The 70,889-nt window shown below is 45.6% G+C and overlaps 2 protein-coding genes and 1 non-coding gene across 3 annotated transcripts; 2 read left to right on the plus strand and 1 right to left on the minus strand.

Annotated features, from left to right (window-relative positions):
- Nucleotides 1–18,763: 18,763 nt before the first annotated feature.
- DNMT3L (DNA methyltransferase 3 like) lies at nucleotides 18,764–25,986 on the plus strand. The gene is made up of 13 exons (XM_049785556.1): nucleotides 18,764–18,865; nucleotides 20,378–20,588; nucleotides 20,971–21,060; nucleotides 21,272–21,316; nucleotides 21,600–21,679; nucleotides 21,750–21,862; nucleotides 22,017–22,188; nucleotides 23,013–23,100; nucleotides 23,765–23,853; nucleotides 24,358–24,436; nucleotides 24,608–24,747; nucleotides 25,660–25,754; nucleotides 25,836–25,986. Exons 1-13 carry the CDS (start codon nucleotides 18,764–18,766, stop codon nucleotides 25,984–25,986), a joined length of 1,455 nt encoding a protein of 484 aa, XP_049641513.1.
- Nucleotides 25,987–29,661: 3,675 nt separating this feature from the next.
- On the minus strand, nucleotides 29,662–42,662 carry CHAF1B (chromatin assembly factor 1 subunit B). The gene is made up of 13 exons (XM_049785557.1): nucleotides 42,537–42,662; nucleotides 41,115–41,247; nucleotides 40,047–40,170; nucleotides 38,287–38,390; nucleotides 38,092–38,188; nucleotides 36,513–36,597; nucleotides 36,292–36,385; nucleotides 33,543–33,612; nucleotides 33,365–33,456; nucleotides 32,493–32,655; nucleotides 30,876–31,307; nucleotides 30,406–30,500; nucleotides 29,662–29,765 (listed from the first exon to the last, which is right to left on the minus strand). Exons 1-13 carry the CDS (start codon nucleotides 42,660–42,662, stop codon nucleotides 29,662–29,664), a joined length of 1,719 nt encoding a protein of 572 aa, XP_049641514.1.
- A 25,181-nt stretch (nucleotides 42,663–67,843) lies between these two features.
- Nucleotides 67,844–67,973, plus strand: LOC126026959 (small nucleolar RNA SNORA22). The gene has a single exon (XR_007502141.1). It is a non-coding gene; the product is annotated as a small nucleolar RNA SNORA22 (small nucleolar RNA).
- Nucleotides 67,974–70,889: the final 2,916 nt, after the last annotated feature.

Consider the following 70,889-nt stretch of genomic DNA (forward strand, 5'->3'; position numbering starts at 1 on the left):
CTGCAATGCTCATTGATTTACCATTAAATTGTGCTAATATTTCATTTCATAAAAATTCCTAAGTATATTCAAAGTGAAGATAGATAATGTTTAATACCCTTTTGCCTTCCACAGCATAGTAAAACTACCTAAGAACTTATCATGGAGATGTCAATATAGTCATTTGATAACATGTTAGATAAAATTCTGTAATAAACGATAATAAAATTTTGATTTTTTTTTGGTTTTTCGAACCACACCTGTTTGATGCTCAGGGGTTACTCCTGGCTAAGCACGCAGAAATCGCCTCTGACGGGACCGGAGAGATAGCACAGCGGCGGCGTTTGCCTTGCAAGCAGCCGATCCAGGATCTAAGGTGGTTGGTTCGAATCCCTGCGTCCTATATGGTCCCCCATGCCTGCCAGGAGCTATTTCTGAGCAGACAGCCAGGAGTAGCCCCTGAGTACGGCCGGGTGTGACCAAAAAAAAAAAAAAAAAGAAAGAAAGAAAGAAAGAAAGAAATTGCCCCTTGCTTGGGGGGACCATATGGGACGAGGGGAGATTGAACCAGATCGAACCGCCGTCCTTCCTTGGCTACCTCTAGCACCACCTCGCCGGCTCCATGATAATAAAATTTTTACTAAATTTTTTCCTTACCATTGTATAAGTATTTAACAAGGATTATTTAGATCAAGTACTAAGTATTTGGTTCAACTGGAAAAATTGGAGAATCTTAGCTTGTAAAGAAAACTATCAAGGGACCAGAGAGATAGCACAGTGGTAGGGCATTTGCCTTGCTTGCAGATGACCCGGGAGAGACCCGGTTCGATTCCTGGCATCCCTATATAGTCCCCCAACCTGCCAGGGGCTATTTCTGAGTGCAGAGCCAGGAGTAACCTCTGAGTGCTGCTGGGTGTGTCCCCAAAAACAATAAATAAAGTTAGTTTAAAAAAAAAAGAAAAAGGTCAGGAGAGATAGCATGGAGGTAGGGTATTTGCCTTGCATGCAGAAGGATGGTGGTTCGAATCCTGACATCCCATGTGGTCCCCCAAGCTTGCCAGAAGCGATTTCTGAGCGTAGAGTCAGAGTAACCCCTGAGCATTGCCAGGTGTGACCCAAAAAGCAAATTCTGTCTGACCCAGCACCAACATGCTTATGAAAGGAATAATTGACTAATTTATTATCTACACTGTTTACAGTAGTGATTTTTATCACAACATAAATATTTTTTTGTTTTGTTTTGTTTTTGGGCCACACCCAGCGGTGCTCAGGGGTTACTCCTGGCTGTCTGCTCAGAAATAGCTCCTGGCAGGCACGGGGGACCATATGGGACACCGGGATTCGAACCAACCACCTTTGGTCCTGGATCGGCTGCTTGCAAGGCAAACACCGCTGTGCTATCTCTCCGGGTCAAAATATTTTTTTATGTTACATACTTTACTTAACTATGACTTGCATTTTAATTGTAAACCTCAGTCATTATGATTATTAAACATGAAACTTTTTATTTAAAGTATGAATTGTGGTGCATTTTGCTTTGTTAGGTCTGTTCCTGATATTTTTGTCCTCTTTCTCATTGGTAACCTGAAATCTTTTTTTTTTTTTTTTTTTTTTTTTTGGATCACACACAGCAGCGCTTAGGGGTTACTCCTGGCTCTATGCTCAGAAATCACTCCTGGCACGCTTAGGGGACCATATGGGTGCTGGGATTCGAACCACCGTCCTTCTGCATGAAAGGCAAATGCCTTACCTCCATGTTATCTCTCTGGCCCCTGAAATCATTTCTTTGATTTTTTTTTAAACTCATCATAAATAAAAGTGTTTTTCAGACCCCTTTTTAATTTACTGCTTTGAATTGTCCACTATCTGTGAGGGGTAAAAAGAAATTCCTATTTCCATTTAACACTTGTTGAGAAATTAAGAAAATAGATGTATTTTGGTTAAACGTTATACTATTTATTTTACTATTGATTGTCCAAAACCTGCTTTGGACAAAGCCTTTAGTTGTAGCTTTTCTTTTCAGTGAGTAATGACATATATAAATCAAAATGAAATAAGGAAGATACTTTAAAATGTTAACACAGTCTAGAGGTCATGAACCATAAAACATAAAACAGGGGAAGGTCCATAAAAATTTTCAGTACAATCAGGAACATTTTATCTATATCATTTTACAAAACTCTAAGCAAAGAGTAATCTTCTGAAGTGATGTTTCTTCTTTACAAATATTAATGATTCAGTGGCTTGTACAAATAGTAATTATCTAGTTAACAGACTGATGAGAAAATATAGAAAATAATATTAGATTAGAGGACATTTACCAGGAAATAAACTGATTCACTTCAGTTTCAAGGGTCAAATACAAAAAAAAAAAAAAAAAAAAGCCGAACATTTCTTTATTCCTTTCTGAGTTTTCATTAAAATCATATTATCAAATAAATTATTCAATAAAAAAAATACTGATCAGGAGCCAAAGAGATAGCATGGAGGTAGGGCATTTGCCTTGCATGCATAAGGATGGTGGTTTGAATCCCAGCATCCCATATGGTTCCCCGAGACTGCCAGGAGTAACCCCTGAGCACCACTGGGTGAGACCCAAAAAAACAAAAAATAAATAAATAAATAAATAAAATAAAATACTGATCAGTGGAATAGTGACCTTCACTGGCAAGGAATTTAATTAATATTATGAGAGATATAAAATGATAGAGGAGTGACCAGTAAAGTTGCAGGATGAAAGAAGCCTCAGGCTTATGAAGATACATTAGAGGCTTCACCTTCTGAGAGAACCATCAGATAGAGCCCTACAGAACTATAAAAGATGCAGGACTCAGATAACAAAAACAAAAACAAAAACAAAAACAAAAAAAAGGAAGGTTAGGGGCTGGATCGGTGGTGCAAAGTGGTAAGACATCTGCTTTGCCTGAGCTAGCATAGAACTGACCGCGGTTGGATTCCTGGAGTCCCATATGGTCCCCCCAAAACAGGTTCGATGTCTGAGGCATAGCTAGGAGTAACCCCTGAGCGTCACTGGGTGTGGCCAAAAAGAAAAGTTAGTTAATGTATTGAACAGAAGAAACAAACAGGACACAGAGGGTTACAATAAAGACCTTTTTGTTCTGTTTGTCTCCTGAATACTAATGCATCTCCTTTACAAAGAAAACTCTCTTCACAATATATAAAAAAAGCTTTTAAAGACAATATCTCCAGTACATCTTCACCAAACTTTGAAGAAAGCCTGTAGTAAAAGTGAAAAAGATAAAATTTTGTGGAAAGTACCTAAAATTTAGGTAGCAATAGTGTATTTGTGAGGAAAGAGAGATTGAAGGCAAAAATACAGAGACTGAAGAGAATAGGAACACTTGTACGTTATCATTCTTTTGTTTGTTTGGGGTCACAACTGGGCTTACTCTTAGCTCTGAGTTTAAAAATAGCTCCAGATTAGGCTCATGGGATCATCTGGAATGCTGAAAATTAGTTCTGGATTGGTCTCATGAAAGGCAAGCACCTTACCCGCTATATGATTTCTCTGCTAGACAGTATTTGATAATGTTCTTTAATGGATTTTAGAAGATAGTTCGTTATTTGAAGCTATACTACAATGTTTTGTCTAAAATAAACTAGTTGCCTTTTCAATGTATATTTTAGAAAATATTTCTCTTTGTTTCTTTTAAAACTCTTGGATTGGGAAAATTGGACATGAGTTCTATGATCCAGAGAAAAGCCTTTCTTTATTTAGATGTATAGAATGAGTTTTTTATGTATTCTGTAATTATATATATACATACACACATATATACGTACTATATATATGTAAATATGTATTGCAGTAAAATCCCTGCTTTTCTTTAATAGAAAGATATCTTTTTTAAAAGAGATATGGGACATAATTCATAAACAAACAAGGATGTCTTCACTCTTGTTTATTTTTTGTTTGTTTGACTTGAGTTTTGGGGCAATATCTGCCAATGTTCAGGGATTACTCTTAACTCAGTGCTTGGAAATTGCTGCTGACAGTACTAGAAGGACAGTGGTTATGCTGGGATCAACTCCCATATGCAAAACTTGTGCTTAGCCTTTTGAACTAGATCTCTGGCATGGTATAGAATTCATTTAAAGAGGGCCCAGAGAGATAGCACAGTGGCAGTGTTTGCCTTGCAAGCAGCCAATCCAGGACCAAAGGTGGTTGGTTCGAATCCCGGTGTCCCATATGGTTCCTCGTGCCTGCCAGGAGCTATTTCTGAGCAGACAGCCAGGAGTAACCCCTGAGCAACGCCGGGTGTGGCCCAAAAAAACAAACAAACAAACAAAAAATTCATTTAAAGCTATATGGTGAGGATGAGAAATTATGTTCTCTTATACATCAAAAGAGCAAAAGCACAAAATAATAAACAAAATAACAATCAGTCTTGGCAAAGAAACTATAGAATTATAGTTATAAAAGAGTTAGTGGTGATGGAATAAAATTAGGAATAAGAGAACATTACAATTTTATCATGGTTTAGAGAGGTTTAAAGCAATCATCTTTAAAACATAAAGAAAATTTGAAAAATTAAATTCTTTTGTTTGGGAACTACAATCAGTGAGGCTCAGTGCTTACTCTTGACTCTGCCCTCATAAACCACTCATAAATTCCTAGGACCCGGCCCGGAGAGATGGCACAGCGGCGTTTGCCTTGCAAGCAGCCGATCCAGGATCAAAGGTGGTTGGTTCGAATCCCGGTGTCCCATATGGTCCCCCGTGCCTGCCAGGAGCTATTTCTGAGCAGACAGCCAGGAGTAACCCCTGAGCACCGCTGGGTGTGACCCAAAAAGTAAAAAAAAAAAAAAAAAAAAAAAAAAAAAAAAATTCCTAGGACCCTATGCGATGCCAGAAATCAAATCCGGCTCAGCTACATGCAAAGTAAGCTCCTTCTCCACTGTACTGTCTGGCCCCCGAAATTTGGTAAATTAACTTTTTAAAAGTTCTTCTGAGCAAATCATCAACAATTTATAGGATTAAAATAAGATAAAGAAATAAGTCAAAAGAAGTAAGTTTGACTGAAACCCAACAACAAACATATTTGTAATCATGGTGCTTAAATATGTTATTTAATTATAAAAAGGGGGCCAGAGAGATAGCACAGAGGCCCCCCCTTTTTTATAATTAAATAATATATTTAAGCACCATTTGCCTTGCAAATGCCATAAGCATACGTTTGCCTTGCATGCGGAAGGACGGTGGTTCGAATCCAGGCATACCATATGGTCCCCCGTGCTTGCCAGGGGCGATTTCTGAGCATAGAGCCAGAAGTAACCCCTGAGCGCTGCCGGGTGTGACACAAAAAAAAAAGAAAGAAAGAAAAACAAAAAGAAGAAAGAAGAAAAACAAGAAGAAGAAGAAGAAGAAGAAGAAGAAGAAGAAGAAGAAGAAGAAGAAGAAGAAGAAGAAGAAGAAGAAAGAAGAAGAAGAGGAGGAGGAGGAGGAGAAGAAGAAGAAGAAGAAGAAGAAGAAAGAAGAAGAGGAGGAGGAGGAGAAGAAGAAGAAGAAGAAGAAAGAAGAGGAGGAGGAGGATGAGAAGAAGAAGAAGAAGAAAGAAGAAGAGGAGGAGGAGAAGAAGAAGAAGAAGAAGAAGAAGAAGAAGAGGAAGAGGAGGAGGAGGAGAAGAAGAAGAAGGAGAAGAAGAAGAAGAAGAAGAAGAAGAAAGAAGAAGAGGAAGAGGAGGAGAAGAAGAAGAAGAAAGAAGAAGAGGAGGAGGAGGAGGAGGAGGAGAAGAAGAAGAAAGAAGAAGAAGAGGAGGATGAGGAGAAGAAGAAGAAGAAAGAAGAGGAGGAGAAGAAGAGGAGGAGGAGGAGAAGAAGAAGAAGAAGAAGAAGAAGAAAAGAAGAAGAAGAAGAAGAAGAAGAAGAAGAAGAAAAGAAGAAAGAAGAAGAAGAAGAAGAAGAAGAAGAAGAAGAAAAGAAGAAGAAGAAGAAGAAGAAGAAGAAGAAGAAGAAGAAGAAGAAGAAGAAGAAGAAGAAGAAGAAGAAGAAGAAGAAGAAGAAGAAGAAGAAGAAGAAGAAGAAGAAGAAGAAGAAGAAGAAGAAGAAGAAGAAGAAGAAGAAGAAGAAGAAGAAGAAGAAGAAGAAGAAGAAGAAGAAGAAGTAGTAGTAGTAGTAGTCATATGTGAGCCAGAGTGATAGCTCTGGTAAATCATTAGCCTTGCTTGCAACCAACACAGTTCTGGAAATTTGAATGTTCTAAAGAGATTATCAAAGTCTAAGAACCACCAAAAGCCAAGAACAAAGCCAAAACCAAGAACAAAGTCTAGGACCCACCTCAAAGATAAACTGCATAAACTAGATGAGTGAACAAGGTACACCTTTGAAGAATTAAGAATGAAGAAGAGCGGGGCCGGGTAGGTGGCGCTGGAGGTAAGGTGTCTGCCTTGCAAGCGCTAGCCAAGGAAGGACCGTGGTTCGATCCCCCGGTGTCCCATATGGTCCCCCCCCAAGCCAGGGGCGATTTCTGAGCACATAGCCAGGAGTAACCCCTGAGCGTCAACCGGGTGTGGCCAAAAAAAAACCAAAAAAAAAAAAAAAAAAAAAAAGAATGAAGAAGAGGGGCAAGAGAGATAGCACAGCGGTAGGGCATTTATGCCTTGCACACAGCAGACCCAAAATGGGCAGTGGTTCGAATCCTGGCATCCTATATGGTCCCCCGTGCCTGCCAGGAGCGATTTCTGAGCAGAGCCAGGAGTAACCTCTGAGCACCGCTGGGTGTGAACCAAACAACCAAACAAACAAACAAAAATGAATGAAGAAGAGTAGTGTGATAGTATTTACACCAAATGTAAAGACTTAATGCCTTAACTAAAGTCAAGTAGAATGATTTCCTGTAATATTTCGATTATCCTGTAGAAAAATCATGCAGTGTTTAATTATGGTTTTGAAACAGAAGACAAAGTTGATAGAGATTGCAGGATGTTTTTTGTTTTGTTTTGTTTTTTTGTTTTTTTAAAGAACTGGACAGCTAAGAGACTGTGGTGTGGGAATGAAACATAAAACTGATGAAACTATGCCTTTTAATACTATAGAAACTATAAAATAAATAATTGAAGGAAAAGTTAAATATTTATAGGAGGAAAAGAGGAAAAGGTATGAATGGCTCTGTGGGAAAAACTCTTTAGAAATAAGACAAAAAAAATCAGCTAAAATATGCCAGAAGTGAAGAGTGAAACTCAGGAAGAAAGCAACTTAATAGCTTGAGTTCTCTTTAACTGTTCAGTATAGTTGCTGATTTACAATTCTCAAAAATATGTGATTAATAGTGTAATATCAGTACCAAAGTTTCTTGCCAATATTTAATTATTAATTATCTGTTCTACTTACTTGCTGGCATAACAGGCAGAAGGACATCATTTTTAACTGGCAAAAGGACATCCTTTTTTTCTTTCCTTAGAGGATGATCCATTTGTACAACCAACTTTTGGATATTGAGTACCTTCAACGACTCCCAGGAGATGTTAAATATTTTAGTGATAGTTACTGTGCCATTTAGGTTCTGAGCAAGGAATTCCTCTGGTGGACTAGTCAGTACTTCTGAGGGGAAAACAGTTATTTGAGGAGCAGGTTTCCCAACAGCCGAGTAAATAAATCTAACAATGTCTTCATGGCTGGTCTCTAGTTCCATTCTTAATACAGATATAGCTGCAGGAAAAAAGAAACAAGACAGAACATACAGAAAGGTCATTCCATATTCCACTATATTTGCTAAAACTTCACCAATAATTTCTAGTAATTTAAGAGATGGATTATTAAACTGTTTTTATTATACTTGATAGCGACACTAATTTTTTGTTTGCATTGTTTTGTTTTCTTTCTTAGCAAATTCTGTGAGCTGATCATTGTTCTTCCTTACCTCCTACCATGATACAGTCAATAATCTTAGTTAATTTTCTTGATAAGTAGAATATGATATGTCTGCTTAGAAAATAATGCTTGTGGGGCCGGAGAGATAGCATGGAGGTAAGGCATTTGCCTTTTATGCAGGAGGTCATAGGTTCAAATCCTGGTGTCCCATATATGTCCCCTGTGCCTGCCAGGAGCAATTTCTGAGCCTGGAGCCAGGAATAACCCTGAGCACTGCTGGGTGTGACCCAAAAACCACACAACCACACAGAAAGAAAGAAAGAAAGAAAGAAAGAAAGAAAGAAAGAAAGAAAGAAAGAAAGAAAGAAAGAAAGAAAGAAAGAAAGAAAGAAAGAAAGAAAGAAAGAAAGAAAGAAAGAAAGAAAGAAAGAAAGAAAGAAAGAAAGAAAGAAAGAAAGAAAGAAAGAAAGAAAGAAAGAAAGAAAGAAAGAAAGAAAGAAAGAAAGAAAGAAAGAAAGAAAGAAAGAAAGAAAGAAAGAAAAGAACGCTTGTAATTAAAAATTAGCAGGAAATACCCTTTAGTGACACTATATTTTCAGTTATATTGAACTGAAATTATTAAAATTTTACTTGAATAAAAAAATTAACAATTGGCTAACCAACATTTCTATCTGAACCTAAATTTGAAAAAAATGTACCTCCTAGAATTCTTTGCTCACCTTTTACAAATAATTTCATTTCCTGAAGCTACAATTCTTTAATTTGAGAGTTAATAATACCTTCATATTTTTCAACCTAATCTTATTACATAAACCCTTAATATTTGATTTATAACAACATATTTAAAAACATTTTGGTGCCATATGTATGCATCATTTTATTGGCTTGAATATTAAGAAAATTTTATTGTTATTGTCTTATTTTTTCCTTTTATTAATCCTTTTTCATTTCTTTTTTTTAACCAGTAAAATTTCTGGTACCATTCCTAAATTTTACTAAATAAAAGTCTGTGAAGTGTATAGAAAATGTTATGTGAAAAAACATAAAATATATACCTATTGCCTGGCTACCTGATATTGCATTGTGTAAATGGTTAATTGACACAACCATTAGTGACTTAATATTTCTATCTTCTGACATAATTGAATTTTATTATAGTCTTTTCTCTAAGAGTTTTTTTCTCTTAAACTATCTGAAAATAACACATCCTTATATTTCTTTTTGTGTGTGTGTGTGTGTGTGTGTGTGGTTTTTGGGTCACACCCGGCAGTACTCAGCGGTTACTCCTGGCTCCAGGCTCAGATATTGCTCCTGGCAGGCACGGGGGACCATGTGGGACGCCAGGATTCGAACTGATGACCTCCTGCATGAAAGGCAAACGCCTTACCTCCATGCTATCTCTCCGGCCCCACATCCTTATATTTCAACTCTATATTAAACATTACTGTACTTATAATGTTTAGGCAGATTTGTCCTCCATGACTGCCCCATGGGAACACATTAAATAGACATTTGTAGCAGGCTTCATCTTCAAATGTAACATCATGAATGGTTATAAATGAGCAATTAGGCTCTATGGTCTTGCATTGCAGTCTATCTTCATATGGTGGAAGGATCTTCTCTCCATATTTTCTACTATATGTGCCAATATTTTGTGGCAAAGAGCCTTGGATCTTCTGCCAGGTAACTTGGACAACATCTGCTGGAGTTGTCAAATTACAAAACATGGTCACGTTTCCTCCCAATATAGCTGTCTCATTATTTTTGTGCTTTATCTTCTCTGAAGGATCTGAAAATTAAAAGGAAGATAGAGAAGAAAGACAATCTAATACAACTCTATCAAATTGCTTACTCCCTAGGCCTAGGCAATAATTTGATCACTTTTAGCTATTAAAAAAGAAACATTCTAATTTCTTCCTCATTGTTTTCTTATTTCTTAATGTGTTTATTTCATGTATAACATAATTAATAACTACTTTTTTATTTTATTTTTATTTATTTTAAATTTTATTTTAGGCACCATGATTTACAAACTATTAATAGTAGGGTTCATGCATAAAACAATTCAGCATCACACCCTCCACCATTGTGTCTGCTTCCACCTCCAGCAAACTGATGGATTCCCTTTCCCTCCACTGTTGTATCAGTGTGCCCTTAATAACTGTTTATTATGTAAAAAAATTGAAAATGTGATTTCAAAAAAAATGTGATTTCAATCTAAGCTTTGAAATTATAATTATTTAAATTAACATTAACTTATTTCTCATTTGCTCTTTAAATGTTAAAAATGCAAACATACAAAGGAAAGAATAAGCACATTTGAAAGCATAACATTTAAAAAAATTTGGGGGAGGGGTTGGGTCACATCCAGAAGCACTTAGGAGTTACTTCTGGCTCTATGCTCAGAAATCGCCCCCGGCAGGCTAGGGGGACCATATGGGTTGCCAGGATTTGAACCACCGCCCTTCTGCCTCTAAGGCAAACGCCTTACCACTGTGCTATCTCTCCAGCCCCACATTTTAATTTTTTCTAATGAAAAAAGAATTCAAATCAAACTCAAACTTAAAAGACAATAACTATAAGAAATATTGCAAAAATTTACTAACTAAGCAATATGTAAATAAAAATTTCTTTGTTTCCAATTTGTAGACACACTACTAAAGCTATTGAATGAATTTAATATCTTCCTTTCATTCACTGTTTCAAAAATACTCAAATGCTTTATTTATCTGCCTTTATAAATGTAAATAAATTGCACCCAGGTGTTTACTTGCATGATTTTCATATATAAACATTTGAGAGAAAAGAGGCTGGTTCAATGGCAGAGGTTTATCAGAACTTATTAACTTTAGTATCACAAAAGTTGGTATATAACCCCCCACACACACTGATCAATTTAACTGGCTTTAAAAAAAAAAAGAAAAGAAAAGGTAAGAGTTACCTGATCCTTGTAACCAAACAGGAAGTATGAGGAACAGAAAAATGGGATGGAAAGGCAAATCCATGAAATTTAATGGCAAAATCTTTCAAACACATGGGGCATTTCATTTTCTCACTGAACTCCTGTTGGAATGGATCATTTATAAAATTTTAAGTTTTTTAAATCATTAACTAATCTGTTAATAATTACCTACAATATTTTGGGCTTCCTTATTTGCTTAAAAACTAGTTCTCAAAGTTATTGCAGTCATTTGCCCAACTGCCAACTGCCAAACTGCCATGCTTTAGTTTAGTTTTATACCTTTTAAAATGTATGGTGGTATACCACATCTACTATCAAATTACCAAACACCCTTCACCACAGTGCATTGAACCCCCTTCGAACTTTTACATACTCCCCCCTTCTTCTCTCCTATAAAATCAAATCTGTGGCCAGAAACAAATTTTTTTAAGTTTTATTTGATGCTTCTTTCTTTGCTGCTACTTTTCATCTCAGGAGAAAATCATTCAATATTTATCTTCTCCTTAAAATGTATTTTGCATACATAACTCCACCATTTATTTTTATTTTTTTTGCCAAATATAAAACTTTTATCTTTCCTCTATGTAATAGTTCATCGTGAATATTTACTACATATTTTTTATTCATTCCTTGACATGTAGGTTTCATTCATCTTTCACATGTAGGTTTTTTCTATATGTTGCTTACTGTATATAGTCCTATAATGACAAATAGGGGTAAGCATTATTTATTTTGAAATTCGTGTTTTTTGTGTATTGAAACTAGGAATAGATCTTGGGAAAATGCTCTTCTAAAGAATACTTAATCTTGACTTCTCTTAAATAAAATCTTAAATAAGACTTCATTTCATATGCAAAAAGACATAATGCTCTCTCTCCTCAATCCTTCAGGTACAATAGTATGTGTACATGATGCATATATACTAGGAAATATGAGCTTTTTATTTTCATAAAATTCCTATACAATTTTTATCTTTTTTTTTTTTTTTTTTTTTTTGGTTTTTTTGGGCCACACCCGGCGGTGCTCAGTGGTTACTCCTGGCTGTCTGCTCAGAAATAGCTCCTGGCAGGCACGGGGGACCATATGGGACACCGGGATTCGAACCAACCATCTTTGGTCCTGGATCGGCTGCTTGCAAGGCAAACGCTACTGTGCTATCTCTCCGGGCCCTACAATTTTTATCTTAAAAACATCTTTCAAAGATCTTGACTTAGATTCCATTTGCATGAATTCTTATATACATGCCCCTTTGTATATAGCATAAACGAAGAGTCTCATTACTATGCTTCTGGTTTTGAGTGTCTTTATTTCCTACACAACTGAAACAAATTCTCTCTCCCATTCCCTCCAATTCTATGCTCAAAGTCCACTAATCACTTAAAGAGATACTGTTTTTCTATTACCTTTAGTAACAGGAAGTCATTCCTAAGTAAGATGATGGGTTTAATTTGAATGGGTCAAATGGTATTAAAATAAACGGGCTCTATTGACATGCCAATAAAAAACTGTCTATGAACTGTCTTTGAATAGTCTCACCCTGAAGACTAATCAGAGAGATAAGTGAACAGCTATAGAGATCTCTCTGCCAGAGATAGAAGTAGAACTGGAAACATCATTGAAGCTCTTCACCTCACCACTGACAGAATGGAGCAGCCACTAAGAAAGGAAATAAAGGAGAGAGAGATTGAAAGAGACACAGAGAAAGATCATGAGATTTAGACAGATGTACACAGAATTGAGATCGGAGCACTTTATAGGTACAGGCTACAGGAGGCACTACTAGAGCTGTAGCATTGAGTCTGAGGACTTCATTATACAAGAGTGGAGGTGGGTTGGGAAATCAGAGACCAAGGGCAAAATGTACACTGCTAAGCCCATTATGTGAAGTTGTGGCATAGAAAGAATCTGAAGGCCCATCCGCTTCTGCTTCTTAGGATGGGACTGGACAGCACAATTGAAGCAAATGATTCATTAGGACTTGACCTAATAATCAAACAGAGAACCATAGAATATAGATTTTCTATGAAGAAAACATTACAGTATGCACCCACACTACTCTGAACTGAAAACAGTGGGCATATTCACCTCTTGCTACCATGTGGTGAACAGAAGACTCAGGCCACCAGAACTGAGATTAAATCAGACGCTTGCTAAAGGCAGTCTGTCTTGCATGGTGCAACAAAGTAAATAGACAGGTTAAAAATATGGATAGTTGGGGAGTCTCTACCAGCATGGGGTTTGGCAGGCCTCCGCCATGCCAGAGGCCTTCTTAACCAGGCCTGGGGGGGGGGGTGCGGGACTTAGGTGACCCCAGCACCCATCTACCACCTTGCTCCAGATCTCCAGGGCTTCCCCAGGCCACATGCCTGGGCAAGCCAGCGAGAAGGGTCCCTTGGCGGAGCTTGAAGGTTACCCTAGGGCCTAGGCTTTACTTGTGGGTTGCACTAAAGCAGTCACTGGTAATCTTTTACTGGTCTATATTTTCAAAACCACACGGGTGCTAGTGCCCCGGCGTGCACAAGATACATTAGTAGTTCTCACTATTCATTGAATTATGTTCTTGTGTATGCAGAATATCCATTTTGTACTCTGCCCTTTCGCACACCCCTGCAAAAGATCATTTTTCTCTTAACTCTCTCACCCCCTATCATCATTACTCCACATTTACCTTTTTTAACTTAAGTACTATAGAATCCTAAGTCACAGACCATAGTGGTGCCCTGGAATTAACACCCCCCCAACTATTCCAAAAGGCATAGAATGTACATGTAAGTGTTTTCAACATTTTATATGTGTTTTCTTTGACGGCTATAACTCTTGCTGAATATTTTCTTATACACTGACGATTTCCCTTTTTTTTTTTTTTTATCTTTTCTTCTCGTTGTGAACTGTCCAATAGGGAATTTGGTGAAAGAGTCCCTCAGTTTAATGCTTATGTTTGAACCAAGTCATGGGTATTGTTGGACATGTTCTTACGCCCCCATATACTCCACGTGGCTTTATTTCTTGTTTGCTTAGGCACATTAAACGGGAAAATACTATACATACAAATAAGTTCTTATCTAATAGAGATGGGAACACACAAATCTTGTAGTGCAATGGGACCTTTCACCCTGAACATTGACATAATGACCTGGCACAGGCTTCAGAAGAATGGGCATTCTTCATTCACCCCTGATCTAGGGAAGACATCTACGAAGCATCCAAGGTTGTCTATAACATCACCTGGAGGCAGGGAAGACCCTACCACTCCCTACTCAAAAGAGACTTCCCTTAACTCTGAGAAGACTTAACAACAACAATGACCTGCTTACTGGACTGGGCTTTCTGTATTGCCCCTTAATTGTGAGGTGAAACTAGAAGATACTCCACACCAGCCTGACTTCAATGTAGGATGTACAGATTCCAGGATCTTTAATACAGAAACCTGATGCCAACAATAGAGACTGTGTGAAAAATAAAACTGTATTGGCACTACAGACAATGACTTGGATTGAACAAACTAGTTTGCCTGGAGCCTACAGTTGGTCTTATGCCAGGAAATTTCAGGGGTAGGATCTCCTTGTATTTAGACCAAGGCTTTTCCTTTCCATGTCCCCCATATTTTGGTGGGCCTATGCAAACAATATTTGCCACTCTAACACCATTTTTACTGTACTCCTATGACTTTAACCCTTAAAAAAATCCTCTTAAACTTTTGATAACTTAAACCAATATGCATGTGCATGAAAATATAAAAAAATAATAGTATGCCTTCAACGTTTAAGGAGCACATAAACTTCATGACTTTAGATTGCTTTGTGTACTGCTAAGAAATGTTATAATGTACTACAATCTGGGGACTTGTGGACAAAGTAATTGTACATGGGTTCTGCCTTATTTTTCTTAATGTTCTTTGACTGTAAGTTCAATATTTAGGCGTCATCAAGGGGATTTCCTCTGAGAACTCTGTTTATGGGCAATTGTCCTTCCACTGTAACTTTACCTTGTCCTCTTTGCATCATTGTTCTAATAATTAAAAATTAAAAATTAAAAAAAATCTAAATAGTTCTTAGGGTATATTCCTAGGAGTGGTATAGCTGGATCATATGGGAGCTCGATTTCCAGTTTTTGGAGGAATCTCCATATTGCTTTCCATAAAGGTTGAACTAGACAGTGTTGAGTTAAATAAATAACGATGGGGCTGGATTGCGATGGATGGAGGCCTTTGTGCTTAGGCCCCAGCCACGTGGCTTCATCCCCCATCCAGCCGCCGAGTTCCAGGCCCAGGTGAAACGCGAAATCACTCACTCACAGGCAGGCTTCAGGAAGAATCATCTTTATTCAGGCTCTAACCACTACGTGTGTGTGGCCTATCTCATAACCTTTTAAGCATTCAGCCATTCCAGGCTACCCTGCATCTAAACTCTTTCAGCCATCTTCCTCAGAGCGCCCAGCAGGGCTAAAAGGCAAAGACCCCTAATCCCCTGGCTTCCGGGTTTATCTACCTATTCCAAGACCCCTCCCAGGAATGGGCCGGGTTTTGCAGGTAAGGTCACACCTATTATCCGGTTCCCAAGACCCCTCCCAGAAATGGGTGGGTCTCAGATAGGTACCCTACAGACAGCATTCCCACCAGCAGTGGATAAGAGTTCCTTTCTCGGGGGCCGGGCGGTGGCGCTAAAGGTAAGGTGCCTGACTTGCCTGCGCTAGCCTTGGACGGACCGCGGTTCGATCCCCCGGTGTCTTATATGGTCCCCCAAGCCAGGAGCAACTTCTGAGCGCATAGCCAGAAGTAACCCCTGAGCGTTACTGGGTGTGGCCCAAAAACCAAAAAAAAAAAGAAAAAAAAAAAAAAAGAGTTCCTTTCTCTCCACATCCCCGCCAACACTGCTTGCTCTCATTCTTTGTGATGTGTGCCAATCTCTGGGGTGTGAGGTGATACCTCATAGTTGTTTTGATTTGCATCTCAGCCAAGATACCCTTCAACAGATGAATGGCTAAAGAAACTGTGGTACATATACACAATGGAATATTATGCAGCTGTCAGGAGAGATGAAGTCATGAAATTTTCCTATACATGGATGTACATGGAATCTATTATGCTGAGTGAAATAAGTCAGAGAGAGGGGAAAAAAAAGCAGAATGGTCTCACTCATCTATGGGTTTTAAGAAAAATGAAAGACATTCTTGCAATAATAATTTTCAGACACAAAAGAGAGAAGGGCTGGAAGTTAAAGCTCACCTCATGAAGCTCACCACAAACAGGAATGAGTTTTGTTAAAGAAATAACTACATTTTAAACTATCCTAATAATGAGAATGTATGAAGGAAATAGAAAGCCTGACTAGAGTACATGCAGGGGTTGGGTGGGGAGCAGGGAGACTTGGGACATTGGTGATGGGAATGTTGCACTGGTGATGGGTGGTGTTCTTTACATGACTGAAACCCAAACAACACAATCATATATGTAATCAAGGTGTTTAAATAAAAAAATATATTTAAAAAAAAAGAACATCAATCCTTCACCAGTGTGCTCGTTTCTGGGATTTCTCCTCCTCCTCCTCCTTCTCCTCTTCTCCTTTTTCTCTTCTCCTTCCTTCCTCTCTCCTGTTCTTTTTCTTCTTTCTTTCTTCTTCTTCCCCTCCTCTTTGCACCCTCCTCCCTCCTACTTCCCTCCCTCCTCTCTCTTATTTTCTCCTCCTCCTCCTCTTCCTCCTCTTCTCATCTCCTTCTTCCTCTCTCCTCCCTCCCTTCTCCCCCTCTCCTCTCTTCTTTTTCTTTTCTTCTTCCCCTCCCCTTCCTTCCTCTCTCCCTTCTTTTCTTTTTCTTTTCTTTTCTTTTTTTTTGGTTTTTGGGTTACACCCGGCAGTGCTCAGGAGCTACTCCTGGCTCTACGCTCAGAAATTGCCCCCTGCAGGCTCGGGGGACCATATGTGATGCCAGAATTCAAACCACTGTCCTTCTGCATGCAAGGCAAATGCCTTGCCGCTGTGCTATCTCTCCAGCCCTTTTTCTTTTTCTTCTTTTTCCTCTTCCTCCTCCTTCTTTCAGAGCTCAGGAATTACTCCTGGCTCTGTGCTCAAGAATTACTTCTGGCCATTGGCGAGAGAACATATGGGATACTAGGATCAAGCCTAGGTCAGCTGTATATAAGGCAAATGTCCTCCCCACCATCCTCCCACTCCAGCCCTGTGTCTGTCAGGGCTCACAACTGGTGCTCAGGATGCAGACCCTGGTAGCTCCTGGCTGGGAGCTTGAGATCTAGATGGAAGGTCCTGAATCCTCCACTGAATCACAAGCCGAATCCATGCCGGCCACATTTGGGATAAGAGGTGGAGTAAAGTTAGGTGAGAGGTCCCAAAAAAACATCAGCCTTGGATGCTGGGAGAGCTTGCCAGGGGCACGCTGCCCGGGCGAATAAACCCTGCAAAGCTTATGCGTTAATCAGTGCTGAAATCAGTGTTTCTCAATCTGATTTTAGAACTCCTGGGACCCTCAGAACCTCAGGACCCCCCTGAGTGGTGCTGGAATAGAGGGGTCACAGGAAAAAAGTTTGGCCAGAAGGGCCACAGACTAGGAAAGGGTGTGTAAAAACATCTCCAATTCAATGTTCATAGGTGGCAAGTCCACCTGACATCCTGCAGACAGTGTTGAAGTTATTTCTTGTTTGTCTGTCTGTCTGTCTGTCTGTCTGTTTTGTGCACTCAAGAGTCACTCCTGGCAGGCTCTGCGGGGGACCATATGCAGTGCCAGCAATCTGTGGAACCTGAGTCGACTTCTGGAAAGACAAGCGCCCTCCCTGCTGTGATGTAACTTGAGATGTAATTCCTTTGATTAAATTTCCAGATTAAATGGCAATGATTACATTTTTTGCCTGGTTTGTTGTGAGATTACTGACTTCTAGACAGAATCTAGGTCTTTTTCCTCCTCTTGTTTTCTGAGTTCAAGTGGAATCGCCACTTGATTGATTTCTTTATTAAGTGTTCATTAGATCGCAGTGACTTAGAGAGACAGAGTTTACTCATGACTGATTTTCAGGTGTGAGATGCTGCATCAGTGTCCACTCCCCTCTTTCAACTTTTGGGTCTAAAGTGACTAATTCATCTTTTTTCGTTCATATCCTACAGGACTGCCAGGAAATCGGTTTTCTCTTGGGTAAGTCTCCTCAGTTGGCAGAGTTCACAAGATTTGCATGTCAACGCAGCTGGGAATTCTTGTGGTTTTCAGTGTCCAACCAACCTGCACAACCCAGTAACTATTCCATCAAGTGATCCAATTTTTGTTGTTTTCCCAGCACATTGAAGAGTGAGTTGCTGTGGGCTGCCTGTGGCTGTTGGGGGGCATGTTTCTGAGCCCCACATGCAGCTTGTCTAGGATTCCAGAGTAGAAGGACGAGATCACACAACTGGAATAGTGTTTAATACTTTAATCCATCTGCCAACAAGACCCCCCCCATAGCCTGGCCAGCCAGGGCCATCACCCCCCCCCCAAGGAGATGAGCCCCACCCAAGGTCATGAGGAAGATTATATAGGGAAGGGATATAGGGAGGTTCCAGCTTTCTGATGATCCTTAAAATGATCAGCTCTTGGGCCCGGAGAGATAGCACAGTGGCGTTTGCCTTGCAAGCAGCCGATCCAGGACCAAAGGTGGTTGGTTTGAATCCTGGCGTCCCATATGGTCCCCCGTGCCTGCCAGGAGCTATTTCTGAGCAGACAGCCAGGAGTGACCCCTGAGCACTGCCGAGTGTGGCCCAAAAACAAACAAACAAAAAAAATGATCAGCTCTTGTCTAGGGGTACCTTCCTACTGCTCCCTTGTCCTTCCCTGATAGGCTACCTGGTCTGGCCAGGTAGCTTGGAGCAGGGCCTATGGAAATAGGGCTTGTGAAGCCCTAGCATGTGGCTTACAACATGTGGTCCTTACAAAATGATCTCTCCCTGCTCAGAACCTGAGCATGTGGCCTTTACAAAATGACATCCCTCCTTGTTCAGAATTCAGGTTCCAACACTCGATGTCGGGTCCTGTCAATGGCAGTGCTCAGGCTGCCAGTGGAGCCGCAGTTCCTGATCTCCCGAGACTGACTAGCCCCTCTGTGGAGCTCAGGGACAAGGAAGTAAAGGAGCTTGCCTTGTGCAAGGCAAGTGGCACGTCCTAGCCCTGTGCTGTCCCTCTGGCCTCTGACACAGCTCTTTAGGGCAGTTCTGTCTTTCCAGAATTTTAGGGGAGCGCAGTCCACTTTCCCTTGTTTCCTCTTGGACACGTGATTAATTGTCATGTGTGGAGCAGACACTTTACCAACATTGTTCCCTTGACCAATCTTGGGACAGTGTGTATCAATACAGCAGCATGAGCAGAATGAGTGGGTACGTTTGGGTTTTGGGGTTTTTTTTTTTTTGGGGGGGTACACTCAGTGACGCTCAGGGGTTACTCCTGGTTATGCGCTCAGAAATAGTTCCTGGCTTGGGGAACCATATGGGACTCCAGGGGATCGAACAGGGGTCTGTCCTAGGCTAGCGCTTGCAAGGCAGACGCCTTATCCACGAGTGGATATGTTTTATCAGGAGCCTGAGGTCTTATCATCATTGTGGATATACTCTATCATCATTGCAGCTGCACCCATAACCAGGTGGATCCATTAAATCGGCTGTAGATTTCCCACGGTCATGCAGATACATCGTATCAATACCTTAGATATCCCCATACACACTGCCAAGTGGACACTATACGTGCTTATTGTATCAACACTATCTAGAGACCCACTGCCAAGTGGACACATGTATCTACACGTAGATCTACGTATAGCAATGACCAAGCGGATACATTGTCTTGACCCATTCACACCGAGAGATCCCACCAACAAGTGAATGCATTAGAGCCATATGTAGAGCTTGCTGACATTTTTCTTTTCTTTTCTTTTTTGATTTTGTTTCTGCTTGTTTTGTTTTGGTTTTTGTTTGTTTGTTTGTTTCTGGGCCACATTCGGTGGCGCTCAGAGGTTACTACTGGTTCTGCGCTCAGAGGTCGCTCCTGGCAGGCTCTTTGGACTATATGGGAAGCCATGAATTGAACCGAGGTCCTTCCAAGGTTGACCACGTGCAAGGCAAACGCCCTATTGCTGTGCTACTGCTCCGGCCCTCGCAAACATTTTTCTTTTTTTTTTTTTTTTTTTTTTCCCCGCCGACATTTTTCTTTTGGTTTGTCAATGGTGTGCAGGTCTTATTCCTGTTCTGCCCTCAGAAATCACTCTTGGAGGACTTGGGCATGCTCTGTGGTGTCAGAGACTGACCCAGGTGGAACCCGTGCAAGGCGAGTGCCTCCTGCTGGTCCGTTTTGGCCTAAGATCCTATATGGTATGGTCCCCAAAAGCCAGGAGTGAGTTCTGAGCGCATAGCCAGAGCGTCAAAAGGGTGTGGTCAAAAAACAAAAACAAGGGAACTGAGCTGCCCTCCAACGCCCATCCTCCTCCCTCTTCAACCCTACCTCCATCCCCAACCCAATGGGTGGGACCTGAGTGGCACCCAGACCTCTGCCCTGCACCCAATCCGACAGAGAGCTTGGGCCCTCCTCCCCCACATGCCGCCCCCGCAACCATCCCCATCCCCGCTGGGTGTTTCACCCCTACCAGGACCAGTCCGCCCACACACAGCTCGTGGAGCCGCCCCCGCTCCAAGTGGCCTCTGTAGCTCTTACGCAGAGCCCACCACCTCTGCTGTTTGTGGGACATCCCCTCCTGCCTGCCTCCATGGCTGTCGCCTCCCTGAGGATCCCCAGTCCCCACTCGTCCCCCAGCTGGGATGGGGAGTCGGAGCCCGAGGAGCTGCAATCCTATGAGATCCGTGAGTGTCACCGCCCTCCCCTGCCTTTGGGGGAACACTTGGGCCCGGGCAAGGCTGCTCTGTTCCCCATGGTGGTTTGGGGGTCTCCTGTGGGGAAGCTGACGTGTCACCTCTGTCCCTGCATGTGTGAGTGTGTCCTGTGTTGCCCATGACCTCGTGCATATGTGTTTGGTCAGTCCACGTGTTCTGTGTCTGTGTCCGTGTGAGCTGCGGTACATGGCATGTGGGTGCTATGACAGAACACATCCATGCCTGTTGCATACACATATCTCTGTGTGCCGTGGCATGTGCGTGGAGTACAGACACGGTGGTTCATGCGTACATGTGTGTACACATGCGTGCTGTCCAGTTCTGTGTTGCATGTCCGTCCCCTGTGTCCCAGTCCTAAACCAGGAGGCCAGCAAGGATGAGGATGTCATCGTGCTGGATTCCAGTGATCCACCCCTCCCTGCCCTGCCAGAGCCCAGCAGAGGTGAGGTTCCCGGGGAAGGGTCTGCGGGGAGGGTGTCCCAGGAGTCTCTGGGGACCTGCAAGAGGGTTGTCTCTGACTCAGCCTAAAAATGCTCTCTCTAGGGATGAGCCCCCCCACCCCAGGGTCCCCTAAGGCCTCTGAGGGCCCGAGAACTCCAGTCTCAGCCCCCAGAATGAGAGGGGCCGGGTACCAGGCAGTTTTTCTCCCGCAGATCTCATCGCCTACGAGGTCCAGGTGAACCGAAGAGACATTGAAGGTGAGGGCCTGCCGGTGGCCTCATTGGCCGCCCCCCCCCCAAGACTTGCACCTTCCTCGGGGTCTCACCTTCCTCACCCAAGTCTCAGCTTCTGCCCAAACAGAAAAACCACAAACGGCCCCTCAGGGATGTTCAGGGGGGAGCCTGCAGGGGTGCAGGGTGCCGGGTGTCTGGACTCGGTATCCTGGGGTTGGTCCCTGCATGTGGGGAACCTGTTCTGGGTTACCCCAAGCGAGGGCTCCAGCACCCCCAAGGTCCTGACATCACCGTGCCGTGCCCACAGACTTGTGCATTTGCTGTGGGAGCACCCAGGTGTATACGCAGCACCCGCTGTTCGAGGGGGGCATGTGCACCCTCTGCAAGGTAGGTAGGCAGGGATCAGGGTGCTCAGCGGAGCTCAGCAGGGGCAAGGGGCTCAGTCTGGCTCCCCTAGGACAGGTACTTAAACGGCCTGTTCCTGTATGATGACGACGGCCACCAGTCCCTCTGCTCTATCTGCGGCTTGGGGGATGTCCTGCTGATGTGTGAGAGCCCCGACTGCACCCGGTGAGCTGGGGTCCCCATGTCCCAGCCACCCCCACCCCAGGGCCTCACCCCAACCCCATCCAAGGAGCCTCCTGCTATCTGCCCTATGGGGGCAGGAAACACTCTGCGTTCCCTGTTGTGGGGGGCCCCTTGTTCACAGGCCCCCCTGGACCAGGTGCTACTGCTTCGAGTGCGTGGACGCCCTGTTGGGCCCCGGGAAGGCCGTGCAGGCCCAGGCACAGAGCAAGTGGGCCTGCTTCCTCTGCCTGCCCCTCCCTGGTAGCGGGCTGCTGCGCAGGCGAACCCAGTGGAGAGCCCGCCTCAAGGCCTTCCAGGACCGCGAGTCGGTGAGCTTAGTTTACACAACGCTCCCCCAAGGGATCAGGGAGAAGTTCCAGGGTTATGTTAGTGCTCCCCAGGGTCGCCAAGGTGCTTCCCGGGGTCATGGCAGCAATGCCACGGCCGTGTTTTTCAGGGTTATGGGGGCACTCTAGGGATTCAGGCATTGATCTCAGGTGTTTGGTATTTGGTACTGGCCCGTGGGACAGCAGAGCCACCTCTCAGTGAGGCCCTGGACATGTGGTGGCATCAGGCCTTGAACCTGCAGCCACCCCTGCAAGCAGGTCTCCCGTCTCCCAGACCCCAAAATGTGTGTGTGTTTGTGTGTGTGTGTGTGTGTGTGTGTGTACATGTGTGCGAGAGTTTGCAGAGTGTTTGTGCATGTGAGGCTGTGTAAGTTTCTTGTTTCTTTGTTACTTTATTTTCACTCTGATGGTTTTGGGGCCACAACTGGCAGTTCTCAGGGGTTGCTCCAGGCTCTGTGTTGGGGGATTCTGTGGGGTCCACGCCAGATTAGCCCCTGGCTCTGGTGTCTTGTAGGCATCCGACCCTGACCCGTTGCTCCTGTGTGGCTTGGGCCAGGGTTTAGCCTGAAAGGGCTGATTGTCACCCAGGAAGGGCTCCCAGAGCCTGTGAGGTGCTCCCAGTCCGGATGCCCGCTTAGTGCTCTCAGGAGGGATGGGGCGGGTTCAGAAGCCCAGATGCGATTGTTTCCAGGAAACACTGTCCATCTTGTCTAGGACAGTCAAGTCAGGCCTGGGGAGAACTGTCTTGGGGTCTCGTGGGGGTGGAGGGACAGCACATGTCAGGATTTGCCCTCCATGTCCTGCAGGCGTGGCCCCAGGAGATATTTGAAACAGTGCCCGTGGAGGAACGGAGGCCAATGCGGGTGCTGTGCCTCTTTGCCGACATCGGCCCTGGTAAGTGTATGTGTGGGGGTGGGGGAGACAGAGACAGACAGAGACAGAGAGATGAAAGACAGAGACAAAGAGAGAGTGTCAGTGAGTGGGATTGTGTCAGTGTCAGAGCGATTGTGAGTGTGGTGGGACCGGAGAGAGGCTGAGACCTCCAAAACTGAGCCCGGCTGCGAGGCCCCAGTGAGGGAACAAGTGGATCCTTCCGGAATCACCTCGGGAGGGGGCAAGGATTGGGCTAGGAGGAGCCTGAGGGTGACCCCCACCCCACTTGGCCACATCCTAGGGGCACTTCTCTGCCCCCGGCCCCACGCCCCATCCCAGCTCCACATGTCAGGGTGCACATCTGGCCTGGACCGGAACGTTCAGCCCCCTGCCAGGGTCTGGACACCTGGTGCATTCCACCAGCACCCACGGAACCCAGGAGGTGTGCACAGGCCCCTTGGGGTGCTTCCTGCTCTTCTCGTGTATGGGTCTGTCTGTTGAGGTCAGGGACAGGCTTAGAGGGTCATGGGGTCACCTCCTGCCATGGCCCCTTCGGTCCAGCCCCTTCCCCCAAGCTCCGAAGTCAGTGTCCGTGGCCCCCTCAGCCACATGAGTTCAGACTCGCCCCTTGGCCAATCTGGGGAATCTGGGGACAAAGACCTCGAAGTCCCCATATCGCCCCCAGAGCTAGCCAGCCTGGGTTTTCTGTGGAGCGACGCTGGACCAGAACAGCTGAAAATCGTGCATGATGTGACGAACATCGTGAGGCGGGACGTGAGTGTCCCCAAGAGCACCGTGCCCAGCCCAAGGAAGCAGCCCGGCACTGCCCAGCACGGCTCACCCAGGCACTGACCTGATGCCCTGAGCCCACCCGGGGAAGGGGGCCAGAGGAGCTTCCGGCTATCATGGCTAGGGGTGGGAGGGTACGGCCCCCAGGACCCAGCTCCCAGTGTCTCACAGAGGGGCACAGGGCAAGCTGGGGCAGAGGCCATGCATGTGGGGGAGCCCGGCTCCAAGGTGCCCGAAGCTGCTGCCTATCCTTCCCTTGCCTGCCCACTATGTCCCTCGGGGCTGCCCAGGGCTTGGCTGAGAGTCTGAAGTCCAGGGGTGGCTTAGCTCCGAGTCTCAAAGTGGCCCGTCTGCCAGCCTGTCTATCTGTCTGTCTGTCTGCTTACCTGTCTGTCTGCCCAGCTGTTTGTGTGCTTACCTGTCTGTCTGCCTGTCTGTCCATCTGTGTGTCTGTCCACCAGTCTGCCTGCTGTATTTGTGCTTCTGCAGGTGAAAGCCTGGGGCGCCTTTGACCTCGTTTTTGGATCCACACCCCCCATTGGCCAATACTGCAACTACCCTTGTGAGAGTCCTCCCCTCTCCCACCCTGTCTCATTGCCTCAGGGCGAGCCTGCACCACTGCATGTCCTTCACCGGTGACCCCCACCCCCGAGCATTCCCACCCTTAGTTCCGCACTGCAATCCTGCATGCTCCAGCCAGCACTCCTGCACCCCCAACACTCACGTTCCCCCCACCCAGGCTGGTACCTGTTCCAGTTCCACCGGATCCTGCAGTACACGCGCCCCCCTCCTGGCAGCAGCCCCCTCTTCTTCTGGGCCTTCGTGGATGCCCTGCATCTGAAACCAGAAAATCAGGCCATTGCCTCCCGCTTCCTGGAGGTGCAGCTGGGTGGGATGGGGGGTGGGGACAGAGAGATGGAGGATGGGGGTTTGGGAAATGGGCTCAATATCCCACAAATGCTCACCTCCAGATGGGCACAGGGGCAGGGGACCTCAGCACATCAGTTCCCATCCCTGCCCACCATGCCAGCTGGGCACAGCACAGTCATACCCCACAATCACACAAAGATATCCCACAGTCTCACAGCACAATCAGCCTCCACAGTCACATCTCCACAGTCTTACATACAATAATCACAGATACCACAGTCACACACTCCCCACAATCACAAACAATCACATACCATAAACTAAAGACTCTACAAGCACAACCACACAATCACAACCCACCCCCTACAGTAACACCCTAGAATCACACCCACCACAATCTCACCCCCTCAGTCACACACACAGCACAATTACACACACCCCACAATCCCACAGCCTCACAGCACAGTCTCACATATCACAATCACACACAGATGCCCCACAACGACACACACCCACAGTCAAACACACACACAGAGCAAGAGTTCAGACTCCCAAATTCTCTCCCATCAGTTAGTCTTTCCCAGCTCCTCACGAGCTGTGCCCCATCACAGCAATTCTTAGGGCTCAGTGTGGACCGGGAGCCCAGACCATGTCCGATGCATCCCCTGCCTCTTGGGGGCCTAGGGATTCTGGATATGATGTGGTGTGCCTTCAGACACTAGATGGGGCCTGGGTCCCATGTTTTCTGTCACCCCTGAGTGGTAGAGTCCCCAGGCTGTAATGAGACTGGCGTGAGGGGAGGTACATTCCCACAATCATGGATACACCCCAGGCTCCAGGACGCCAAAAAACACAGGGAGCAGAATGTGTGGATTTGGAGGGGGGAGCCGGGGTTCATGGTGGTGTCACCTGTCTCCCCAGACTGACCCGGTGACCATCCAGGACAGCCAAGACAAGGACGGCAGAACCATCCAGAATGCTGTTCGTATGTGGAGCAACATCCCGGCAGTGAAGAGGTAGCAGAGCTGCACACCCCAGCCCCAACCCACACACCCCAGCTCCACTGCCCACCTGAGCCCTGCCTGCCATCCCAGCAGGCACACGGAGCTGGCGCCTGAGCAAGAGGCAGCGTTGCTGGCCAAGGGCAGGCAGTGGTCATGGGATCCCAGAGCCCTGCAGCTGGTGAAGAGCTGTTTCCTGCCCCTGAAGGAGTATTTTGAGTTCTCCTGCCCCTCAGAGAATATCTAGACTCCTTCCTCCTGCCCTGAGCTGATACTTTGAGAACTTTGCCAGTCCTGGAGGGAGCATTTCTTCCCTGCTCCCAAGCGGTCCAAGCATCTGCCCCTGCTCCTGAGTGTTTCAAGAATTTATCCTCCTGCCTCTGAGACTATACTCGGATCACAGACCCTGGCCCCTGGCTTTTCCGAGCCTCTTCCCTCCTTATCCCGATACTCCAAGCATTGTCCCTCCTGCCCCGAGTCCTCCGAACATCTCTCCCTTGCCCAAGTACTGTTTTCCTGCCACAATACCAAGTGCCTGGAACCAGAATCCTCACCTTTCTTGTCTTCCTTTCTTTCTGCTTCGATTCACTGTCCTGGGGGACTCTCCGTGCTCCAGAAGTTTCCCTGGAGGAGGGCAGGAGCACTGCATGTTCTGTGGGGATGGGGTGTGGGTAGTGTAGGGGATGCCTTGGTATGAACACAGCCCTAGAAAGCCCAGGAGCTTTGCTAAGCAGAAACACCCACCGTGGGAGTAATCCCAGCCCCACCAATGGTCAAAGACCCCTCCAGATTCCTGGGAACAGGACCTCCTGCCCTGTCCCCCCCCCCAGCACCCAGGACTACCACCATGCACAGGCAGCCCAAGGGACATTCCCATAGTGGCTGCAACCGGGCAGGGCCCCCACTCAGTGGGTCCCTGGGGACTCATGGGGGCTGGGGCTCTGCTCTGAGCCACTGAGGAGAGCTCAGTGGCCCCCAAACATTGAGACACACACCCCTATGGCAGTGGAAAAAGATGGGACCCCTGGGAGAGGGCTCCAAACTAGCATACTCAAGAAGGGGACCCCCAGAACAGGGAAAAGGGAAATGTTTCTGATGTTCCTGGGGGCAGTGGATTCAGGGTGAGGGGAGTGTGCCAGGACTGGGAACCCCAGAGGCCCTTTCCCTCTCTCACTCTCTGAAGGGTTCTAGCCCCCCTGGGGAGACCCTGGGGCCCACAGAACCTGGATGGGGTCTTTTCTCCAAGTCCCCCATGAGAGAAGGTTCTAGTGCCTACTGACTCTTAGGGCCTGAGTGAGGTTGGGTTGGGCTGGGGGGACGAGGGGCTGTTGATATCTATCAGAACATTGGGAGGCCTCAGTTATGATTGGGGCCTGGCACTGGGTCCTCAAGACCTCATCCATTGTGTGTGTGTGTGTGTGTGTGTGTGTGTGTGTGTGTGTGTGTGTGTGTGTGTGTGCCACCCCCAATTAACCACCCAGGACATCCCATGCAGGGACACAGTTGACAACTGCAAAAATGGGGGAGGGAACAGAGAACAATGAGTAGGATGGGAAGGAAACAGAGGGTCACAGTAGAAATAAAGGCTAAGAAACACTTTTCTAGTTGTCTACAGGATCACTGCTTCCTCCAGAAGTGCTGGGGGCCCCATCTAGAGTCTGGAGTGAGGAAAATACTTCAGTGTCATAACACCCGATTTTCCACCAAGCAGGAGTATACTAACAAGGCTTCATTTCCAGGTCTCACATTCCGTTCAGCCAATAGGGCAGTTCTATGTAGTGTTGCTCTATTGTCCGGTCCTCTGAGCCCACTGCACAAGTAACCAATCAAAAGACAGAGGTCAGGTGCAACTAGGAAGGCAGGGAGAGGTGCTAAGCTGAGGCATCCTGGTCCTTCCCAAGTCCCACCTCTCTTGCATTTTGCACAGGCTCATGTTTCTACCACTGTCTTAGAGTCAGGAAACAGGAGCCCCACAGAGGCCAAAGCTCTGGCCTTGCAAGAAAAAATAGCCAGTGACTCAGAACCAGAGCCCAGAGTAGACAGGCCTGGGTTTGTCAGTGGGACCCAGCCGAGCCAGAGAGCTGTGATACCAGGCTGGGAGATTCCTACCACCCAGGGTCAAGTGGTGTCTTGGCTGGCAGTGTGTTTTGGAGGCCGTCTTCCTGAAGCATGTTTAGCCTGGAAGAGAAAGAGTTCAACGAGGGGAAATGGGTGGTCTCCAAAATACTGGAAAGTGGTAGCCTGTTGTGCCAGTGTTCAGAGGACAAGTCAGAACTGGTTTGAATCCATCTGTGTCCTGGTAGTCTCATCGGTAGGGAACTCCCCATGGTGGGAGGAAACCAAGAAGAGGCACAGAATCCTGAAGGACCAGAAGGGGCAATTACAGGGGCAGAAAAGTAGGTGGAGCTCCAGCACCTGTCCTGCCCCTGGAAGAGCAGGGCCATGCTAGCCTGTCAATGCAAATTCTATGCCTCAGTTTCCTCACATGTCCTAGGCCTGTTGTGTGGTGGATCCAGTGAGCTAGTACGAGTCTACACCTCCCAAGGTAACGGGAAACCTCAGAGAGGCCTGAACCCCAGAATAAGGCAACCACCTCAGAGTGACTTCTTTCTCATTTGCACTTAAGTGCTGCTGTCTATTGTGAAGTTCCCATTCTCCAGCAGCCTGTCCTTCCGGCTCCATCTCCTGGAGGAAGCATGTAGTGGACTGATAGGCCTCCCAGATTAGAATGGGACCTGATTTGAAAGCTCTGTCTGCAGCTAAAATTAGTTTAGGATCTGAAGTTATCCTGGGCTAGGGAGACCCTAAGTCCAAAGATAGAAGAGCATAAAAAGTGGAAGAGGAAGAAAAGAAATTAGGCCGAGGGATTCAGAAAAAGTCTAGGAGAGATGGAAAAAAATGGCCCCCAGCCCAGCCCAGGGCTGGATAGTACAGTGTAAAAGATGCACAAAACTGACCCAACTTTGATCCCCAACATTCCATATGGGCCCTGAATACCAACAGAAATAACCTCTTGAATGCAGAGCCAAGAGTAAGCCCTGAGGGATGTGACCCCTCCAAAAAAATTCCAAGCACTTGCAAATTGCCCCCCAATGGTTTGCTCAGGTAGTCTCCCCAGGAACTAAAATGCCTCTCTTCCCCCAGTTTTGGGAGGTGGCAGTGCAGTAGCGTCCAGTCTACAGGCATGATGGCTAAATACCAGCAGGACTGCAGTGGTGGAGACCTAGCCTCCCCCACCCTGAAAAAGGAGGTGCGGAACTGGTAGACACTGCTGAGACAAGTCCATTTGTACCCTAGGTTAGACATCGGAGAACAGTGCTCCCCCAGGGGCCCGGAGGAGCAAAGGCAGAGATACCGGCTGCTTAACAGAAACTTGGTTTATTTATTTATTTAATTTTGCTTTGAAAAACTTGATCTAAAAAAAATAGAACCTGTTGAAACCATCAAGTTACATCTGATATGAAATTGCAATTCTGTCACTCAAAACAAGACCAAAAAAAAATAAAATAAAAGGAAAAGAAAGCACAGATGTTTGTGCTGCTGGGTCTGAGATGTCCTGATGAGCAGAGAGCCCCAAGACACCCAGGCTCGGGGGCCTCCCGCAGTGCTCACAGAGCAAATTCCCAAGAAGCGATGCTGAAGCCAAGTCCACTCATGGTGCATCCTGAACTCCGCAGGGGCCACCCCAAGTTCTTTCTGCACCGGCTGCTCTAGCTCCCCAGAGACTACCCACAGACTGGGCACAGAATGATGTCCACATAGGAGGAGGAAGGACTTGTTTCAAGCAGCATCGGAAAGATTCTGTCACAAGACATGATGTGACATGTCCCATGAGACCAGAATGGCAGCCACCAACGAGTCGAGAGCCCCCTTTGCAGATGCCCTGTATGTGCAGGAGCATCCCCAGGTCCCGGCAGCCTGTTCACGAGTCCAGCCTTGTGCTGTCTGTGCCACATTCCTCGAGTCGGGGTCGTTTCTGTTCCAGAGAACCATCCTGCAGCTCCGAGGGGGGATCAGGGGGCGGCTCTGTGCCAGGGACACAAACAGGTGATGAGATACCAGGGATAGGGCTGACCCTATCGAGCCACACTGGAGAAGGGAGGGAGGGGCCAGAGAACTCAGCAGGTAGGGCGTTTGCCTAGCACACAGCTGACCCGGGTTCAATCCCCAGCATACCATTGGGTCCCCCAAGCCTGCCAGAAGTGATTTCTGAGTGGAGAGCCAGGAGTAAGTGGAGAGCCACTGCGTGTGGCCCAAAAACAAAATAAAACTCTCTGGGAAAAGGGCCGGAGAAATAGCATAGCAGGTAGGGCATTTGCCTTGCATGTGACCAACCCGTGATGGACCAACCTGGGTTTGATCCCCAGCATCCCATAGGGTCCCCCGAGACAGCCAGGAATGATTTTTGAGAAGAGCCAGGAGCAAGCCTAAGCGCCATCGCCCGGTGTGGCCCATAAACGAAACAGAAGGGAGGAAGGGAGCCGCTGGCACATTCCACTGGAGCATTTTAGGAGGGGTAGGCAAGAGATGCTGCTAAAATACCCCCTATTGACATACCCCTCCTCAGGGCAAGGACCCTGATTCGCACCCTCTCCCAAGGCAGTGAGGAGCATCCCTGGGCCCCCCGAGTCAGCCTCACCAACCCACAATAGCCCCAGGAAGCTACCTGGGTCCGCTGCCTCTGTGGAAGGAGGAGCCGGAGTGCTGGCTGGTGCGGGGCTCAGTGGTGCCTCCATCTTCAAAGGCATTAAGTTGATTCTCCTTGATGAGAAAGAGAAAGAAGTTTAAGGGGTGATGTGGGAGGGCCAAGCTTGCTCATGTCTCAGGATCAGTTCATATGTGATGTGAAGCCATGCTTCAAAAGTGTCCGGAGGAACAGAGGCAGTTTCAACTGTCGGGGGGCGCAGGTGGGGTGAGGAGGTCCCAAAGTGTCCCCTCGCTTACATGCAGGAATAGGACAGAGGGAAGCTCAAGTCTCCCCAGGAGGCCTCAGAAGTAAATTCCTAGAGTCGCAGTCTTGGGGCCAAGAGCAGGTACAGTGGGGGGAAGGCAATATGTCTGGCTTGTTTGGGGCCCCAGTGGAAACCCCCCAGGCGCCAAGGTGCAGTCTGGTATAGAGCTACCCGCTGAGCTCACCGGGGCGTAGGCTTGCTCCAGGCCTGCAGCGTGTTTAGAGTGACCCTCCGCAGCGGCTGGCCTTTCACCTGCTGACCACTGGGCCGCAGGGCCTTTTCCTCTGCGGGCATTGGCGCAGTGCTCTGGGCACCAGGGGTGGTGGCGAGAGGATCCTTGGGCACTGTAGGGGCTGGAGCCAGTTTCGCTGGAGGGGGCGTAGTGCAGGGTCCACTGGCGTCTTGGCTTCTGCCCGTGGGAGTTGCCTCTCCCAGCCTGGGTCCTGGTGAAGATCCCTGGGATGTTTGGCTCTTGGCTTTCTTGGCTGTCTCAGGTGTCCCCACACTCAGAACTGGCTTCTCCTTCAGCGGGATCCCCAGCTCGTCCTTCTCAAAGGTGATGAAGGAGCAGTAGCCATCCGTGGAGGAGATGGCCAGGAAGGCCCCGTCGCTGGACCTAGTTCCCAAATCAAGGGGTGTCAGACTTGAGCCAAATCTAGGGGAGCCAAACCCACTACTCATCAGAAAATGAGGTTTCTGGAACCAGATAGAAAAGTAGGGAAGGCATTCACCTTGTGTGTGCCAACATGGTTTAATCCCAGTATCCCATATGGCTCCCCAGGCCTCTCAAAAGTGACCCAAGCACAGAGCCAGGAATAAGCCCTGAGCACTGCCAGCTCTGACCCCAAGTAAGTAAATATGTAATGGAAGTCAGGGCTGAAGAGATAATACGGAGTGGGGAGAACTTCTCTTGCATTTAATTAACTCAGGTCCAATCCCCGGCATGCCATATGGTCTTCTCCTGGGCCCAGCCGAATTGATCCCTGAGCACAGAGACAGGAATAAGCCCTGAACACCACAAGATGTAGCACCCAAACCAAATCAATAAAATGGGGGTTCAGGGGCCAGAGTGATAGCAAAGCAGAAAGGGCATTTGCCCTGCAGCTACCAACCCGGGACAGACCCAGGTTCGATTTCCAATATCCCACAGGGTCCCTGAGCCTTCCAGGAGCACAGAGCCAGGAGTAACCCCTGAGAGTTGCCAGGTGTGACCCAAAAACCAAAATTAAAATTAAATTAAAAATAAAAAAAGGGGTTCAGGCAAAATCCCAAGATGGTTTAGATGCAAAAGTCTGGAGAAAGACGATGCAAAGGAACATGGGATGTCTCTGCCCAGCTCTGCCTGATTATACGTGGGTGTCTCTATGTTCAGCCCACCGGGGCCTCTTCCGACCCTACTTCCTTGCCGTGCCCACCTTTCCTTCCAGTTGGTCCCCTGGCCTCATGCTATGGTACCCCATTTATACGATTATCACCTGTTGTACCCACAGAATATCCTGGGGGGCTTGTCTGAGACAAAGGGAGACAAATGTTAACAGGGCCATAACAGAGAGGGCAGGCAGCCAAGTTGGTGGGAGCAAGCAAGGCAGGGGGCCAAGGGTGAAGTTTGATACCCCAAGTCCCAGGGCTCTAGGTGCTGTTCCAATCCAGGGCATCGGTGGTGGTAATGGCAGAAGACTTCTTCTGGGAGGCCTGAGAGGACCCAAATGGCCAGGGAGGCCCTGGGCTAACCCTCAGCTCATGAGAATGAGAAGTTCTGTGATGGTGAGCGACACCGCCCCTCCCACTACACACCACTTACCAGGACACGTCGCTCAGTGTGTGGTAGTGGATGTTGGACACATAGCCAAAAGGGTAGGATTGCTGGGTGTCGTAGAGTAGCACTGAGTCTTCAGAGGCCACAGCGAACACCAGGCGGTAGGGCAAGGCCGCCAGCTCGGGTGCTCGCTCTCCCACCTGCCCATCTGCACGGACAGAGGCAAGAGAGTGTGACAAGCCTAACTAAGAGAGCAAGCAAATACTTCCAGTAATCCTCTCTGTGGGGCACAGGGCCTCGGGTCCGAAAATGACCCCGCTGCTTGGTCCCACTTACTGTACTTTGGAACCACATCTGGCAATGCCTGGGGCTAATCCTGACCCTGTTCTCCAGGTGACCCCTAGCAGTGCTCAGGGACAGAATCTGGACCTCTCACACACAGAGCCTGCTCTCAGGCCTTTGGGCTCTCTCCAGTCTTCCCTGTATCATTTTACACGGATCACAGCTAGAAATGGGTCAACTGGATCACTATATCTAACCAGAGCTCTGGGGCCCAGGGCCAAAGAAGAATTCTGAGAAAGACAAACACCGACAAGCCATACTGAATTGTGAAAACAGTATCCGGTGGGTGAGAGGGATCCATACTTGTATTTAAAACATACTTGTATTTAAAACTGCTTTAAGGGGCCAGAGTAATTAATGCACAGTGGTGAGGGCACTTATCTTGTACACAGCTGATCCAGTTTCAATCCCCAACAACCATATGTTACCCCGAACACCAGTAGGAGATATTTGTGAGTATAGAGTAAAGAGTTAAGTCGTGAGCACTGCTGGTATAGCCCCAACACTCTATCTCACTCATTCTCACTCTTTCCCACCCTGTCTGTCTGTCTGGGAGTCTGGACAGTATCAGTCACCTGTTTGGAGTCCTTGTCTCAGCTCGAAGTAGACAGGACAGCAGCGAACAGCCAGTGTGGCCTTCCCAGGACATGGGAGATGTGCGATGGGCCTGAGGGATGAACCAGTTTCAGGGTAGGAAATATGCACCCCAGGGTGCAGAAAGGAGCAGGAGAGGGACCTAGTTCAAGCACTTACCTTCTGAGGTTCTTCCGGGAGAACACATAAGTAGTGTTGGTGACGTTCTCGCCAGACTCCACACAGCCAGCTATGGGCAGTCACAAGACACCGTCAGACTGAACGCTGATACCAACTGTTTCCAGATGCTTATGCAATGTCCCCATCTGCTCCTGCGACTATCACTATCCCCAAGAAATTCAGCCATACCTCCCCCTTATTACTTCGTCCTGGCCAACCCAGAAGACACCACTGCCCACCAGAGGCTTCTGCCTGAGACTCTGGCCAGTTCCTGCCAGAGAAATGCACTAACCACCCCCAGATTCTCTTGGCCCCCAGATTCATGCTTCAGTGGATGTACCCGATTACCCTAAGCCGTGCCTCCAGCCTGTAAGAGGGTGGGGCTGCCAGAGCATGAGTCCTCCCTAAGTTCCCAGCTCACTCCACAGTGTGGCACAGACAAGCCCGGCCATGCTTCAGAGGTTGCAGACAGACTTGACTATAGGCAGTCTTGGCTGCATGTTTCTTAGTTTTGTTTGGATTTTTTTTTGGGGGGGGGGTGTCACACCTGGCCATGCTCAGGGGTTACTCCTGGCTCCATGCTTAGAAATCGCTCCTGTCAGGCTCAGGGGAATATATGGGATGCGGGGATTCGAACCACCATCCTTCTGTGTCCAAGGCAAATGCCTTACTGCTGTGCTATCTCTCTGGCCCCTGGATTGTTTTTTTTTTAAACATCCAGTGGTACTTGGGGGTTACTCCTGCTCGGTGCTCCAGGATCATTCCTGATCCCTCGAGATACCATATGGGAGCCAGAGAGATAGCATGGAGGTAGGGCATTTGCCTTGCATGCAGAAGGATGGTGGTTCGAATCCCGGCATCCCATATGGTCCCCTGAGCCAGTCAGGAGCAATTTCTGAGCGTAGAGCCAGAAGTAACCCCTGAGCACTGCCAGGTGTGACCTAAAAACAAAACAAATAAAGATACCACATGGGATGCCGAGGACCAAACCTAGGTTGTCTGCATGCAAGACAAAAATATTTATTTTGGTTTTTTTGGTCCACACACGGCAGCGCTCAGGGTTTCCTCCTGCACTCAGGAATCATCCTGGTGGTGATCAGGGAATCAATTTGGATGCCAGGGATCGAAGCCGGGTCAGCCATGTGAAGACAAGTGCCAGTCCAGCTGCACTATTGCTCCAGCTCTGTAATAATATATTTCTTTTTTTGTTTGTTTGTTTTTGTTTTTGGGCCACACCCAGCGTTGCTCAGGGGTTACTCCTGGCTGTCTGCTCAGAAATAGCTCCTGGCAGGCACGGGGGACCATATGGGACACCGGGATTCGAACCAACCACCTTTGGTCCTGGATCGGCTGCTTGCAAGGCAAACGCCATTGTGCTATCTCTCCAGGCCCAATAACATATTTCTTTAACTCCTCGTTCTAGGTCGTCACACCCCAGAAGCCAGAATCTTCCCCACAGGCCCTCCAGTTTTATTTTGGCTTTGGTTTTTAAGGCCACACACAGCAACACTCAGTTGCTCCTGCTCTATGCTCAGAAATCACTCCTGGCAGGCTTAGGGGACCATATTGGGATGCTGGGAATCAAACCCGGGTCAGCCATGTGCAAGGCAAATAACCTCCCCACTGTGCTGTCACTCTGGCCCCCTTCCTGGTTATTTTAAAATGACACTGGGGCTGCAATTCATGGTAATGAAGGCACATCCTGGTGTGACCGTAGTGTGGACGGGTGGTCTCAGTCAACATGTTCATGACTGACCCATAATGCACTGCCAGCACTGCATAGACACTCAGGATGGGCCAGAGCCATGGAGCACCCACCCCCCAAGAGACACAGCAGAGCTGGCTCCCAGGGTTCTCCAAGCCCAGTACCTTTGGGGAAACATGCCATTATGGGCTGCTGCATTATAAAGAGAATAAAAGAAGATGCAGTATGAGTGGGAAAGTTTCCCATCTCCTTAGAGCCAAGTTCACCCAGGGAGAACATAGGTCCCTCTAGTCTAGTGAGTCCCAACAGTGTTCACGGAGCACAATCCTATGGACAACTTTTTTAAAGGCCAAGAAAAGGGCCAGAGAAATAGGACTGCAGGATGCAGCCAATCTGGTTTTAAACCCCAGCATAAAGACGGTTCTCCTCCAAGCACCGCCAGGAGTAATCCCTGGGTACAGAAACATGAGTAAGACTAATCACCAGTGAGTACAACCCCCAAACCCCACATTTTTAAAATTGAAAAAGAGGGTGATAATACAACAGCAAGGGTTCTTGCCTTGACACTGCTGACCTGAATTCGATTCCTGGCACTAAATATAGTTGGTTCCCCAACCCATCCAGGAGTGATCCCTGAGTGCAGAGGCAGGAGAAAGCCTGAGCACGGTTGGGTGACCCAAAATCCAAACAAATGAAAAAAAAAAATTCACATGACTGGCCCTTGCCTTGCATGTGGTTGGCCTGGGTCTGGTCCCTGGCATCCCATATGGTCTCCTAGGTTTTCCAGGAGTGAGTCCTGAGCACTGCTGTGTATGGTCCAGAAACCAAAGGGGGGATAAAAAGAGGAGAGAGAGAAAGGGAGGAAAAAAATATCCTCAAAGCCAGGACATACTTTCCAAACAAGCCAGAGGTCTCTGGGGCTGATGTCTGTAGAGCCTTCCAAAAGTGAGAATATGAAGAGGGGAGGGCATCAGAATGCATGGGAATCCTGGTGCAACCCCCTAGCCAACCATGCCCCGTAGCACCTGGAGCCTAGAGGCCTACCTGGTGCCAGCAGTAAAGAGCCATCAGGTGTGAAGCTGAGCCGGCGGAAGAAAGACTTCATGCTGTCGTCATGGAACATGCGAAACGTGCGGGCCTGCAGCAGAGGCTACCATCAGTCCCATGTGCACAAATATATGTGCGTGCAAACACACATACAGAGATTTATCTGCATGACCTGGAGGCCATGCCCCTGAATCTCCCAAATGCCCAGTCTCTGGTACCTCTCCTTCAGTCCCTATTCCAGACAGCATCTTGGAAACATTGAAAGCCACACGCTTCTTCTGAGTGCTATATATCCTCAGGATCCTGCAGAAGAGAAGAAAGGTCTGATATCTCCTCACACAGAAACCATCTAGTCCAGGGATCCCTGCAAAAGCACACCAAGGAGGACACTGCCCTTGCATGGGACCAGCCTGAGTTAGATCCCCAGCATCCCAGATGGTCCGTGAACACCACCAGGAGTGATTTCTGAGTATAGAGTCAGGAGTAACTCCTAATCTTTGTTGGGCGTGACCCCAAAATCAATAAAAAATAAGAAACCATCTATTCATTTATTCTGGGCACCAGAGAGATAGTACAGAGGGGAGAATGCTAGCCTTGCACACAGCCGACTTGGGTTAGATCCTGGCATCCCATATTGTTCCCCGAGCCATCCAGAAGTAATTCTTGAAAGCAGAGCCAGGAGAGCCCTAGTACTGCCAGGTGTGGCCCAAAAACCTAGATCTTCTGATGGACTGATGGATGAAAATTCTACCTAGCACCTCTAGCTTAAAAAAATTATCTGTTCCTGGGGCCAGAGGGATGGCATGGAGGTGGGGCATTTGCCTTGCATGCAGAGGGACGGTGGTTTGGGGCCCAGCATCCCATGTGGTCCCCCGAGCCTGCCAGGAGTGGTTTCTGAGCATGGAGTCAGGAGTGACCCAAAAACCAAAAAAAAAAAAAAAATCCATTCTTGGGGCTGGAGCCATGGCACAAGCAACAAGGTGTCTGCCTGGCACGTGCTAACCTAGGACAGACTGTGGTTTGATCCCCTGGCGTCCTGTATGGTCCCCCAAGCCAGGAGTGATTTCTGAGCACATAGCGAGGAGTAACCCCTGAGCGTCACTGGGTATGGCCAAAAAAAAACAAAAGAAAAAAAATTATCTGTTCCAACAACACAATGCAATTACACTATACACACAGTGGTTAAGTCTTCCCTAGAAAGAAGACAATCTTTTATGAGGCCAATTTAAAAGGAATCGATTAAAAAAAATCACGGAGCACTGAGCTGCCTAATAAAAAAATGAACATAATAAAATTTGGGGGAAGATACCCTGAGGTGTCTCTCTTTTTTTTTTTATTGTATTTATGATTTTTTTTCTCCAATGTCTCCCAAGATACTTTAATAGAATCCAAAGTTCTTCCTCTAACCCATCCAATTATTCAATAAATATTTACTGAACAAGGGCTGGAGCAATAGCACAGTGAGTAGGGAGTTTGCCTTCACATAGCATCCCATTGGGTCCCCTAAGCCTGCCAGGAGTGATTCCTGACCTCAGAGAGAGAAGTAACCCCCGAGCACCATCAGGTGTCACCCAAAAATATTTTTTACTGAATATTAACTGTGTGAAAGGCATTCACCCAAGTTTATAATTTTCTCACTGTGTTCAAAATTACAGGGAAACTAAATGGTTCATAGGGAAACCAGAACTGGAGACTCCAACTAAATGCGGGTCTGAGTGAGGAGGAGTCGTAGTCCAAACCTCTATGCAGAGAACTTGGGGAGAATGGAGATGAGGGAGCAGATAGAAAACGGCATACTTGTCACAGCTCAGGGTGGCAATGTACTGGCCCAGAGGATCCCAGGTCACGCCTTGCACATAACTTTTGTGTTCATTGAAGATAGAGATCTTTTGTCCTGCCAGAGAAGCACACCTCAGAGTTAGTGCTCACGCACCAACAGACCGACAGCCGAGGCTATGATCTCGGCCCATCTCCCTGGAAAATCAGCGCTACCTTTACTGATGTCCCAGACGATGGCCGTGTTGTCCACAGATGCCGAAGCCATTAAGTTGCCATCTGTAGCCCAGCAGATATCATAGACATCCTCTAAGTGGCCCCTAGAATCCAAAGAGGAAAGGGGTGTATGGGGAAAGCAATTTAAACTTGACCCAGGAGAGAAGACGCTGATGCCCACATAGAGCCTGACTGTGGAAGGGGAGAGTGGATATGTCTACTGCAACCCACTGCTCCTCAACATCGTGTTTCTGAGGGTGAACTGGTCCCATTTTAAAAGAACTATGAAGGAGCTGGAGTAAAAAGCACAGTGTGTAGAACATTTGTCTTGCATGCAACTGATCCAGGTTTGATTCCGACATCCCATATGGTCTCCTGAGCCTGCCAGGAGCAATTACTGAGTGCAGAGTCAAGAGTAACCCCTGAGTACTGCTGGGTATGGCCCCAAAACCAAATAAATTTATTTATTTATTTATTTAAATAAAAGAACCGTAAAGTGAGGCTAGAGCAATAGCACAGTAGTAGGGTATTTGCCTTGCATGCAGCTGATTCAGGATGGACCTAGATTCGATCCCCAGGATCCCATATGGTATCCCAAGCCAGGAGCGATTTCTGAGTGCATAGCCAGGAGTAACCCCTGAACATCACTGGGTGTGGCCCAAAAACCCACCCCACCCCCCAAAAAAGAACTGTAAAGAAATCCCCAATATATGGTGATATGGGAGGGGTAGATCTGAATCCAAAGCACAGTCAACAATGCTGAAAACATGAGATCTAAGCTGCAACCACCCAACATTGCAATGTGCCATCAAGGTAGACAGGCAGGGGATGGAGGAATGACGAAGTCTGGCAATACTAGTGATGGGAGTTGATAGTGGTGTTGAATATTATGTGCTTAAAGCTCAACTGTCAATAACTTTGTAAATTACAGTTCTTTAGCTACACTTTTTTAAAGGGGAAGAGAGATATAGTACATTAGATTGGGCATTTGCCTTGCATGCAGCAGACCTGGGTTTGATTCCTGGCATCTCATATGGTTCCCGGAAGGGTAATTCCTGAGTGCAGAGCCAGAAGAAACCTGAGCACTGCTGAATGTGGCTCCCCAAAAAAAGAAATAAATGAACAAATAAATGTGTTTTTGGTTTCTTTGGCTTTTATGGGGAGCTTAGGCAGGAAAGGGTTGGGGCCAGACCTTGCGGGTGGTCAAAGGTCTCTCCTGATGGTACTGGGGGGCCAATGAGGTGACAGGGGCCAAAACAGGTTCAGTCATGTAGAAGAAAAAGTGCCTTCACCCCTGTTATCTCTCTCCAGCCTCTTTTTTTTTTTTTTTTTTTTGGGTGTTTGGTTTTTGGGTCACACCCGGCAGCACTCAGGGGCCACTCCTGGCTCTACACTCAGAAATCGCCCCGGGGCAGGCTCGGGGACCATATGGGATGCCGGAATTTGAACCATTGTCCTTCTGCACCCAAGGCAAAAGCCTTACCTCCCTGCTATCTTTCCGGCCCCTCTCCAACCTCATTTTGCTTTGCTTTCCCCTTTCTTCTCTGTCAGGTTGCAGTGATAGTGTTACCACACTTTCGGAACAACACTTAGTGGCTATCACACTTCATTTCCGTGTGGGCTCCACACTTGTGCGTGGACACAGCATGACACATCCACAAGGGACCCCCAAAGAGTAGCATGTGGACAGTGGGCCTCATGTGTGCAAGCAGGGAGCCCAGCTGGATCTTCTCCCCGCAGGACCCTTTTTGCCCCTGTACCTCAGCGTTTTGACCACAGTCCAGTTCTCCTTGTTGAGCTCAGCATCATCCTCGTCCTGGAAAGCCAACTGGTCGGACTCCTTGTCCTTGCTGTCATTCACCTTCCACAGCAGGATGACGGCATCTGTAAGGGGAGATTCGAGGTACCAGTCGGAGTTCATGAGGACCCCACCACCTGCCCAAGGCCACCACCAGCTCCTGAGCATCTGGACAGGGAGTCAGGTTTGCTTCTGGATGGAGTCAGACACACACCAGTCAGAGCTTTAACCAAGTCCCTTTCTTGGGAGGGTTCAGTTCCAGGGCCAGCAAAGCAGCTCCACAAACAAATCTAGAGTTTCCTCTCATTGGCTGAGGAGGAAAATAACCATCACAATCACAATTCTGGGGTGTCCTACAACGGCTCATTTCATCTTGTTTGTTTGGTTAGTTTTGATTTTGGGGCCAAACCAGGCCATGCTCAGGAGTTACTCCTGGCTCTGTGCTCAGAAATCACTCTTGGAGCTGGAGTGATGCTCAGTGCTTGCATACAGGGAACCTGAGACCAACCCAGGTTCAATCCTTGGCATTCCATATGGTCCCCGAGCCTGGCAGGAGTAATTTCTGAGTGCAGAGCCAGGAGTAACTCCTGAGCAGCATGGGATGTGTGGGCCAAAAAAACCACACAAACAAACAAATAAATCACTCTGGGCAGGCTTGGGGGACCATAATAGGTGGTAGGGATCAAACCCAGGTTTGATTTTTTTCCTCTCCTCTCTTCCCTTTCCGTCCCCTACCCTCTCAACTCACCCTGCAGAGCTATTTTCCCCAGACCTGACACCTCATTTTTTTTGTTGTTTTTTGGGGGGGCCACACCCGAAGGTGCTCAGGGGTTACTCCTGGCTGTCTGCTCAGAAATAGCTCCTGGCAGGCATGGGGGACCATATGGGACACCAGGATTCGAACCAACCACCTTAGGTCCTGGATCGGCTGCTTGCAAGGCAAACGCCGCTGTGCTATCTCTCCAGGCCCCTGACACCTCATTTTTAGCGGAGATAAAAAATCTAAGCCTGAAAGGACACATGGACTCACCATCGCCCCCGGAGGCTAAAATGTCACCATTTGGAGAAAAGCGCACGACATTGACAGCTTTGGTGTGGCGGGCTAAATTGGACAGAAACTCCACGATGGCCTTCCCATCTGGCCCTTTTTCCACCTTCCAGATCTGTGGGTACCAAAACAGAAACACATGTGGTCTGTGAGGACTAAAATAGGATTGGGCACATTCCTCCTAGAATGCAAAACGAGGAAAATTCTCCTGCCAGAGACAAAAGGGACCTCCTTCCTCTTTTTTTTTTTTTTGGTTATTTTGGGGCCAAACCTGGTGACACTCAGGAGTTACTTTTGGCTCTGCAGTCAGAAATCACTCCTGGCAGTGCTGGTAAGACAATATGGAATGCTGGGGATTGAACCTGGGTTGGCCTCGTGCAAGGCAAACGCCCTCCCTACTGTGCTATCGCTACAGCCCTCTTTATTCCCTCATTCTGGGGCACACTGTTCCTCAACAGAAACCTCATTCAGAGCCAGAGTGAAAGTACAGGGAGGAGGGCGCTTGCCTTGCTTGTGGCCATCCTTGATTTCAATCCCCAGCATCCCATAGGGTCCTATGCCCACTCTGCCCAGAATGATTCCTAAGTGCAGGGCCAAGAGTAACTTCAAAGCATTGCTAGGTGTGGCCCAAAAATACGCCCCTCCATTAAAAATAAGGTTAAATAAAAAAGAACCTGGTTCAGTATTCTGAGCTATCACCCCAGTTTCCTGACCCCATGATGATGAGCATTCTCTTCTGCTTTCATTAAGAGACAAAGTAATTTATTTTGGTTTTGAGTTGCTGAATTCAATATACTCCCCACACACACACACCTTTCCAGGACTGAAATCTCTATTGAAATTTGCATTATTTACTTTTGGCTTGGGGGTTCAGACCAAATCAGAAATGTTCAGCAGCTACCCCCAGCAATGCTTAGGAGACCAGGTGATGCCGGGGATTGAACCTGCATGCAAAGTCTGGGCTCAGCCTATGACATTACCTCTCTCACCTAATGTTTTGTTTTGTTTTGGGGCCACGCTCAACAGTGCTCAGGGGTTAGTCCTGGCTCTGAACTCAGGAATCACTCCTGGAAGCTCTGGAAACCATATAGGATGCTGGGGATCAATCCCAGATTACCTGCTTTAGTATGGTTCCAGACTTTCTCTGGCCCAGTTTCTTTTTAATTGTTTTTGGAGCCACACCCAGCAATGCTCAGGGTTACTACTGGCTCTGTGCTCAGAATTCACTCTTTGCGGTCTCAGGGGACCATACAGGAGGCCAGAGATCGAACTTGGGTGGGCCACATGAAAGCAAAAGTCCACCCGGTTGTACCATGACTCCTGCCCCTCTGACCTAGTTTTAAACCAGAGAATGGGAAAAGCTGCTTCCATGGAGGCTTTTCTGTCCTCCAGTCATCCCTTTACCCTAACAGCGGTGTCCACGCCAGCAGATGCCAGGCGCTGGATCCTCCCGGCCGTGCCATGCTGGAAGTCCAGGCTGTACACTGGCTCCTTGTTGTGCCAAGCTATCTCACAGGTGATGACTTTCATCCTGGGTGGGCAGTGAGCCCTGGGGCCAGCAAACTCCTGAGGTGTCCTTTTTTTCCCCAAGTCGAGGAAAGCTGTGAACGGGTGAGGAGGGACACAAAAATGAATGTTACTGCAAGAAATTCTGGCAACTATTGAATGTAACCCAACCTCACTAGACATAAAGAAATATGTAGAGGGACAATACGGGGGTGGGAGGTGTTTAAGGGCCAGGCACCACACAGAGATGCCAGGAGGGATCCCTGAGCACTGACTGACCAGGGTGTAAGCAAGCCCCTGAGTATATACCCCAAGCCCTCCTTACTTCCCCAAAAAGCTGATCACTCAGATGTGATGATAGTTCCTGCGGGTACCTCAATCTCATGTGTGTCTATCTCCTGCTCATCACAATAGCAGCAAAAAGAAGGGAACAGGAAAAAGGGGAGGAACCCAATGGATGTTAAAAATGGGACTTAAGCCCAGTAGGAGCTTGAGCACAGCCGGGTGTAGCCCCACCCCCCAAAATACGAAAAACAAATGAAAATAAAGGTTGAGTCTCCGGTCCCCCATCGGAAAGGCCACGAGGAACAGGCCAAGGACAGGAGGAGGCAACCCAGGGCGACCTCTTAAGAAACGCATAGAATCCGCCGAGGGGTTAATTTCCTGGGGTGCGGGGGGAGTCCCTAGGGATGAGCTTGGGGATGCAAGTAGGCCGCACTCCCGGGGACCTTCCCGCTTCCCAGCGCTTGGCGCCTGAAACTGGGCCGGCCTGCGTGGGGCCGGAGATCTGGGGCGGGCACCGACCTCCTGAGCGCGCGTCTCCTCGGGGCCACCCGGGTCAGCCCCCTTCTTCAGCGACGGACTTCTCGCCACGAGCCAGCCTTACCCGGAGAATTCCGGGGAGACGCCGAGTCCCGCGCCCGGGTAGTCGAACCTCCGCTGGAGGGCCGCGGCCGATACCAAGTCCGCGCCCGCCAGGTTTCCCGCGCTCCGTAGGTCCCGCCCCCAAGAGGGCGTGATCAGATGATATTTCCGGGATGGTGTCTCCGTAGCTCCGCCCCTGGGCGTGGCCTCATGCGACTCGAGTCGGCGGAAGTTTTGTGGCCACGCCCCCCGGAGACACGCCCCCTCCCGGAGGGTAAAAGATATACAAGGGTGGAGAAACCCAAGGAAATTCCTTTCTTCCTCCCTCCTTCCTTCCTTTCTTCCTCCCTCCCTCCCTTCCTTCCTTCCTTCCTCCCTCCTTCACTCCTTACTTCTTTTCTTTTCTTTTTTTGCCTTTTGGGTCACACCTAGCCGCGCTCTATGCTCAGAAATCGCTCCTGGCAGGTTCGGGGGACCATATGGGATGCCGGGATTCGAACCACTGTCCTTCTGCATGAATGGCAAATGCCTTACCTCCATGCTATCTCTTCGGCCCCTGGGAATTCCCTTTCTTTGTGTGTGTGTGTGTGTGTGTGTGTGTGTGTGTGTGTGTGTGTGTGTGTGTGTGTGTGTGTGTGTTTTGGGAATTCCCTTTTTAATGTCCCCAAAATTTACTGTGCCTATGTAGAGAAAAAAAGCACAAAATAATCTTTTTTATTTATTTATCTATTTTTTTGGTTTTGATATTGTTGCTGTTTCCTTTTTTGCGCTGTTTTGCTTTTATTTCAGGACTGTGGTTATTATATGGTGCTTTGTCTTTATTGCTGTAGTGCTCATTGGATTTTTTGTTTGATATTTCTTTTTTTTTTTTTTTTTTTTTTTTTTTTTTGTTTGGGTCACACCCGGCGGTGCTCAGGGGTTACTCCTGGCTGTCTGCTCAGAAATAGCTGCTGGCAGGCACGGGGGACCATATGGGACACCGGGATTCGAACCAACCACCTTCGGTCCTGGATCGGTTGCTTGCAAGGCAAACGCGCTGTGCTATCTCTCCGGGCCCGCTCATTGGATTTTTTGTTTGATATTTCTTTATGTGTTGTTGTGGTGTTTCTCTTCCTTTTTCCCTTTCTTCTCTCAAACTGATGTTGAGAGCCTCTAGAAGGACTCCGCCCATTTTCAGCTTATTTGATTTTTACCCCATTTTATTGCTTTGCTCTTCTTCAAACAGAACCACATAACTTGAACTATCTAGTTCCGCCTCTCAAGTTGAGGGGGAAATAATGGAGGGTAAGAAGACCAAACAGGGGCCCGGAGAGATAGCACAGCGGCGTTTGCCTTGCAAGCAGCCGATCCAGGACTAAAGGTGGTTGGTTCGAATCCCGGTGTCCCATATGGTCCCCCGTGCCTGCCAGGAGCTATTTCTGAGCAGACAGCCAGGAGTAACCCCTGAGCAATGCCGGGTGTGGCCCAAAAACCAAAAAAAAAAAAAAAAAAAAAAAAGGAATTACAGGGTTTCTCTGCCCTTGAAGCATACTGTCATGGGAATCATAAAATGTTTTGACAAAATTTAACATCCATTCCTTGTGAGGCTCAGTGCTTACTCTTGGCTCTGCCCTCATAAACCACTCATAAATTCCTAGGACCCGGCCCGGAGAGATGGCACAGCGGCGTTTGCCTTGCAAGCAGCCGATCCAGGATCAAAGGTGGTTGGTTCGAATCCCAGTGTCCCATATGGTCCCCCGTGCCTGCCAGGAGCTATTTCTGAGCAGACAGCCAGGAGTAACCCCTGAGCACCGCCGGGTGTGGCCCAAAAACCAAAAAAAAAAAGAAGACCAAACAGTTGTATGATTACTAAGTAGTATTCTAGACACAAAAGGGGCCGGGCGGTGGCGCTGGAGGTAAGGTGCCTGCCTTACCTGCGCTAGCCTAGGAGACGGACCGCGGTTCGATCCCCCGGCGTCCCATATGGTCCCCCAAGCCAGGAGCGACTTCTGAGCGCATAGCCAGGAGTAACCCCTGAGCGTTACCGGGTGTGGCCCAAAAACCAAAAAAAAAAAAAAAAAAAAAAAGGGGTCCACTTATTCTAGCAGCCCAGGGAGTGAGGGTGGGGGATATGGGATGAAAGATGGGAATGGGGGTGGAAGGAGGACAACTTTGGTGATGGGAATTCCCCTGATTCAATGTTAATATGTACTTAAAATATTACTGTGGAAGATATATAATCCACTTTGGTCAAAATAAAAATTATTATAAAAAAAGCTGACCCATCAGGACCAGGAAAAGCCAGGTGCAGGGCTATATAGCACTGCGGGTAAGGGGTTTGCCTTGCTCGTTGCTGACATTACTATCAATTCTATAAATTATTAAGGTATTGCATGGTCATGCAGGGCAGGAGTTATAGATATTTAAAAAAAAGCTCCCCATGGGACCGGAGTGATAGCACAGTGGTAAGGTATTATTTGCCTTGCACGCACTGATCCAGGATAGATGGTGGTTCAAATACCAGCATCCCATATAGTCCCCCAAGCCTCCTAGGAGCGATTACTGAGCACATAGCCAGGTTGTGACCCCCTCCCCCCAAAAAAGATCCCCATGTCCTCAGAGCTAAGTTCACCCAGTATATCCCTTTTGTTTAGTGAGTCCTGACTGACCACAGAGCACATCCCATGGACAACTTTTCTAAATTCCAAAATCGGAGCTGGAGAAATAAAAGACAGCAGGTAAGGTGCCTTGCACGCCATCTGGTTATGATCCATTGCACCTCGCTCCCAGGCTTGGGGGATCCTATAGGATACTAGGTATTGAACCCGAGTCTTCTGTATGTAAGGCAAATGTCCTATGTGCTGTGCTAGCGATCCAGCCCCTGGAATCTGGTGTTTCAAATCACTGAAATAGTAGCCATACCTGGTTAAGTGTGGGAGCCCTTATAATAAAAAACGATAAGGTTGAGACAAAGGGTCCAGGTGCTTGTCTTACCTGCAGCTGGCCCAGAATATGGTCCCCTCAGGCACCACCCATAAATAAAAAAGAAATGAGGTTGGGCTGAAGTGATAGCACAGTGGTAGGACGTTTGCCTTGTATGCGGCTGACCCAGGACGAATACGGGTTAGATCCAGGGCATCCTATATAATCTCCTGAGCCAGGAGCGATTTCTGAGTGCAGAGCCAGGAATAAACCCTGAGCGCTGCTGGGTGTGGCCCCAAAACAAACAAACAAACAAAATAGAAATGAGGTTAAGAGGCCAGAGCCATAGCACAGTGTGTTGGGCATTTCATTTGCCCTGCATGCAGCTGACCCGGGTTTGATCCCTGGCATCCCATAGGGTCCCCCAAGTCTACCAAGAGTGATTACTGACCACTGTACCCCCCCACCTGTATGACCCAAAATAACAGAAACAAACAAACAAAAAAACAAAGAAATTAGGTTAAAAGGAACTTCACAGGGTCCAGAGATATATAGTACAGGGGTGGAGGAGTAAAAGTACTTGCCTGGCATGGGGCAGATTCTAAATTTGAGACCAGATTGCCAGGAGCCGCCTCTGAGAACAGAGCCAAGAGTACCATAGTGGGGCGCGCAACACATCAAAACAACCACGTACTTCTACAGAGCTTTGAGGAGCATGAACTTTTGGATTTGAAGGTTGAAGGGAAGTTTGAAGAGGGAGTGTTTAGGTGAGCTTTGGATCAGTAGCTTTGGGAAATGCAGGCGAGCAAGCTAAAGAAACTTACTCAGCAGAGGTCTCAAACTTTACGTGTGAGGCCCTGGGTGTAATCCTTAGCTCTGCCAACCAAACAAAAACCCCCTTTGCTAGAGCCCAAGAGAAGAGCAAGAAGATGGTGAGTGGACAGTTTTACCTAAATGACTCTAATCCAGATTTTTTTTTTCTGGTGAAAGGAGGGTTCTTGGGCCATATCTCTCATTGACTCATGGATCGCTTCTGGAGGAGCTTGGGAAACCACATGGGGTACTGGGGTAGGTTACAAGCAAGGCAGGTGCCTAACTCCACTGTTATTTCTCTCTAGCCCCCAAGTACAATTCTCAAATAATCCTCAAAGTACACTACCTTAAATGCATTTGGATCCTGGCATTAGTTGTAGCAGGATTACCTAAGTGAATGAATGTTTCTTTATTTTGGGGAGTTACTCTTCACAGTGCTCAGGGGACTGTAGGAGGTGCCAGGGATTGAGCCAGGGTCAGTAACATGCAAAGTAAATGCCTTAACTCCTGTAACTCTCTCCAGTCATTCCCAAAAACCTTGTTAAAATGCTATTTTTAACTTTATCATTAACTTTGTCATTAACTTTCAACTTTACCTTTAACTTTGTTAAAATGTTATCTTTTAACTTTATCATTTAACTTGGTTAAAATGTTATCATGTCAGTAACATGCAAGGGAAGTGCCTTCACTCCTATAACTATCTCTCCATCCATTCCCAAGAACTTTATTAAAATGTTATCGTATTTATTTATTTTGGGGGACTATTTCTGGCTGTGCTCAGGAGTAACCCTGCTAATGCTCAGGGACCATATATGGTGTCAGGATCCAAACAAGTCTAGCAGGTGCGAATCAGATGCCTTAGCCTGCTACTATCTCTTTGGTCCCAGGAGCTTTCAGAGAGTGGAAATATAAAGGGAATAAAAATAAGGGGAATAAACCTGGGGAGCTTAGCTCCAAGGGCTAAGCACATAGTTGCATGAAGTCTTGGTTCAATCCCCACACTGCATGAGTCTTCGAGCACCACCATTAACAATCCAAATCCCCTCAAAATTCACCAAGAGTAACCCCTGAGAAACAGTGGATGTGGCCCAGAAACCAAAGAAATAAACCAATAAAGGGAATAAATTTTAACTTGACCAGGAATTAGTTCATGCTTTCCTATGTAGAAGGTCCTGGGTTTGATCCCTCAAGTATGTACACTTGCATGCATGCACACACTGACACATACACATGCTATGAACTTACCTTACTGTAATTTTTTTAATTTTATTTTTTTTGGTTTTTGGGCCACACCCGTTTGATGCTCAGGGGTTACTCCTGGCTATGCGCTCAGAAATCGCCCCTGGCTTGGGGAAACCATATGGGATGCCGGGGGATCGAACCGCGGTTGGTCCTACGCTAGCATTTGCAAGGCAGACACCTTACCTCTAGTGCCAAGTGTGAAAGTCCGGAAGAACTACACTTGGGGCTGAAGTGTTAGCATAGCAGGTAGGGTGTTTGCCTTGCACGTGACCAACCAGGTTCAATTCCCGGCATCCCATATGGCCCTCAGAGCCTGCCTGGAGTGATTCCTGATTGCAGAGCCAAGAGTAACCCAAGTGCCACCAGGATACCAATGAAGAGCTAAAGTTACAATATGTAGCAATGGGGCCAAAACAATAGCACAGAGGTAGGGCATTTGCCTTGCATGCAACTAACCCAAAATGAACCTCAGTTCAATCTCCGGTGTCCCATCTGGTCCCCCAAGCCAGGAGTGATTTCTGAATGCACAGCCAAGAGTAACCTTTGAGCGTCACCCATGAGGTGCTGCTCCAAAAAAAAGAAAAAAAAAAAAAAAAAAAGAAGAAGAAGCATAAGACATTTGAAAAATAGAGGGATACAAAATTAAGAATTAGGAAATGGGGCCAGAGAGAAAGAATGGAGGAAAGGCGTTTGCCTTTCATGCAGAAGGTCAGTGTTTCGAATCCCCCCATCAATAGCACTGGCCCTCCACGTGGCAGACTCCGGTTCAAATCCTGTCACCTCGTAGGGGTCCCCTGATCATGGCTAGGAGTGATCTCAGAGAACAGAGCCAGGAGTAAACCCTGAACACCGCCTGTTGTTGCCCAGGTCACAAAAACAAAAACTTGAAAAGAAAATGAAGGGCCCGGAGAGATAGCACAGCGGCATTTGCCTTGCAAGCAGCCGATCCAGGACCAAAGGTGGTTGGTTCGAATCCCGGTGTCCCATATGGTCCCCCGTGCCTGCCAGGAGCTATTTCTGAGCAGACAGCCAGGAGTAACCCCTGAGCACCGCCGGGTGTGGCCCAAAAACCAAAAACCAAAAAAAAAAAAAAAAAAAAAAAGAAAAGAAAGTGCCTGCCTTCCACATACATGAGGCCATGAGGCCATGAGGCCAATCCCTGGTGAGATGTGGCCATCTGAAGGGAGCAGTGCAAATAGCGGGTGTGTGCCAACACCCCAACTAAAGGATGTGCTCTCCAATGAGTGCTACCCAATAAGCATCACAACCGAGCAAATGTGCAACTCCGGGCCTATTACAGAGTCATTCAAAGGGAAGTGAAGGGGGTGGGGAAATGACAACTGAAACAGGACATTCAGGACTGGGTAAGAAAAAAACAATAAAATCAGACTAGGATGGAGGAGACACAGGGTAGGGCAGTTGGAAATCAACATAGAGGGGTCATGAAGTAAAATGCTCCTATTGAAGTGTAAACCCCAAACTGGTATTTAAAGTGGAGGCCAACCCTCCTCCCCACCCTGTATTGTGAGGACAGAAGTCTACAACAGAGAATGAGCGACCCCCCACTGGGGGGAGATTGCTATGCCGATGCAAGCTGGGGGTGCTGCAATATATCACCATCAAACTCTTCACCATCATCATTGCTAGAACCTGTGAGTTCTTTCAGGTCTATGACAAAGGAACCATCCAGTGCTTGGCTGTACTTGGCCATCATCAACAAAGTGTCAGAGGCCATTGCTCTCAATGCCCTCTTGGTGTTTTACAAAACTATGAAAGAGGAGGTGAGGCCCTTCTAGCCCGTGGGAAGTTTGCTTGTGTGAAGCTTGTGATATTCCTGACATACTGGCAAGCAGTGATCATTGCACTGCTAGTGAAATTGGGTGTGATTTTCCAAAGCTCCATCTGGGAATGGCAAACAGCACAGGCAGTGGGACCAGACAGCAGAACTTTGCCATCTGTATTGAGATGTTCGTGGCTGCAATCGCTTTCCATTATAGCTACTCCTATAGTCCTTTTATGGAAGAGCAAGTAAGAGGAACATTTTGGTCTTTATTTTTAGAAATTTGGAACATAACTATTACAAAAGACATAGTCACACAGGCCAAGGGCTTTAGGAAGTGTGTATGTGGAAACACAGAAAGTATCAAAACAGAAAAGGATGAATGTGTTATTCAATTGTTGACTTCTGCACAAGACACACTTGCCATCATATATGCCTCACCATCCTCCACTGGGAACCAGCCAGACCTTGGACACACACTGCCATCACTTTATTGAGTATGGATAGACCAGGTACTCAATTGACAGCAGGATATGAATCTCCCAAATCCATGTTTAGATCCACTCCATGTAATGGCTTCCTAGTGGCTTCGTTCCCCTGTTCCATTGCTGAGAACCATGTGCTTGAACAAGCAACTCTGAAGAAGACTTCAGTCCTCAGCATGGTACAATCAGGTACAAGTGCAAGTTCTTACCAGAGTCATTTGGTTTCCCCTCACCTGCCTCTAGTGAGGTTCCCACAGTCTAAGCAAGCTACAGGAGTCAGTCCAAATTCTGCCCTTAGGAGCTCAGTGGGGAAGGGAAGTGTAGCCTCTGCACAGGGTGATAGAGCAAGAGAGAGAACATAGCAGAAGGGCATTTTGTGTTTATTTCCAAATGTAGAGGTAGCAAACTCCATCTAAGTTGTTTTTGTTTTTGTTTTTAATTTTGGTTCATATCTGGCAGTGCTCAGGGCCTCCTCCTGGCTCTATGTTCAGAAATTGACCCCAGAAGGCTCGGGGAACCATATGGAATGCCAGGATTCAAAACATCATCCTTCTGCATGCAAGGCAAATGCTCTACCTCCATGCCATCTTTCCGGCCTCTCCACCTAAATTTACTTAAAAAAATTATTTTGGGGGATCAGGGAAAAATTATTTTTATCCAAATGGATTAAAGAACTCGATATCAGACCCCAAATAAAGGTATATACAACAACATATTGGTAAAACACTTCACATGTTGACGCTAGCAACATCTTTAAGGAGGAAACATCACTCTTTTTTTTTTTTTTTTTTTTTTTTTTTTTTTTTGGTTTTTGGGCCACACCCGTTTGATGCTCAGGGGTTACTCCTGGCTATGTGCTCAGAAATCGCCCCTGGCTTGGGGGGACCATATGGGACGCCGGGGGATCGAACCGCGGTCCGTTCCTTGGTAGCGCTTACAAGGCAGACACCTTATCTCTAGCGCCACCTTCCCGGCCCCGAAACATCACTCTTAAAGAAGTGGGAAGCAGAGATAAACAAATGGGACTATATTAAGTTGAGAAACTTCTATAACTCAAAGAAAATAGTGCCTAAAATACAAAAGCCACCCACAGAATGGGAGAAACTATTCAACATACCTATCACATAAGTGGCTAATATCTAAGATATACAAGGTACTGACAGAACTTAACAAGAAAAAAAAACATATCAAAACATATCCCCATCAAAAAATGGGGAGAACAACAGACAATTTCTCAAAGAAGAAATACAAATGGCCAAAAGGTACATAAAAAATGCTCCACATCACTAATCTTCAGGGTGATGCAAAGCAAAACAACAATGAGGAACATGGAGCCGGAGAGACAGCATGGAGGTAGGGCATTTGCCTTGCATGCAGAAAAATGGTGGTTCGAATCCCGGCATCCCATATGGTCCCCAAGCCTGCCAAGAGCGATTTCTTTTTTTTTTTTTTTTTTTTTTTTTTTTGGTTTTTGGGTCACACCCGGCGGTGCTCAGGGGTTACTCCTGGCTGTCTGCTCAGAAATAGCTCCTTGCAGGCACGGGGGACCATATGGGACACCGGGATTCGAACCAACTACCTTTGGTCCTGGATTGGCTGCTTGCAAGGCAAACGCCACTGTGCTATCTCTCCGGGCCCAAGAGCGATTTCTGAGTGTAGAGCCAGGAGTAACCCCTGAGCGCTGCTGGGTGTAACCCTCCCAAAAACAAACAACAAACAAACAAAAAACAATGAGGTACAATTTCACACCACAGAGACTGGCACACATCACAAAGAACAAGAACAACCAGTGCTGGGAGGAATGTAGAGAGAAAGGAACTCTCATTCACTGCTGGTGGGAGTGCCCTATAGTCCAGCCTTTATGTAAAACAATAAGGAGATCCCTCAAAAACTGAAAATTGTGCCTCCATATGAACCAGCTATACCATTCCTAGGGATATACCCTAGGAACACAAAAACGCAATACAAAAATCCTTTCCTCACATCAATATTCATTACAGTGCTATTTACAATAGCCAGACTCCGAAAACAACCAAGATGCCCTTCAACAGATGAATGGCTAAAGAAACTATAATACATATACACAATGGAATATTATGGAGCCATCAGGAGAGATGAAGTCATGAAATTTTCCTATTCATGGATGTACATGAAAACTGTTATGATGAGTGGAATAAGCCAGAGGGAGAGAGACACACACAGAATAATCTCACTGATCTAAGGGTTTTAATAAAAATAAAAGACATTATTGTTATAATGCCTGGAGTTGAGGGCCAGAAAGACCGGCTCACGAGATGAAGCACATCACCGATTGGTGAATGCTGTTAAAAAATAACTACATTAATAACTACCATGACAATGGAGTGAGAGAAGTAGAATGCCTGTCTCAAATACAGGCAGGGGGTGGCAGAGGAGGGAGATGGGGGCATTGGTGATGGGAATGTTGCACTGTGAAGGAGGATGTTATTTGTATGACTGAAATCCAACTACAATCATGTTTGTAATTATGGTGTTTAAAGAAAGACATTATTAAAAAATGAAAACATAATTATTCTTATTTGTGTGTGTGTTTTGTTTTTGTTTTTGTGGGTTTTTTTTTTTTGAGTCACACCCATCAGCTCTCAGGGGTTACTCCTGGCTCTACACTCCTGGCAGGCTCGGGAAACCATACGGGATGCCGGGATTCAAACCACCGCCTTTCTGCATGCAAGCAAAAGCCCTACCTCCATGCTATCTCTCTGCCCCCTCTTATTTTGTGTGTTTTGGTTCTACTTAGTACAAAATTCATCTTGCTAGTGATGAAAGCTCAGGTCAAAACCAGAGCACAGAGACTGTATGACCTGCCATTTTTACTCCCAAATGCACCAACAATATAAATATGGCACCGTCCCTTTTTACATTGACACACTAAAATGGGGGAAATCTTATGTATAGAAACCAATTCTTATCTACTAGGGATAAGAACCCTTAAATTTTATAATACAGGGGCACATATATCCTGATCATATGCCATGGGGACTCGATTTAGACCTCATGTGACTGAACATCAAATGTCCAACCCTGAACCCTAGATCCCAACTTTAGAACTGGCACAGTTTCCTGCAGCAGCACCAGGAATAAACTCCCCCTGGAGGAGTCCCTAATACCGCTCTGGTAACAAGTTGCCCAGGGTAGGTTCATATGAAATCTTGTCAACCAGGAAACAGCAACAACTTGATCTAAGGGCAGGTTACCCTCCCTTAACATCTAATGGTGAGCTGAAATCAGAAGACACTCGTCTGTGATCTGTGCAAGATCCAAGATCACTAAACATGATCACTAATCACTGAACAAACAACTGTGACAAAGCAGAAAGACTCTCTCCTAGACTTTGTCCTATTATAAATCTTTGTCCTGTGTAAAAACCAAGATCTCTAATTACAGAGGACTAATTTTGACAACCACAACTGAGCAGAACATTTTTGGGCACCATAATGAAAGACCTTGGGGTTCAACAATGAACATGTCCAGAGCAGGTAGTTGGTCTCAGGACAGTATGCTTCAACGGCGAGGACACCCTGTATCTCTTAGGCCAAGAAAATGTTCTTTCTAATTTCCCCAATACTTACTGTGCTTATACCAAAACAAAAAAACAAACAAACAAACAAAAAAATACGAACTAAAAATCCCTCTTTTTTTTTTTTTTGCTACACCAGTAACCCACATGGAGGAATGAGACTGAAGTGATGTTGTGTCGAATGTCTTAAACACCAAGAGACATCATCATTCTTTGATTCATCTGCCATTCATTTGACCACCCTTCCGCACTGTGCTGGAGGATCTCTCTGGAAACATTCCGGTGCCTGAGATGTCACTGCAGGCTTCCGGCCTGCCACACACACTCTCAGCCCCTTGAGCCTGAATGGCACACTGGTATTTCCCTGTTGCGTTCCTTTCATGTCCAGCTTCCTTTAATAGAAATGAATGATAGAAACCGGCAGCTGGAATGCTCAAAGTCCGATGAAATCCTTATCCCAATCATCTGGCAAAAGTGGGCCTGAGCAGCAGGTGGCTTGTGAGGGCTTCTGGACCCTTAACAGCATCTCCAGTTAGACTGGAAGTGGCCTGAGGCAAGTGAGCAAGGGCAGGGAGGGGGCGGGGCCAGAGAGGGGAGGAGGGGCCTGACCTGGAGACATGGGGCGTGGCCTAGAGACCTGCGGCGCGACAGGAAGGGCGGGGCTTGGGTCACCTGGCCTGGGACACCGGAAACGCGGCCACTTCCGGGCGGGCTACATCCGGGGACTGGGTTGTGTCCGGTCTGCCTGGGCCTGTTCTGGCTTCCCTCCTCAGCCCCTCTCCCAGCTGAGTGGGCTGAGTCCTCGGGGTCCCCCCCACCCCCCGCATTCCTGGCGTTCCGGTACTTCGCCTCCCTCAGGAAGCCTCCTCAGGCCTTTTCTGGCCTACTCTGAAAGTTTGAAAGTATAGACATACTCTATACGTCAGTCACACTCTTCATTGCAGCACTCAGCACAGTAGCTAAGAGTTGGGATCCACCAGATGTTCCACAACTGGATGAGTGGAAATTTAGTGCACTCATGTTTTGGTTTTAGGCCACATGCAGCAGTGCTCCAGGCTTATTCTTTCTGGCCCCGTGGTTCGGAATCATTTTTGACATCTGACACGGTTGGGAGACTTTCTGGGGTACTAACTGGGTCGTTGTGTGCCAGGCAAGTGCCCTGACCCCTCGTATCCATGTTTTTGTTGACTGTAGATCTTCATTTCTCAATTGCAAGAGTGAAATGGCTGGATCCAATGACCACTGTTTACCTTCCCCTCCCCAACACCAATCCGTGTTGGGGCCACACCTATCAGTGTTTAGGGGTTACTAGGGCTTTGCTCTAGGGCCGTTCTCGGCAGTACTCAGCATGTGATGGTGACTGGGATGGAGTCGGCTTCTTTCATAGAAGTATGTCCATTGGCCCTCTGAGCCGCCTCCCTTACCCACTCTTGTGTTGAACTCTTGGTAGAGCTGTTTGCCACACAGCTGTGTGATTTTGTATTCCCATTGGGAGTGGATTGCAGTTCCCTTTTCTCTACATTCTTGTCAACACTTCCCACTGTTTGTTGTTGTCAGACAACCTTTTGTTGCTGCTCTGGAGGATACACCCAGTTCTGCCTTTGGGCCTGGGGTGGCAAGTATTGACCCTAGGGCTTCATCAGCACATTTGCTCTATGGAATGGCACTTGTGCCAAATCCCCAGCTCGCTTTTGTTCCCATTGCTTGTTCATGGGAGAGTAGTGGTGCCTCACTGTGACTTTGACTACACTTCTATGCTAATACTGTTGTGCATTCTTATGTGTGCTCATTCTTTGATTTTTGTCTTCTGGGTCACAGCTAGTAATGCTCAGGTCTTATTCCTTGTTCTATGCTCAGGGATCACTTCTGGCAGTGTTCTGGGGACTATATGGGATGCCCGTAATGGAACTCAGATCAGCCATGTATAAAACAAGTGCCCCGCCTGCTGTACTATCTACATAAGTCTCCTTATTTGTTACTCAGGGCTGTCCCAGCAGTGCTGTGGAGTCCACTGGGATCAGTAGAGTAATTCAGAGGGGCCCCTGAGGTACCAAAAATCTAACTCCACTTCTTATAAGGCAGGCACCCTTGACTCTTAAGCTATTTCCCTAGCCTTAGCCTTTATTGATCTTTGCAGGGTCCAGAAACCCCCCAGGGGGGACCCGGCCAGCAGGAATTAGCTGGGAAGGCTTCTCAGACGACTGCACTCCTATTTTGCTGAGTAGAAGAACAACCACACTGTAAAAAATCTGAGAGAGGTTAATAATAAAGACCCAAGGCAGCGTCTCACTGTTCAAGGGTGTCTTTATTGGCTACAGTTCCTTCTTAAATAGTGAAGGAGAAAAAGGGGCAGTACAAAGGTGATGTCAATCATACTTTTGGCGCGAAGGCTCATAAGGAAGTGGGCAGTGGGCTAGGGGCTGGATGACCTTTAAGCTATACTGAACGTGCTGTTTCAATGGAAACTTCTAGTGTCCTTCTAGCTGCATTCCTAATTGCTTGACTATCAGGAAATGGTGCAATATGTGCTTGCCTAAGTGATCTTGAACAGACAATATAGCATATACTTATTGATAACAGCCTAAATTACTCCGGAATGTGGTCTTAAGGAATGGGGCCTAGTTTCTGATAACTGGACCAGGCAGTTTTTTCTCTCCTCCGGGCTTATAGCTAAATTAAGTCCTGCAGCTACATTCTTTTCTCTTAGCTCAGAAATTTACAGCAAGATTGCATATTGCTTTTAGGTGAAAAGCTGGGCTATGGCAGAGAGAACAGCAAAATGTCCTCAAACAAGTCAGTCCCCAACATCTCCCCCTTTCTCTTCTAATAAAAGAAGGAAAGTCGTGAGCGGGTGGAAGAACCGTGTCTTAGGCATACAAGGTTTGACCAGGTCGGACACGGCCAAAGCCGCATTTAACAGGTGGCCACAGACGCCGTGGGTGTGCGCAGAGATCCGAATTATACGTTGTAGCCTTTTAGGGCCGTGCCCTAACTGGGACCTTGCTAATCCCGTCGTAGGTGTCTCCACAGCCGAGAGCACAAGTGCCGGAGCGAGCTCCGTCTGTTAGCTATGCGCTCTATCTCCTGGAAACTTAGTGGCTGGATAGGCGGCTTGGTGACTAGAGCCAAGTTTTCACAGGAGTCACGCGGGGTTAGACGCTGGTAGTTAACCTGAATAGAGGTTTTTGCCTTTTCATCTACCTGGTTTTTAATAAAGGCAGTAATTTTGCGGAAAATCCATGGGCCAAGAGAAAAGAGCAGCATGAGGCTAATAAGAGGGCCCAAAATAGTGGACAAGATTGTGTGGAGCCAAGGGGAAGAGAAAAACCAATCCTGGTACCAACCTTGTTCTTCATCGAAATGTTTTTCAAAATCTTTTATACCATCACCAATATGTTGAACGCTATCTCTAACTAAACCTGTTTTGTCTTTAAAAATACAACATTGTTCCTTAAGGGCTACACAGACTCCCCCTTTCTTCAAAAAAAAGGAAACCAAATTAAAGCATGGTGGTTTTGCTGCACTATCTTTGCTAGGGATTTAACAATGTGCTTTAAGTGTTGTAAACTTAGTTTAAGTTTGTAAACATTATTAACAACAGTTATACTTAAGGCATTGACAGATTTTAGAGTATGAACCAATGAATAAATTATTGTGCTTACAGCGGTAGCACCCAGGCCTATGATTAAGGCTAGGGTGAGAGCAGGTTTGACAGGTAAGTTAGGCATTAAAACAATGAAAACACAGTAGTTTTAGGACTGAAAAAACAAATGTGAAACAATGTGGGGAGATAAACCAGTAAAACAGGCAAGAAACGTTAAATTGGGGGCAATTATGAACTGAAAGGAGGAATTAATGACAAGAATTTGATTACAATTTTCAATAGGGGGAATCATATTGGGTACCAAAAGGCAAAGTATAAGTTTCACCATCTGTTCCAAGGTGATGCTGAAGTAAGGCTTGGGGCTGGATCGCAGAGCGAAGGGGTTAGAGACAGGCAGGAGGTTGCCAAAGCAGGCAGGGTCGGTGATGGTGGAGGCGTTGACCAGCTGTAGGATGAGGTTTGAGGTGGGTGAATAGCAGGTACCGAAGGCGTTTGCATCTGGGCGGAGGGCGGAAGCGTTGATCATGACAAGGATGAGCTGAGAAGAGGAGGGGGGGTCCCGAGGACAGCATGGGCTGGAAGGGTGGGGAAGCCGGCAGAGTCCTGAAGAGCTCAGGGCATGGGAGAGGTTGAGCTGACATAGCCAGTGTGTCCTGGGGAATGGGTGAATGGGCCAGGTTGTGGCAAAATTGATTGGGGGTGGCTCACTCTTCCTTAGCACCCATGGTGAGGGCACAAAGGGCTACTTCCAGGATGGGTTAGGGGATGCGTGGGAGGGGTTTGGCTATGTATGCGGCACCATAAAAGGGGAAGGGAAGGAACCAGAGGTGTTGCCATTGTCTTGCAAGGGAGTGAAGTGGAGCAAACAAATTAATGAAGCCTTGGTTCGAAGGGGGTGGTTGGTGGCAGTGGGCATCAAGGACAGCCAGGCAGAGTACCAATTTCAGCATTTTCTTTAGGCAGAGTCAGTTAGAAACAGGTTCGCAGTAATGGCAGCTAGCAGGTGGGGTGGCAGGCTTTTTTGAAGTGAATGAGGACAGGACTGCAGGAAGCTGTAGGAGGTCTATAAGAAAACAACTTGGCAGGAGGTAAAATGATTATTTTTGAATGCCACAGAAATGCCTTCTGACTTTTGCCAGACTTTAGCACTTTTAAAAAATCTTATAATTAATGATAGCCAATTGTTCAAAAACCTTTAAACTGAACTTAAATGATTTCCTTTAAACTTCTTAGTTATTATATTAAAGCTAGATGCTTCTTTTTCTAGCCAAATCTGGCCTTATAGTATTGGCCTTAACTACACACAGCAGAAAAACTGGGGATTGCAAAGTCCAGAAATTCTCCAGGAAAAAGTTATTCCTGATGGCCATTTGAGAAATTTTTGGGGTTTACCATCCCCTACCTTTTTTGCCATGCTGATAGAACAAAGCTAGCTTAGCACAGGATTTTTGGCAGGATTTCACAGTTTGTTAGATGACGAGACTAAGCCAGGTAAAAAAAATTAATTGAAATTTTAAAAATGGATAAGGCTTTAAAAATTGTATTTATATGAAATGCAAAAATAACAAATAGACAGACAGAACAAACACGAAACACAACATTGTGGCCACTTTCACGCATAACACACACACATGAACAGACAAGAGGACTTATTCAAAATTTGCATTGGAAAAATTGACAAGCGCTTTTAAATATTTAGCCGGCATGTTTGTAAAAAAATTGTTAACGTAGCTGGAGTGGAACTGCTGAAAATAAATTTTAAGGTTTAGCTTTAACACAAAACATTTTTAAAACAATTGTAATTTAAAGTTGAAAACATAAAGTAAAATGTTAGCAGTTAAAATTTTGTTAAGTAAATTGCTTAGTGAGCACTGTAGAAGGAGTCTGCACTCTGAAGTATGATATCATTTGCTGTAAAGGAACAGGTTTGTTATAAATTGGTTTTACAGTAGAATAGTAAGACAGCTGTAATAAAGTGTTAAAATTTTTATGATTAAACACAAGAGCATGAACTATGATTATTAAAGGTATAAAAAACTGACTTTAAAAAACAACTGTTTTTACTTTGAAGACTTAAAGTGAATAATTTGTAAAAAATATTAGATACCAAATTGACAAAATGTTTAGACATTATAAAATATAGTTAAAGACATTTGATGCATTTACACACCTAGAGCTTAAGACCAAAATTATTTTTAATACTTGTTAATTTGCTTATAAAATTTAGTTACTTTTATGATACTAATTAACAATATTATTTTAAAAAGGGCTAACCACAACATGAACAGAGACAACTTAAGATTAAACTTGGAAAATGCAAAATTATTTGTACTTACCTTTGAGTTTAAAATTAAGCTTGAAATTAAGAAAAGAAATAAAGCTACTTAAGGTTTAAGTTTATGAACAATAATTTATGAACAAATTTATTTAACTAGTTATCATATTGTTTTTGTTATTGAAATGGCTTTTATGCCACTATTTGAACTGCCTAACCACTTTTAAGGTTTAGATTATTTGGTTTAAGTTTTTCAAATGGCAATGCTATTTTGCTATATTTATATGCATTCAAAAGAGCTTAGGCTTAGCTTAGAGTTTTGGAATGTTTATACATTATTGTTAAGGAAAGCTGACCAACTTATTTTGCTCACTTGTATTATTTTAGTTCTTAAAAAATTAACTTTCTAAACATGTGCAGTAATTTTAACAAAGGAGTTTTGCTTTTTTTCCCAATGCAGAGGTTCTTAAAAACAAAGTTAAAAGTGTTACAAAATGTTATTTAACTATTAGATTTGAATGGCAAACATGGGAAGGAAAGAGCAATTAAAAAGACAAAATATAAGAAATATTTAAATGCAGATTAAGGAGCCTAAGCTACTAAAAAATGCCCATGACATGAACTATTTTACAAACTTCATATACTTTTAAGATTTAAAATAATTTTTAATAGAAAAAAAAGACTTAAATTTTAATATTTGTGTGTTTGTTTAAGTTTTAAAACACGAAAAGGTGTTTTGTTTACTGATAATTTGTTATTACAAGTAACAGAATTATGACCTTACTTTAAAATTTTTGAGAGGCATGAACAAGGGTGTTTATTGCTGTTATTTTCCTGTTGCTGTGACACAGACTTTGGAGAGTGACTCAGGCACAGAGCTGCTGACAAGCTAGGGTTTGGAAAATGTACACTGCGCCTTTAAAAGCTTAGAGGCCGAGCTTACAGCGCAGGGAAGAGAGGAAAAAAAAAACGGCGGGCTTTTTTTTTTTTTTTTTTTTTTTTTTGCATTTTAGCTACATAGAAACTTAGTTTTAAAAACAGGTACGTCACCTTTGCGTAGGTTAAACTTATTATGACATTTTGTAACACATTTAAGACTTTTTAATTTTACCAACTGTGGCCTTTATACTTAGAAAAACATTTCAACTTAGGCATCCCAACTCAGGAAAAGGGAACAGTTGTAGCACCAGAGAGACAATTATAAAAGCCTGAGGGAAGATAGGCATTTGTATAGTAAGGGATGGGAGGTTTTCGCCCTGCTCGCTGAAATTGCTGAAGCGGCGCATGGCCAGGAGGGGGGGGGGGGGAGTAGCAAAAGTTTGTTGTCACGTGTGGAACCGGGTTTAAGCTGGGATTTGGAAAATGGGCGCTGTCCCTTTAAGGTGAAGCCAGCGATGAGCTCAGAGATTAGAATGTGTGCTTGCTTGCTGGAAGGAAAGATTTTACTGCGGAGAAAAAGTTAACTTTGCAAGAGTTCAGCTTTTCAGCGGGGGAGACAGCGCCGCCCCCAATAGATTTCAATCAGGAGAGCGTGTAAGGGGCTGGGGTCACACGGCTTGAAACAGCTGTGAGGCTTTTCCAATTAAAGGCTTTGTATTGTTGCAATTGCTGGTTAAGGAGGGGAGTTGGTGGAACAGGGACGGAGCTGAAGCTAGGGAAGTGAAGGGCTGTTTAGGATTTTGCACAGAGGGTGCAGCGGCAGAAGTAAAGATGAAGGGTCAGAAGAGGAAGGAAACTGAGAGACAGAGTTAGAGTGAGAGGGAGCCCAGGAACACTAGATTTTTGGCAAACATCATGAACAAATATTAAAAAATTACAAATATCTTTTTTGGTAACCTCTATATGTCTGGCTTTCAACTCAGACTGTATATATTTAATGAATTTAAGTTCAGTACTCAAAGAATTACCCATGGTAGCGTATCCTATGGGTTAAGCCCCAAAAGCCAATCAGGGGCGGCGATCGGAACGACTGGAAAAACTGCAGTTTAAATATTTTGATTAAGGCTAACTCGTTTCAACGCTTACCCTGATGAGGTAATTTCCGCGATTTACGAAGGAGCTCTAGACTCGCCGACCTGTAGTCGTTCGGAGTGTGGCGGTGATCTTCGAGCCCAGCGTTGGGCGCCAAAATGCAGGGTCCAGAAACCCCCCAGGGGGGACCCGGCCAGCAGGAATTAGCTGGGAAGGCTTCTCAGACGACTGCACTCCTATTTTGCTGAGTAGAAGAACAACCACACTGTAAAAAATCTGAGAGAGGTTAATAATAAAGACCCAAGGCAGCGTCTCACTGTTCAAGGGTGTCTTTATTGGCTACAGTTCCTTCTTAAATAGTGAAGGAGAAAAAGGGGCAGTACAAAGGTGATGTCAATCATACTTTTGGCGCGAAGGCTCATAAGGAAGTGGGCAGTGGGCTAGGGGCTGGATGACCTTTAAGCTATACTGAACGTGCTGTTTCAATGGAAACTTCTAGTGTCCTTCTAGCTGCATTCCTAATTGCTTGACTATCAGGAAATGGTGCAATATGTGCTTGCCTAAGTGATCTTGAACAGACAATATAGCATATACTTATTGATAACAGCCTAAATTACTCCGGAATGTGGTCTTAAGGAATGGGGCCTAGTTTCTGATAACTGGACCAGGCAGTTTTTTCTCTCCTCCGGGCTTATAGCTAAATTAAGTCCTGCAGCTACATTCTTTTCTCTTAGCTCAGAAATTTACAGCAAGATTGCATATTGCTTTTAGGTGAAAAGCTGGGCTATGGCAGAGAGAACAGCAAAATGTCCTCAAACAAGTCAGTCCCCAACAGATCTTATTTTAATTTTTGCTTCTGATTGGAGGTAGAGGGCATCAGGTCACACTTGGCAGTGCTCATGGGACCATTTATCATGTCAAAGATCAAATTATGGGGCCCGGAGAGATAGCACAGCGGCGTTTGCCTTGCAAGCAGCCCACCCAGGACCTAAGGTGGTTGGTTCGAATCCCGACGTCCCATATGGTCCCCCATACCTTCGAGGAGCTATTTCTGAGCAGATAGCCAGGAGTAACCCCTGAGCACTGCCGGGTATGGCCCAAAAACCAAAAACCAAAAGAAAAAAAAAGATCAAATTATGGTTGACGGCTGCATGCAAAGCAAGCACCTTAATCTGTGTATTATCTCCCAGGCCATGTTTTTCCTTTTTTTCTTTTTGGGTTTTCATGCCATATGGAGTAGTGCTCTGGAATGCTATTCAGTTAGGAGTTACGCACAGGTTGGGGTTGGAGGAAAATCCTGTGCTCATGCTGGAGGGAGTATGTGCCAGGAATGAAGTCAGGGCATCTTGCAGGCCAAACGTGTTCTTCAACCTGTTGAGCTCTCTCCCCAACTTATACTTATCTTTTTGTTGTTGTTGTTTTGTTTGGGGGGGCACATTCGGCAGTGGCGCTTAGAGGTTACTCCTGGCTTTGTGCTCAGAAATCACCCCTGGCAGGCTTGGAGGACCATATGGGATGCCAGTGATCAAACCTTGCTTGGCTTTGGTCCTGGGTTGGCTGTGTGCAAGGCTGATGCCCTACTGCCATGCTGTTATTGCTCCGGCCCCACTACTTTTCTTCCTTGTCTTATTTTTGGTGTATTTGTGTTTTGGGGTCATACCTATCAGTATTCAGTATTTCTAAACCTGAACATCTCACAAGTGTGCCCTCAAACCCTTGAGCTATCTTTCCAGTCTCATTTTATGGGGCGGGGAGGGGGTTGTCATACCTGATAATGCATGTGGGCTACTCCTGTCTCTGTGCTTGGGGGTTGCTCCTGAGAATTGAGCTGGAATTGGCCAAGTGCAAGACAAGCATATTGGCACTTTGTCCCCACTATCTTACACTTGTCCCACACTATCTCCCTTGTCCCCAACTTCATTTTTTTTTTGGTTTTTGGGTCACACCCGGCAGCACTCGGGTTACTCCTGGCTCTACACTCATATTTATATGTTTTTGTTTTTCAGTCACACCCGTGACACTCAGGGGTTACTCCCGGCTATGCACTCAGAAATCTCCTGGCTTTCAGGACCGTGGTCTGTCCTAGGCTAGTGTTCGAAAGGCAGACACCTTACGGCTTGTGCCACTGCTTTGGCCCCACATGTTTATATTTTGCTATAGTAGAATTACTGGCTTTTATGATAATCACCCTCAAGTGTTAGTAGATAATAGTTAACCATTTTACAAATATTTGTACAAAATAATCCTCACGCCTGCTGAGTCTGGTGAGTCATGGTATTTTGTTTTGTTTTGGAATCACACCAGGCAGTGCTCAGGGGTAACTACTGATTCTGCACTCAGGAATCAATCCTGGAGGTGAGCAGAGGACCATATGGTATGCTGGGGATCAAACCCAGATCAGCCACATGCAAGGCAAGTTACCTTACCCTCTGACTATCTTTATGGCCCAAGTACTGGTCTTTTTTAATAATCTTCTGTGTTTGTCACTTTTCCAAGGACTCTGCTAGCTTTATATTTACTATGGATTTTGTTGGGGACTGTGACTTGTTTGAGGCCATTTTGCTGTTCTTTCTGCCATAATCCAGCCTTTCACCTAAAGGCTACATGCAGTCTTGCTGTAAGTTCTTGGGCCAAAGAGAAAGGAATGTGCAGCTGCAAGAGATAATTAACTCTAGCCCGGAGGAGAGCAACACTGTCCGGTACCGTTATCAGAAACTAGGCCTCACTCCTTAAGACCACATTTCGGAGTGAACTAGGCTGTTATCAATAAATGTATGCTACATTGTCTGTTCAAGAACACTGAGGCAAGCACATCTTGCACCAGCTCCTGATAGTCAAGCAATTAGGAATGCAGCTAGAAGGTCACTAGAAATTTCCATAGAAACAGCACGTTCATCATAACTTGAAGGTCATCCAGCCCCCTAGCCCACTGCCCACTTCCTTATTGAGAGCATGATTTACTTTCTTTGTTCCTTGAAACCTGAAATATATCCTTGCCTTGTATGGGCCTTCGCGCCAAAAAGTATGACTGACATCACCTTTGTACTGCCCCCTTCTCCTTCACTATAAAAGAAGGAACTGTATCCCAATAAATACCTTTGAGCAGTGAGATATTGCCTTAGGTCTTTATTATTAACCTCTCTCAGATTTTTTACAGGTGTGGTTGTTCTTCTACTCAGCAAAATAGGAGTGCGGTTGTCTGAGAAGCCTTCCCAGCTAATTCCTGCTGGCCGGGTCCCCCCTGGGGGGGCTTCAGGACCCCGCATTTTGGCGCCCAACGCTGGGCTCGAAGACCACCGCCACACCCCGAACGACTACGGGTCGGCGAGTCCGGAGCTGTTTCATAAATCGCAGGAATACCTCATCAGGGTAAGCGTTGAAACGAGTTAGCCTTAATCAAAAATTTAAACTGCAGTTTTTCCAGTCGTTCTGATCGCCGCCCCTGATTGGCTTTTGGGGCTTCACCCATAGGATACGCTACCATGGGTGTTTTCGTTGAGTACTGAACTGAAATTCATTAAATATATACAGTCTGAGTTGAAAGCCAGACATATAGAGGTTACCAAAAAAGATATTTGTAATTTTTTAATGTTTGTTCATGATGTTTGCCAAAAATCTAGTGTTCCTGGGCTCCCTCTCGCTCTGACTCTGTCTCTCAGTTTCCTTCCTCTTCTAACCCTTCATCTTTACTTCTGCCGCTGCACCCTCTGTGCAAAATCCTAAACAGCCCTTCACTTCCCTAGCTTCAGCTCCGTCCCTGTTTCACCACCCTCCCCTCCTTAGCCAGCAATTGCAACAATACAAAGCCTTTAATTGGAAAAGCCTCAAAGAGCCGTTTCAAGCCGTAACCTCCTATGGCCCCCAAGCCCCTTACATGCTCTCCTGCTTAGAATCTAAAAGCTGAACTCTTTGTCTCTTGGGAAGTTAACTTTTTTTTTCCGCTGCAAAGCCCTTGCAGATAGGCAGGAATCCTGATCTCTAAGCTCTTATAGCTGGCCTCGCCTCTTTTCATACCTTAAAGGTACAGCACACACTTTCCAGGTCCCAGCTTGCCAACATGGCTCTTGCTGCCCTCTGTGCCTGGAAGTCGCTCCCCAGAGCCGGCATTCCAGCAGCTCCCCCACACCGGCAACAAACTGTTGCTGCTTTCTCCCTCCCCCCCCTTTTTCCTTTTCTGACTTAAGCTCTCAACTCACCACAATTACATCCATGGTCTCTCACCTCTCTAACAAACTTGATAATGCTCTTGGCTCAAAAACCAGCGCTACCTTTCCTGTCTTTCTCCCTAATGGAGAAAGTCTTCCCCCGCCTGCTCAGCAGCCTCTACCGCGGAGAACGTTCAGTCCCTAACCATGGCAGATTCCCTCCTCTCACCGCTTCCCCTCTTAAAGCTATAGAAATGAAACTACTTGGCCAAATTGAAAATCTTAAACAAATCTTAAGCCTTCAAAAACAGGCTGCTTCTCTTAATTCACAAGTTTCTGCCCTTCAGGCTTTCCCCCGCCCTCCTAAATCTATAGCTGTCTGTCCTCTGCCCACTGAATTCCACGGCCAAGCCCCCCCCCTCTTGAGAATTCAAAGAAACAAACTAATAAAAGTCAGGCTGAGTGCCATAAAACAGAAACTGCTGCAGTGCCTACAAAAAATTCTAAGGGCACAGTGAGCAGGATAATTACAAAGTATCAGCTGCTAAGCCATAAAACCTTGCGATATCTACACTTTGCTGTTAAAACTTCTGAGCCTAATGTACCTTTTACTCAGTACATTTTGCTCAAACCAGTCCTCAGCCTCCTTCAGCCTCTTTCCTGCCAGCCTTGGGAAACAGCCAGCTCAGGCCCTGCCACTCCCACTTTAAGCCTTCCAATTCATCTTGAAATACCCAATCTTTGTTATTCAAAAGAAATCTGAAAAGTGGCATCTCTTGCATATTCTCAAATCAATTAATAAAACCATGATCCCCATGGTGCTTTTGCAACCCAGACTCCCCTCTTCGGTTGCCATTCCCTCTAATTCCAATAAATTAGTAATTAATCTTAAAAGATTGCTTTTTTTTTCTCTATATCATTACACCCTGCGGACTGTAAATAATTTGCCTCTAGCCTTCCTGCTGTTAACTGTGCTGGCCCCTCCCCGAGTTATCAGTGAAAGACTCTGCTTCACCTTGTCAGCCCTACACTTCGTCAGATATGTGTTATTAGGTTTAGTGCATTAAGTGGTGTAAAGTAATTATTAAAACATTAAAAAGCAACATGAAGATAAGGGCAATAAACTTTTTTTTTTTTTGCCTCTCAGAAAATTTTAGAGCAAGGTCATGATTCTGTCACTTTACAGATAACAAAATATTGGTAAAAGAAAAACTTCTTTGTGTTTTAAAATCCAAACAAACACAAAAGTGTTAAATTTAAGTCTTATATTTCTATTAAAAGTTTTATTTTAGGGGCCGGAGAGATAGCATGGAGGTAAGGCGTTTGCCTCTCATGCAGGAGGTCATCGGTTCGAATCCCGGCGTCCCATATATGGTCCTCCCGTGCCTGCCAGGAGCAATTTCTGAGCCTGGAGCCAGGAATAACCCCTGAGCACTGCCGGGTGTGACCCAAAAAAAAACCACAAAAAAAAAAAAAAAAAAAAAAAAGTTTTATTTTAATTTTTAAAGTATTTACAAAATTATGTGAAAAATAATGTGGTTAGCCTTTTTAAACAATATAGTTAATTTAATGCACGGTGAACACCTAGGTGTGCTTTATAGTACCCTTAGTTTTAACTTTGTGCTACAGCAATGGTTGTTCTTTATTTCTGCATTGAAAGAACTATTATTTTAAGTGCATTCAAAATATCAGCACATTATACAAATCTGTATATTTGTGTCGCAGTGAAAAAATAATATAAATGAAAAATATATTATATATAATTTTATAAGTAATATATAAAAGTAACTAAACTTTATAAGCAAATTAACTAGTATTAAATATAATTTTAGTCTTAAGTTCTAAGTGTGTAAATACATCAGATGTCTTTAACTATATTTTATAATAATCTAAGCATTTAGTTAATTTGGTATATAATATTTTTTACAAATTATTCACTTAAAGTCTTCATAGTAAAAACAGTTGTTTGTTTTTTAAAAAAAATCAGTTTTTTATACCTTTAATAATCATAGTTCATGCTATTGTGTTTAATCATAAAAATTTTAACACTTTATTGCAGCTGTCTTACTGTTCTACTGCAAAACCAATTTAAAGAAAACCTATTCATTTACAGCAAATCATTTCATACTTCCAAGTAGAGACTCCTTCTACAGTGCTCATTAACCATTTTACTTAATGTTTTAAACTTCAAATTAAAATTGTTTTAAAAATGTTTTGTGTTAAATCTAAACCTTAAAATTTATTTTCAGCAAAGTTCCACTCCATCTACATTAAGTACTTCTCAAAACTAAAAAAGTTTTTCTACAAAATTTTTTTTCTCTTCTTCTCACAAACATGTTAGCTAAATATTTAAAAGCGCTTGTCAATTTTTTATAAATAAGTCTTAAATCAATCCTTTTATCTGTTTATGTGTCTGTTGTGATGAATGAAAGTGGCCACAAGTGTAAAATGTTGTGTTTAGTGTTGTTTTGTTTTGTCTGTTTATTTGTTATCTCTACATTTTATAATAATACAATTTTTAAAGCCTTATCCATTTTTCAAATTTCAATTAATTTTTTCAACCTGGTTCAGTCTGGTCAGTTCACAGACTGGCATCTTACAACTAAAAATCATGTGTTAAAAATTATGTATTAAGCTAGCTTTGTCCTTCTAAGAACATGGCGGAAGGTGTGAGAGATGGCAAACCCCAGATTTCTCAATGGCCATCGGGGATAACTTTTCCCTGGAGAATTTCTGGACTTTGCAGTCACCCGGCTTTCCTGTTATGTGTAAGTTCAGGCCTATAGAATATGTATTTATGGCTAAAAAATAGCATCCAGCTTTTACATAATAACTAAAAGTTTAAGAAAAATCCTTTATATTCAATTTAAAAAAATTTTTTTAATTAGCAATTGTTAATTATAAAATTTTCTTTTATGCCAAAGTCTAACAGAGGTCAAATAACATTCCCGTGGTATTCAAAAATAATTTTTATATGAAGTAACCATTTTGCCTCCTGCCAAGCTGTTTTCTTATAAACCTCCTGCTAGCCGCCATTCCTGCAAACCTGTTTCTACTGACTCCACCTTTGACAATGCTGAATTAGACACTCTGCCTAGCTGCCTTGGTTGCCCACCATTGCCACCAACAACCTCCATTGCAAACAAGTCACGGTCGTGGAACTTTGCTTACTCAAACCATATATGTGCCCCCCTGTTCAACAATCAGACATTTGCAATCAAACCATTATTGTTAACAACTCTTCCATCTTCATTGAAGCCCCCAACTCCACTTATTTTGTTTGTTCCACTGGATTTTCTCCCCATATTGTTACTGAAATGTTTCTTGCTTATCATGATTATTATGTTTTAGCTTTGTTAATGCCTAAAATAATCATCAAACCTGTTGGTCGGTTTCCACCTTTATCCTCATCCTGCAAATGGTCAATGCCTCTACCCAAGCGCTCTCCAACACCAGCTATGAACACTGTTGAATCTGCAATTCACCAGTTTCGCCGTTTTATGAAAGCATCACAACGTTTGAACCTCCTATCTACACCACTGACTCTGAACTTCTTCTCTGGAAAATTCAGCCTCAGCATCATTAACTCACTGTTGTGCAGATCCTGCCTATGAACGATGTTGGCTTTGTTTTTCTCCTCGTCCCCCCTTCTATGAAGGTGTTGCAGTCTTTGGCAACCTTTCCTCTACCTCCAACCCTTCTGACCTCCGTTGGCACGCTCAACCTCAACATGGCATTACAGTCGGTCAAGTCGTAGGCTCTGGCCTCTGCATTAAGCCTAACGACTCCCGGCCTCCTAGCCAATTACTCGATGTGTGCAACGAAACTATTGACATCTACAACTCTTCCTCTTCAAAACCCTATCTGTTAGCTCCCAATAGTACTTATTTTGCCTGTGCTTCTGGCCTTACTCCTTTTATCATTCGTTCCTCTTTTCTCCTTTCACATGACTACTGTATTCTCGTTATTCTCATTCCAAAAATCACCATTCATTCAGAATACACTTTCCCCTCTACAGGCACTTCACCTTATCCACATTCTTCTCAATCCCTCACTAGACACCGTCGTGAGCCCTTCACCTCCGTTACACTTGCAGTTCTCCTTGCTGTTGGCGCTGCTACTGGCGCTGGCACTGGTATCTACTCTCTTGTATCCTCTCAATCCAATTTCCGTACTCTTACTCAAGCAGTGGAACAAGACATTAATGAAATCAAAACTAGCCTGCAATTTCTCACAGATACTGTTAGTTCCCTTGCTGATGTTGTTCTCCAAAATCGTCGTGCTTTAGATTTTGCCCTTATGAAAGAGGGGGGAGTCTGTGTAGCCCTTAAGGAACAATGTTGTATTTTTAAAGACAAAACAGGATTAGTTAGAGACAGCGTTCAACACATTGGTGATGGTATAAAAGATTTTCAAAAACATTTCGATGAAGAACAAGGTTGGTACCAGGATTGGTTTTTCTCTTCCCCTTGGCTCCACACAATCTTGTCCACTATTTTGGGCCCTCTTATTAGCCTCATGCTGCTCTTTTCTCTTGGCCCATGGATTTTCCGCAAAATCACTGCCTTTATTAAGAACCAGGTAGATGAAAAGGCAAAAACCTCTATTCAGGTCA

The sequence above is a fragment of the Suncus etruscus genome, chromosome 13 (genome assembly GCF_024139225.1).
Source record: "Suncus etruscus isolate mSunEtr1 chromosome 13, mSunEtr1.pri.cur, whole genome shotgun sequence".
Taxonomy (NCBI): domain Eukaryota; kingdom Metazoa; phylum Chordata; class Mammalia; order Eulipotyphla; family Soricidae; genus Suncus; species Suncus etruscus.

Bases quoted from the DNA above. Each gene is read 5' to 3' on its own strand.
- DNMT3L (XM_049785556.1), top strand. From the start codon at position 18,764: ATGTCGGGTCCTGTCAATGGCAGTGCTCAGGCTGCCAGTGGAGCCGCA. The intron at 24,437-24,607 runs GTCCTCCCCTCT...CCCCCCACCCAG, and splicing joins CTGCAACTACCCTTGTGAGA to GCTGGTACCTGTTCCAGTTC. The intron at 24,748-25,659 runs GTGCAGCTGGGT...CTGTCTCCCCAG, and splicing joins TTGCCTCCCGCTTCCTGGAG to ACTGACCCGGTGACCATCCA.
- CHAF1B (XM_049785557.1), bottom strand. From the start codon at position 42,662: ATGAAAGTCATCACCTGTGAGATAGCTTGGCACAACAAGGAGCCAGTG. The intron at 32,656-33,364 runs GTGACTGATACT...CTGTCCGTGCAG, and splicing joins GAGACAAGGACTCCAAACAG to ATGGGCAGGTGGGAGAGCGA. The intron at 31,308-32,492 runs GTAAGTGGTGTG...TTTGGGAACTAG, and splicing joins ACACTGAGCGACGTGTCCTG to GTCCAGCGACGGGGCCTTCC.